Raw genomic sequence first — 72089 nt, 5'->3', positions numbered from 1 at the left:
ACCAATGTTTCACAAGGCATTCCTTGGCCTACTCTGGTCACAATCATCCTAGCATTGTCCAAGCCCCACTAAATTATTTGACAACTCCTGGTTGCAGATTAAAAAGTCACCTGCAGAAGGACAGACATGAGTGAGCGGTGGTCTTTGGGTGACCCAGCATCCTGGCAGCCTCTTATTAAGGGTTAGAAATCACCTGAGGCGGTACATCCAGCCTTCCCTCCAGCTGGTTCTCCATGGTGCATCATAACAAACACCTAGACCTCTAACAGAGGCCCCCATAGAAAACGGACCAAACCCTGGACAAGTTTCTGCGGGCAGGTAGACTGTAGGATGGCCCCCAGCTGAGAGAGGCCTTGGCAGAGCCCACGCCAGAATGTCACCCATGTCTCCCTACCACTCACCCCTGCATACTTTCTGTCACTTTTTAGGTAGAGAGGCCAAATGTTAGAGTTTCTGGGTGAGAAGTGTGTGCAGTGATGTCCATGTGAAAGATATTAAGAGAGGGGGAAGTTTCCAGGGTAAATTGTTGTGGGGGAAAGCAGACACTTTTCTCATCCCTGGGTCTCACCTGGGTCCACAGGCAAATGGTCCAGCAGGGACTACATACTCTTTAAGCCTCTCCCATGCGTCCCTTTCTCTTCTTGTTGAGGAAACACATTTTACCCCCATAGGAATTCATTCAAGGAGTCTTGGAACCACAGAGGTGACTACACTTCAAATAAAGGCCTCACTGGGTACTTCTGGGATTGAGGGGCAGCTGGGCGTCCTTTCAGACGTAACTTGCAAAGAGTCCAGCTGGGTCCCTCTGACACTCAAGAACTAGGAAACTGACTCCCCTACCTGGCCCATTTTCTATCTTTCCTAAGGCAAAAAGTCTTACCTAGACATGGTAAGACATGAAGCGGTGCAAGTTAGGGAAAGTAGGTCCGAAGCCCTTTGTTTGCCCTTGTCTCGCTGTGCAGTCTTGAGAGTGCTACTGTTCTATCAACTGAGCTGGGTGTTTCCAAAGATATCACCACAGCTCCTAGCACTCCTGGCATTGCCAGACTCTGATTGATCCAGGGACTTCTGGCTCATTGTAGCTATTCAATTACAGAGAGGTTGGGAGCCCTTTCTTTTCTTGTTTTCCTCTCTCCCGATCTCCCCTTTTGCTCCAAGCTACCTGAAACACATCCAAGAGATGGATTTTTATCAGTCTTTACTAACCAAGTGATATGCTCAGCCACATCTCAGGCTCAAGACACCACAGTCTCCTAAGCTGCCATAGGGCCACCATCATCTACAGATGTGTTCAGGGGAAACAAAGAAAACCAAACATAAACAGACGCCAGGCATTTTCCATCATGTACACAAGCCCCCAGTGTCTCACTGGGGAGACATGATGGCTTGTGGGGGAAAAAAATACAATAATCCAAGCAATGTATAAGTGCCTTCAAAGGAGCAAGATAGGGTGGGCCAAATGCAAAATGAGCTACACAGACAGATGGAATGACAGGTCAACGGCAGTGGCAGGAGCATGCAAGCTGAACATAAGATACCAGAAAATTGGGACCAAAGGACTTGAACAAGAAAGAGAAAGGAGAGATGTGAGGAAGACGTTCAGCCAAACTAGAGGGAAAGACAATTCATGGAATAAACAATTAAGATTCATGGGGGCCTTTTAAAACATCTATGGGTTAATGTTGGCTTTTCTCCAAAATCACACACACACACACACACACACACACACACACACACACACACACATTATTCTTCTAGAAATACAAACATTACGACAACCATCAAAATTTGAGTGGTGGTAGTGAATTTGAGAGATCCTATGACATCCTTGTTGGTGATATGGTGCTGCTTTGTAAGGCTGAGAACACCACAAACCTGAAGAAGCCAACATCTCTGCCTCCTTCAGTCACAGAGGCTAAATGGGCAGCAACTGCCTCTGTACTTCCTTCTACCTGTGTCTTTGATCTTTGTTGGGTAATATAGAATATTCTTAGCAGACAAGGGCCTGCTGTTTTTCCCTTTCCCAAATCAAAGAGACAGCTGAGATACCAAGGGGCCAAGAAGTGCATGGAACAGGAAACTCAGCACCTTTACTTAGGAGACATCTAATCCCTCTCCCAAGTCCAGGGCCTACAAGCCTCCCTCTTCTGACCCACGTCTATCTTCCACTTCCAAGGTTTCTAAGTGTGTTTGATTGGCCATTCGTTTAGTGGTAGAATGCAACTACCTTCTTAATTCAGTGAAGGGAAGAGGTGCATGCCATTTCTAGATGGCCATAAAACTATGTGCTTTCCTATATGTCCTATGAGCTGGAATGACGGTGACAGTAACCTTAGCAACTTTGGAAGCCAGTTGTTGAATGTGTCAGAGCCTTATCAGGCCAGTCCCCGATGGCCAACATGGAGCAGTGCTTTTTCCCAAGCCTACACTCTTAACAAATTAGAACAGCTCCCTGGGCTGTTTTAAGAAATAGGCATATATTGGGTCTGAATGATTATCTTCCGTGTCTACTTGCTACATCAGCTTGGCCTCTCCTAGCAGGATCTCAAAGACCCGAGTCTTTCTTAACCATTCGGCTGCGTGACTAGCTAGCTACCCAGCTGTTTACAGTTCTAACCTATGACACTTGAGAACCAGGTGGATGTTTAAATGAAGGATTACACAGTCACAAATGTCTGGAGAAGTCTTCTTCTGCCAAGTTAGCCCTCCATTTGAAGCCAAAGACTAATGATGAAATGTACTCTATGGAAGGTTCTCACTGGAGTTTGCCCTTCAAGGACCTTCTGAGAATCTCCCAGATAGACCAACTGCTAAAAATGAAACTAGATTCAAAATAAAAGGTGTGGATCCTGTCCTTGTCCTGGAGCATGGAACACGGAAATAGAGAGCTAGCAAGCAGTGTGCTGTAGGATGCTGCCCTTTCGTCCCAAGCGGTTCAGTTGTGTCTGAGCTCTCTAGTAGCTAATCATGACTGAACTTATTATCAGAACTCACTGACCTTGGTACAGGGCTTCCAGGTGTTCAACCTTGAGCAGTCCTTGATGCTGTACTCAGCACAGAGCCCAGTGTGTGCTACAGGCAACCTTCTAGAAACAACAGTACCCTGTATTGGGGTCTTTAAGAGGGGGTGGCAGTTGAATTTGGTGACTAAACGGATTCTTGCCCACCATACTACTTGGGAAATGGTGGAGTAATAGTATTGGGATGTGTGAGCAAGCAAAAGCCGGGGATTCGAGAAGGAACAACGCTGTCCTCCACCCTTTAAGTATGGCTCTAGAGTTCAAAGTCCATTCGAGGACCTTCTGAGAATCTCACAGAAACAGCAACTACTAACACATTTATTTGGTGTTAACTGACATGGCTGGGGGAAGTGGCTGATATCTCTGTGGGTAAAATGCTAGGAAGAGCCTAGACTGGGAAGGGCTGACCCTCAGCCAGCCACGAATAGACTCTCGTGAATCCTGGAGGTGTCCTCTGTCGTGCTACTGTAGCACACATGTACACTGGCACATGTGGGACCTGATGTGTGGTCTTTCCCCAATTCCCAATAAGATCTCCCTTGAGAATTCCCAGTGGAGCAACACGGCCCTCGAGACACACGAGCTAAAGCTGCCTTCCTTGAACAGAGGACATCTTGCCTAAGAAGGATTTCTGACCCCCTCCAAACTGTCCCCAACTCTGTGACACAGGACCTTCACCAGAACTGAAGAGGCTCTCCCTTTTTCCTGGAAACTGTCCTCAGTGGCAAGAAGATGGTGTTCTAGCCTCATCCTCCCCTCACCAAGGCTACTCTTGGACACCCCCCCCCCCATAGTCAGGCTTAGCAGGTGACTACGCATGGCTGCGAAACATCATTAAAAAGATATTCAAGAGCTAGGGGTATAAAAAAGGTTACCCTGGCAGCTTTCTCCCTTTCTGCCCCCCATGTTCTAACCATAACCTCCTTTTCTCAGGAGGGTGCATTTGGTGAATTTAGGTGCACTGACACTGCTGAGCATCTGTTCAGGTGTGCAAGTGTAAGACAGAGGCCCTGTATTGTTCTTCCTAACAAAGGAGAGAATGAATCCTAGGGGGATGATGGAAGAGAAAGGCAGTGGGGGTATTCAGAAAAAGAGCACAGATGACATCTTGTCACATGGGCCTATACACACACACACACACACACACACACACACACACACACACACAGAGTTGAAACAGAAAAATAGTCAAGCATAGAATCCAATATTTTATGGGGTACCTGAAGAGAAGTTATGGGGATGCATTTCTCATTCTTTTAAAAATATTTTTACATATACATTTATATTACACATATATAAAAATAAACTACACATAGCAAGAATAACCACAAAACAATCAGAAATTATATAAGTGTTACATTAGGAGTATTTTGGCTATTTTTATTTGGCAACCTTGAGGAAAGCATACTTCCTATCTTGGAAATTCTGAATGTAAATCAATGTTATATCTCACTTCTAACCACACATATCAAGAATTCAAGCAGAAGGCTAAGGCCAGGGGACAGTAAGAACCCCTTTCTTTAAAGGGCCAGAATCCAAAGGTGTGTTTTGGCATTTGAAGATCTGTAACTTGGAACAAAGTGATAAAGTGGATCACCAGCCTCAGAAGACAAGTGCCAGAAATGGCAAGTGGGACTGGTGCAGGGGACCGCCAGTATCCTGGGAGCAGCTTCACTGATGACATGAGTGGGCTCGGCCACACAGATACTTTGAGAAATGTTAAGTTGCAATAATGCAAATACATTCATAGCACATAGCACTTCTGCATCCACATACTGGAAATAAGATACAAATAATTTCCAGTTGACACTGAATGAAGTCTTTCTCAATGTCTGTACTCTAGTGAAATCAGACATCTGAGCCCTGCAATGTCGGTAACTGGGCTCTTGGCTTCTAATAGTCTAGCTAAATGAACTTTAGCTGCACCTAGACTTTCCTGGCAATAAGCCAGACTACCTCTGTCTGTCTGTCTGTCTGTCTGTCAGTCATCCTACTTCCGCAACTCTGCACAGCATCCTTGATTGAAAGATGGTACTGATTCCCATACAGCCTGCTGTACCCCCCTCAACTCTGAACAGCATCCTTAATAAAGGATGGGGCTGACTCCCATGCAACCTTCTCTATCCTGTAGGTATAAAGTAGGTAGGAGCTACCCACAGCTCCAAAGGCTAATAATAAGAGCTAAAGAAACTCCAGATATCCTGACCTGTTAACAAATACTGGAGAGAATCATTCTTGCCTAAGAATAAGTAAAGTGCTGAGGGGCGGGGAGTGGCATGTAACACAAAGAGAATAAAAATCTTACCCCGATGACATGGAGAATGAAAGACTCCCAAAATCATCCTCACACAAATAAATAAAAGCCTGGTGATGAGAAATCTCTGTGAACAGGGCTTTTGCTTTTATATTTGTCTGTTTGGGAGAGGGTGTCAGTATGTCCTTGGTGTTCAGCATCAGAGCTGGCATACAGTAGGTGCTCAATATTTGTGAAGTGGATGAATAAATACATGAGTAAATAGATAAGCCTCTTAAAAACCGAAACTTGACCCATGGCACTATAGAGATGAGAAGTGCCCGTGCCAGCAGAGCTTCCCAAAGGATAAACTGCTCCTGGGTGGTAGGGAGAGGGCCTGAGAAGGCATGAAGTCTCCATCCAATTGCCAATGGCAGAAACCTGAATTTTTCTCCATATCAAAAACTGATGAAAGGCCAAGGCCAAGGAAATCTTTAGCCAGAAGGAGGAGGAGGAGGAAGAGGAGGAAGAGAAGAAGAAGAAGAAGAAGAAGAAGAAGAAGAAGAAGAAGAAGAAGAAGAAGAAGAAGAAGAAGAAGAAGAAGAAGAAGAAAGAAGAAGAGGAGAAATACCCCAATGCCAGGGGCCATAAGCCAGCAAGATCTATCTTCTTGGATCTTCTTGGGTCTGCTAGAATCTCCAGACCCCTTCAGCACAAATACCTTTTTCTCTCGTGGGCTGATACCGACTGCAAAGTGATTAAAGATACAGACTCCGGAGGCTTTCCTGGATGATAACCAGTGCACCGTCCTGTCCTCTGCTCTCAGCTCAGGGCTTAGAGCCCACTGCTCTCAGCCCTTTCCCTGAGCTTCAGCTGTACTTTCCAAGCCTGTGTGAAGGTCTTGGAAGCTGTTGAAACACCACTAAGTTAGGCTGGACCAGGAGAAGGTGCTAAGATGGCCACTTGTAGAAATGGCTTACAAGGCAGGTTGAAGCCAATAATGAAAAGAGAGTTACACATTTTTAAAGAATTAACAGTCACCTAGAAGATATCCAAGAGATAACAAGGTAGTTCCGGACAGAGGCAAGTCACAGAGAAGCCACATGAATAAACACAGTTCTCGATGCTGCGTTCTGTCTCAGGGCCACTGGTCAATCCAGGTGGATCAGCAAAGAACAAGAGCTCAACTTCTGGTTGGATCATAGACAAGAGTCACAGCCCAGGACCCAGCCACCCTGAAGAGTGACTCTCAGAATAAATAAGGGCGAGCCCGAATTAATTAAACCAACCTTTGATGGGCTTGCGGTTCACCTTCACACCACCTCAAAAATCATCAGATGGTAACGTTGTATTGTGGGGATCCAGCTGTGGTAGTGCCACCCTACAGCTATTTGTGAGAAGAGAGAAATACCTTGTCTGAGAGAGGACAGCATCGCCCGCCGCCTTGAATGATTCCACCAAGAGACCACCACCCTACAAGCCCTCTTCCTCACCAGGAACCTCCTGGCACATTTTTCTCACTTACAAAATGCTTTTTTAAAAACAATCACAAAAGTTGTCCCACAGCAGTGCTGGTGCTGCCTGGACTATATAGGGGGGGTAAAGCTGTCCACGTTCTCACTGCCCCCGCCCCCACTCTCCACTTTCCTGGGATGAACCTGGATCCAGATGAAGACTCCATGGAACCAGTTATGTCTGCCCTAGAGGCTGCTTCTTAGCTAAGTGAAGTAAATAAGAAATATTCTAGTTGGGCCCATTCAAGCCCCACCGCACACCCCTGCCCCCCCCCCCCCACACACACACTTTTCATTGTAAGGAGCTACGATATTCCCTTAGCCTCTGGGGAGCCCTTTTTCCAGGAGGGAAGCGAACACTGGAAAACTCGCTCCAGGCTCCTCCTCCACTCAGATGTTGTCCCCTGCGATGTACTCAGACCATACCCCGTTTCTCAGCCACTGTTCTGAGCCATGGTCTGGTGCTTCCTTCCTCATGCGGTTGTCTTTTTCATCTCCTCTAATTAGCGTCAAGGCTGACCACCTCTTGAGCTTCTGTTCTACACGGGACAGGAAGTGACCACCCCAACATCTTTCCTGGAACTCTCAGCACGAGAGCAGATTTTAAGTGTTTCCTTCATTTGCCTCTCGGCGGGTTAATGTCTATGTTTTGCTTACCAAAATCCCTACAAGAGCAGAAACCAAGACTTGCTTTATGCTCCCAGGTGTTCTCGGTTTCTAGAGAGAACAGTTCCTGGCATGGAGTAGGGCCCGGGGGAGTGGATGCGATCACATCCCCTCCTGTGCTTTTCCCACAGTTGTTTGGCTCCTGTTCCTTCTAGAATGCTGGGCCCCCTTTCCTTGCTTCATTCTCCTCTTCTTTTGTCTCCTCCTTTTTTACGAGACTTCCCCTCTTACAGCAAAGCAATGAGTAACTAGATTTGATCCACCTCTCTAAAAATATTCCCAAAGTCCCATCGAGGCAAACCTTTCACTACAACTACCAACTGTCGCCATCAGAAGTGAACCGTGGCTTGCTGCTCAAGGGCAGGATCCAGGCAGGGGAAAAAGAAAAAAAAAGAAAATTTCTTTTCCTGTTCCAAACCTGCATTGAGTGAGTGGCCACTGCAGGACTATAACCAAGCATGTGAGAGTTATGTGAGTTGCGGAGCCCTTCTCAGAGAAACAGTGCTGTTTGCTTAGGGCAGGCAGTGGGGATCTGACCAGGGGTTAGGGACGGTCCCATGATGGGTCTGTGAGAAAAGAAAATAACCACACATAGTAAAGAGGAGGATAGGACTTTTTAAATCTCTTTGTGGGGGAGAAGGGGGTTCTAGAAGTAATTGAAGAAAGCAAAATAAAGGCAAGCAAAAACAGCAGAGTGGGCACACACAGGAGGATGGGAACTGACGTAGAATAGAGAGAGCAACTGGACAGGAAGAAAGAGGCATCAAAGGCGTAAGTCATCCTTGTAAGCATGTGTGTGTGTGTCGTACACAGTTTGGCTCACTCCAGAACACCCTGCCAAACTCTTCCACAAAATCAAATTACTAATCCCCAAACATTGCATCTTAAGCCCAGAACAACGCAGTGAGCAGGCCTGATCCTGGCAATTCAAAGGACCCCGTGATTCCAGGCCCTCTGAGTTCCACCAAACTGCAAATCCCAAGGAAACATAACCCAAAGTGTCAAACATCCCTTCAAAGCCGCACTTGCCCTGAACAGTGGCCTTGGAGAAACCCATGCAGAGGGCATGTGGCACGTTCAGGAATCTGTAAAATGACTCTCCACGGAAACCGAAGGGCTGGCGATGAGACAGGTGTTAGCTGGAAGCAAGCTAGAGTCTCCCAAGCTACAATATATAGTTTAAACTTGTAATCTGTTGGCAGCGGGGAGCCATTGGATATTTATAAACCAAACAGACTACCTATTCAGAATATTTCTGGGAATGTGCCCCCTGAGGTGGTGCCTGGGCCCCCCCCCCCAGAGCTGAGAGCCCCATTAAAGGACTCTGCAGAAGCAAGCTTATGCATCAAGGAGCTGACCGGGAGACGGGTGGGTGAGAAGGAAGGGCAGCCCTCGGACAATGGCTAGAAAAGTCACAAGAGTCAGAAAGCAGGTACATGGCCCTCGAAAGGATAAGGCAGGGGCTGAATTTTTAGACAATGTGGGAAAAGCAGGAACCCAGAGATTCTCAGAAGAAGCTAGGATTGCCTCCACTGGAAGTTAAAAAAAAAAAATCTCAGACGAGCCTAATATAGTATTATAAAACTATTTTAAAATTTAAATGTTTGTTTCAGAAATGTATTCGCATGTATAAGTCCTTTCTATGAATCATTCCATAAGAAATACACTAAAGCTATGCTGGGGGGCGGGGGGACTAGTGTTCCTTCCTGTCTGAAGTGTTTATTTCTTAGCGCTTATGTATCCACATAGGCCTGGCTAGTGATGGACGCCTGACGCCCAAAGCGGCAAATCTCAGCATTACCTTAAAAGATGGGACAGATGGGCAGAGGGCCACCTGCTGACTATGTAAGCACGCTGACCATGCTAAAGCACAATCGAACAGCCACGTGAAGTGAGCGACAGCGCTAAATATGTAAACAAAAAGAAGTCACTATTAATCCTGTCCTTAAAAGCCAAGAGAAGAATTACTTCCTATCTTATTAAAACAAAAACCCAGCCTGCCAGACAGACAGGCTACTGGTTTTACAAACTGTGCTCAAAGTGGCCATGAGTGAAGGGAATCTAGGCCCGGCTTTCCTGAGCCAAAATGTGCCAAGAGCCTGCGTGTATTTGAGTGCACTGCATCATCACACGGAGCTGACACCATCTTCAAATGCCTCTTGTTTGTTTGTTTGTTTGTTTTTCTTCTGAGACAGGGTTTTTCTGGGTGGCCTTGGCTGTCCTGGACTGGCTTTGTAAACCAGGCAGGCCTCAAACTCACAGGGATCCACCTGCCTCTGCCTTCCAGAGTGCTGAGATTAAAAGTGTGCGCCCCCACACTGCCTCCTGAAATGCCTCTTAAGATTCAAAATAGTCAAAGGGTTCAAGAATTCTGTGGTGAGCAATTAAAAATTTAAAAAAAAAAAAGATTCAAAATAGCAAATGAGCTTAGGAGTTACCGAACTACATCTAGGTAGTAAAAAAACAGTCAATATTATAAGAAGAAATGAAAACACTGAAAGTTTTCTTTAAAAACTTGAAACTCATTTCCACAAAGTGGAAGAAACAAACCCATCTGTTGCCAGTACTCACTTGGGCAGGGAAAATCAAGTCATTTGGAAGACCGCCTATAGCCTCCCCAGTGAGAGGTTGAAAAATAGACGTGTCCATGCCTGTATTCCCAGCATTTGGGAGGCAGAGGCAGGCGGATCACTATGAGTTTGAGGCCAGCCTGGTCTACAAAGTGAGTCCAGGACACCCAATATAACACAGAGAAACCCTGCCTCAAAAAACTAAAAAAAAAAAAAAAAGAAAGAAAGAAAGAAAAGAAAAAAGAAAAAAAGTAAAACAGACATGTCCCTTGAGTTTACTGGCCCATTTACTTTGTGTTGAAGTTTAGACACAGGCTTTTGAAAATTACCCATTGAGAAGATCTGTGATGTTGAAATTCCTTCCACATTACAGAAAATGGCACTTGGGATTTATTTTTGTATTTGTAAAGGGGGGGGCGGATAAAAAAAAAGTGCACATTATAACTGAAAATATTTTGCAGAAATATGGCAAGCTGGTTCATTTACACACAAGAGTGAGTCAAAGTGACAGCAAGGACAGCAAAGAGCAAGTTTAACTTCAATTTTTAAAATGCTTTAGTGACAATTAACTACTTTGAAAAAGATGATAGCTGTAACAAAAATGACACAAATCTATTTTTCACGGACAAGTGGTACTGCCCTGTTTTAGGTGAAATTAAACGATTTCTCTGTCTAGTGTCATGAGAGTGAAACTAAAGCAAGACTCCAGTCTACAGCAAACCCTGTGGGCAGTGGGTGTAGTGCCTAAGCAAATTCTGAGAAACAGGTTCAGGCTAAGGCTTGAGGGCAAAAGGGGACGGGTGACAGCATACTTCCATCGAGTTTTAAATGGAAAAGACTCTCAAAAACTTAAAGAAATAAAACAAAGTTTAGGCCTTTCTAAAGTACCAGTTTGAGAATTAAAAAGTATCCATTTGTAACAGTTTTCCTAGCATAATAAATGAAGACTTTTTCTACAGCTGAAATTTTTGAGAGAGAAATAATCTCTCTTCCCCTGAACCCAGGGAAAGAAAAAACAAAAAAAAACAAAAAACAAAAAACAAACCCCCCTTGTGCCCTTAATCTCAAGGCTTTCGTTGCTGCTGAGGGAGGGCCCTTCCCATGAAGCACAGGAGGAGTGTATAGAGAAGGAATTGGGGGGGGGGCGGGGAGAGGGGAATGGGGGGGCAGGCGGGCGGACTTGTTCATGGAGGGCAGCTATAGAAAGCACCTTTTCGTGCACTGGTGTCAGTCTTCATATAGAGCCTGCAGCCTCATTTCTGTCTAGAACTTTCTCCAGTCTTAGAGAACTCCTACAGAGTAGCGCTGAGGAGGTCCACGTGTGTCTTCCAGATCTTGAGTTGGTCTGAGATGTAACGCTTTCGATACTCCTCACTGGCAAGGTTCAGTGGACAGGGATTTCCTAGGAACTGAGAAGCGAAATCCGTCAATAACTGAGTAATAGTTTTCGCTTTGCAAAAGCATTGCAGCTGTTCTACTCCCTGCCCCCACGCCTTTCCTGCTGGACAGTCCTGTGGCTTTATAGTTTTCTAAAGACCAGATGTGTATGTGTATATATATATGTATATATGTATATATATACATATATATATACACACACACACACACATATATATATATATCCCTGAGTAAGAATATTTTTAAAAAAGAAAAAAGTAACCTTCTACCAAAAGCATAAAGAAAAAACATAGACTTATGATACAAATGTTTTACATAGCATCACAGGCGCACAGCTGATGCCTGCAGCTCCATGGTGATTGGCCAGACTACAGCAAGATTTGTCTAAGAACTGCAGTTAAACGCTTCGGACCCTAAACATATCCCTCATCTGCTGTGTAGCTAGGGAACACTGGGCTAAGGCTATCACCGCACTCCTACTATTTCGCGAGCTCCTGCCCACTGGCAGGAAGGTAGCACAACGCCTTTTTTTTTTCCAGCTAGGAAAGTACATTTCCATTTTAAATGTTCCTAGAGCGTGGTTTTTTTTTTCCACCCGTTGTATTGCTGCGGAGTTTCAACTTTCAATAAAGTCTGAGCGTGGTACTTATTTAAAAGTTTAACGTGTTGTGCGACACTCACACAGCAGATAAGTTTTTGCCTGCGGATCGGCCTAGCAGGCTTGCTGGGGAGCTGAGCAGGTTAAGGTTGTCAATAACCTCTACTCCAGACAGGTGCCTACAGGACAGGTTGAGACAGGGTTTCTTTGTGTAGCTCTGGCTGTCCTAGGACTTCCTCTGTACACCAGGCTGGCCTTGAACTCAAGAGATCTGCCTGCTTCTGCCTCCCTCGTACTGGGCTGAAAGGCATGGGCCGCCAGCCCATCACCACCCTATCCCACCCCCCTCCCGGGCTTTTTAGTAGTTGGCAGAGATGGATTTTCCTAACCAAGAATGATGAATTTGCCTCAGAGTTAGGGTGCTTGTAATTTGTAAACCACTGGAGAATCTTCTCAATCTTTGGAATCCCGGAGGCAATTGCATCTTTTCTTAAGCCAGATCCATTATAGAAAAGCTTGGGAGACACTGGCCTTCTACAGAGTTTCTTTCGTTTCTTCCATAGTTCTGGGTTTGTATCTCATAGCAACTAGAGTAAGCGCAGCACCAGGAAACCAGGTCCTCTCCATCCGCAGGGATGCTTGCTGAGCGGCTGCTCAGTTGTCTCTGAGGAGAAAAAAAGAGGGGATCCTAGCTCTTCTGCCTTATCTGTTATGCAGGCCTCATTTAACGCATGGGTCACGTCTTTCAATTTTAGTTACCTGCTGTTCAGTGGAGTCAGAGGAGACCAGACCAGGCTCAGTAGTATTTGGGCAGGTGTTTTCCCAGCTCCAAAAGAAAAACCTCAGCACAGTCAAGTGGTGTAAACTCTTTTTTTTTTTTCCGCCCCCAGCCCTCTCGGGCCTATGGTGGCCACTGTAACTGCTTCAGAGCTGTGTCATCCAGATGTTGGAGTATGTCTAGTCTGTCCTTGCCTCAGTAAGTGGCCGGGTACCAGACTGGAAGGCAGTACACAGCCTCTGAGCAGCTGCAGAGCAGCAGCGGGCTTGACAGTCATCACAGGGGCACAAATACTGGGGCTGCATTCAGCAATGGGCATCAGTGGTGGCTTTCTTGACCTTTGCAGTGCTCTTCTGAAATGCTAGCTTCCTCCCTCTCCCTGGGCTTAGGCTAACGGAAGAATCTTGTCTGGTTTGGACACAGAAGTGTGACATTCAGGAGTCAGGATTTTAAGCCCCACCCCCTTCCAAGAGGGAGCCTCTGCCTAGCCACGCCCACTAGCTCTGCCAGGTTCACCAGCCTGCTGTCGTGATTCTGTTCAGATTCTACCAGCTTCCTGACTACTATTTTCCTTTGTACTTGTACAAGTTAGTCTCTCACCTACAAAAGCAGCCCTTTGGCAGTTTAGTCACTATCCCCGAGTGCAACAGTGTGAAGCTCCAGGCACATTTTAATTTCTCAACACACGCACACAAGTCTGTCCTCACCCTTTTGGTCAGGCCTCCTAATTCTTCCCCTCAACTTGTAAAGTTTGAACCTGCTGCTTTCTGATATTGCAGTTGAATGCTTCTCTGTCTCTCCTCTGCATCTATTTCTTCCTGGGACCAACTCCACGTGTTGCCGCTTGGCTAGTTTCCAAATGCTTGGCTGTATTCGTTTTCTCTAGACAGTGACTGACCCTGGGTCCCCACTTTCTCTTAACACCAGCTGACCTCTCCTCCTGGGGCACCAGCCGCAGAGCTTTCAGACATGCCTTCTGTGCCAAGCCTGGTCTGTTCAGCCCAGAGCCAACAGGGAGCTGCTTTCCTTGTGACTTGGCTCCTGGCCTAGGTCACACTTAGTGGGAAGGATTCTAAGGCAAGGCTCCTTTTCACAGGTCCCACCTGCCAAGGCAAGTGGGCCCTGCAGCGGGATACGTGGCCTTCTCCAAGGTCTAGAGATTTACTCCCCTTTTTCTTAATCAGTTCCTCTCCACACACACACCCTCCCTGACTATAGATTGGGGACAAAGGAAAGGAAAGTCTGTAGTACTTTTTGAAGTCTTTTCTACTCCTCAGAAAAGCTCAGCCAAACATCTGCCTGGCAGGGGAGGGGTTAACTGTCATCCTACCAGGTTAGTTAACCCTTCCTCAGATGTCAGGACTATATATTCTGAAAAAAAAAAATGTAGCTTCTCAAGACAAAGTAGGTCTCCTGAGGCAGGCGTGGCATCTGCTCTTCACTCAAGCGCCTACTGCTCTCCAATGTGGAAGATACACTCCAACAACACCTTCTGGCCTCAGGTCTCTGGGATGGTATTTGGAGTCACATGTGTGACTCTCCAGCCATGACATCTTTTGTCTGGTCCCCATGATTTTGATTTCAGAAAGTGTCATGGTACCTGAGAGTGCCAGTGACTCAGTGGGGGGGGCCATGGGGGGAGGAAGAAGGAAGGGGGAGGAAGTAGGGAAGACATTGGTGATAGCAGGGTGTAGCCCAGGCTTCCAAGAACAGAGCACAGAAAGGCAAGAAGGCAATTGAAGCACAGTCCTGGAAAAAAACTCCACCTAAAAATATCCCCTTTCAAGATGGGGCCTCGAACCCCCCCAGGGCCTCCTGGGAGTTTGATAGAATACTCTTTGGGACAGCACACGCGCTGAAACAGCATACCGCATGACAGGGAAGGCTCCTGTGGCTGGTGTTGAGGAATCTTCCTATGCTGTGTGGCCTTGCTCTGGCCAGGGTGAAGAGGGCAGCTCCTGGAAGCCCCACTAAGCTGAATGTTGGTGTCCATGGACCTAGCTCCTCTCCCAATGGCTTCTCATACCCACTCATTGGACATATGACACAGTGGCCTCTTCTCCCAGCTCCAGAGTGCCTTCCCAGGCTCCCTAGACTGAGAAACGTGCCATAGAAATCTCCCACCCTTAACCTCAGCAGAAGCTGCATCTGGCCTGACCATCTAGTTGGGTCAACTGCCCCACCACGAACAGTGTTCCCTGGCCCCATTAAGGGTGAAGTTCAAGGCTTTCAGACTCTGCCAACTCTTGCTCACTGAGCCAAAGATGCATTCATTCATTTCAAAGTTCAGTGTGCTGTGAACTTAAAAGGTTTGTATACCTGTGAAACCCGTTTTCCTTCCTGATGCATGCAGTTCATTACGCACTCTTTCGGTGAGTACACAGATGAGTGGCTGCAAACCCACCTCACATCCTCCTCTGTATCAGAGGGGGAGCCCTAAGACCCAGCTACCCCAGGGAGAGCGAAGAGGAGCACAGATCCCCAGGCGAGGCTTGCGCAGCAGTCCAGACGGCCCAGGTGCAGAGAAGGTTTTCTTTCCTGTGGCAGGAACAGTTGGAATTCATATAAACTCTCCAAGTCCCAGTGTCCACTGGGGCAGAATGAGTACACAGGACTCTGAAGTCTCCGTAGCGCTTACATCTCAAACCCCTACACTACAAATTCCCAGGATGTTATTCTGCCCAGTGGGGTGCAGCCTGCAGGCAGACACTGCAAGGTGGATCTTTCTGCGTTCTAGGACCTCATCCCTGGGATAACTATTAACATGTTAGAGAAAAGATACAGCGGCCTTAAACACAGACCTCTGATAGAATGTGGTCTGTGGCCATGAATAGTGGATAGCCCAGACACCTGAGCACAAACCAAATTGGGTTCAGAACTCTCCTGTTTTGGAAACAGGCTAAGGCGCACAGGGTTGCCAGGGAGGGGATTATTATGGAGAAGAGAAAAGCAGGTGATGGGGTTGACAGGTGGGGCATAAGCAAGACAGGTCTCCAGCTCACTCTCCTCTTGGAGTCCTCATCTGACAGGTTCCACATGGGCAGCAGCTGCCTCTGGGGGTGAGGGTGGGGGTGAGGGTGGGGTCCTTTCCCAAGGTCAAAGTACAGAGCTGCTCTCTGCCAGGGGTGGAGAGCCGACAGATTCAGAGGTGGCTCACTGTGCACCCTGACGGTTGGCCTTGGGAGGAAGTCCATGGTCCCCAGTTGTGTGAACTGAAAGATGGATCACTAGCCTGTAATTATCATACCTCTTTCATTTTTCAGACCGGAAATGGTAAGGGGTGGGTGCGGGGTGAAAGGGGGCGACTCAGCAGGCACTCTTCCTGAGAGCCATACCCGAGGTTCTCACCCCTCTTACTTCTACAAAAGTTCTCCCTCATCCTTAGCTTTTGGGGACACAGGTTAGGCCCGGCCTTCAAAGTACAAGTTGAAAGGCTCCCCCTTAAATATGTATGGACACAGAAGAATGCACGCTGTGTGGGGTGGGGAGGGAAAAGAAAACAAAAACAAAAAACAAAAAACAGGTCGCGTGATCTAATTCTCAAGAGAAAACAATGCCAAGGCAAAAATAGAAAAAGCCAGAAGATGGCTCGTCCAGGTAGAGCTGATCACTCTCCTGGGAAGGCCCTGAAGCCCTTTTTTCTCTTTCTATCCTAGCACTTTATTCTCTGTTGTCTCTGGCATAGAAATATTTGGTGTGTCTTCTCTACCGCTTCCCCGGGCCAAATCAGTTCCTTGAGCCTGCCCACTGGAATGGCATCGCCTGGTGTTTTAAAATGATGGATAAGAGGAAGATGAAGGCATGCCATCAGACTGAGAGACACCCACATACCACTGAGCATTGTTACTGTCTGGATAACTTTTTTTTTTACCATCTTTATAATTATCCATTGTCCAAAAATTACTTCTATCAGAATGGTTTCGCCAAAAAATTTCTATATAAATTAGCCTCAGTTTTTTTTTCTTCTAACTTCAAGCTGACTTCTATGTTACTAATCCCAAGAGCAGCATGACTCGATGGTGTCTGCAATGGTGCTCACTACACAACTTCCAGCATAATGCTGGGTAGGGCATGCTGACCGGTAAGTCTTTAAAGGCTCTTTTTTTTTTTTTAATGAGCCTTAGTGTTTAAAATGCTGTGCCTCTCAAATCTAGACAAGATTCCCACATCCAATTCCCTCCTGTCTGTGGGGAGAAGATGGCAGAGCTGGTGGCGAGCTGTTTCCCTGCAAAGGCAGTATTCTGAGCGTGCCTACAATAAGGAAGACAGGCGGCGTGTGCAAGAGAAAGACACTTGACCTGTGCAATGTTCCTTCCAACCCAGCTTTGCTCCTCTGGGCCTGGGCCCTCTCTGCTCCTTCTAGAAGCAGGATATAAAGTGCAGCATCAGCTCTACCTCTAGCTCCCCGCTTTCTCTTTGCCCAGGGCCACCACTCTCCCAAGCAACATTGACCACCAATTTGAAACTTCTTGCTCCAGAGAAAGAGAAGTGCCCGGGAAAAACCCCAGGCCACCGCCCACCCCCCTACTTACGCAGCACTCTCTGCATATCTGGGATTGCTCCATGGGGCCTGGCTGAGATCATCAGCCACCGCTCTGCATGTCTGGATCCTGCCTTGGACAGAATCTCATCCTGGGTAGGGGCACGAAACTATGCCTAGCATTCAGGCATCTAACTCTGCTTGCAGGAGATCTGGGCAAACTCAGGACCAAAGCCTAGGCTTTCTCACTTGGAAGCGGAAATGATGATACAGATGTTACTTTGCACTGGATGCCGTACCCAATGATGCATTAAGTGCCTGGCAAAGTCGTGAGCGAAGTACCTTAAAAGTATGTATGTGAACCATACGAGTTCACAATGCCTGGGCAACACAAACTCTTGCGTCTGTTACAGACAAGGTGGGAGGCTCACAGAGCTCAAGGGGTGCATCTAAGGTCACACAAGGTGGCAGCAAGCCTTAGACACTATATAAATCTTACCCAGGGAGTCTGGCTTCACAGTCTCTTCACAGTGCAAGTAAGTCTCTCTATAATCTGAGTAAAGTTCTTCCTGCATTGCCTGAATGAGACACAGAAGTTCAATAAACAGAGGCTGGCACATGCCAGGAGGCAGGTGCCTGAGTAAAGCAGACCCAGGCGTGGCAGGGCACTTGCGTGGCGTTCACCCTCCTCCACCTCCAATACCCTTCAATCCAGATATGAATGAATAGAGAGCCCAGGAGGCCCCCACATGGTCCCTGCAGCCCTGGGGACACCTGTAGGGTGCGCTAATGGCCCTGACCTCCCCCACGACGTGGTCCAGTCACTCCCTGCCTTGTGAGAGCTGAGAATTTCAGTATCTCAGTAGAGTGTCGGGCAGACAGTCTGGAGGGAGACATAATTCCCAACAGTATTCCCAGCCCCTGGCTCCGGCTTCCAAGTGAAAAGGAGATTATTCCGTTCCATTAGCTGCTTTATGCGGTGCTTATACAGGTCGGCTGTTCTTCACTTTTCGATTCCACAGCATTTCCAGTCATTATTTTCCATGCGTAAATGATTCCAGCTACAGTGAGGCGAGAAGGAGACCCGGGTGCTTAGCAAGGCCTTGGGGCGGGGAAGGGGGGAGGGCGGGGGCGAGGATCAGGAGGGGAGGGCAAGACCATCAGATAACGGCATGGATGTCAAGGCCGACAGAACCAGTAACAGTCTCGAGCTCTTATAACATGGAGAAATGATCATTAGGAAGGAAAGCATGCAATTTTGAAGCAGCGGCAATCCGACACCCATCTGCACATCCTCCTCCATTGCGGAACAGGGAGATACAGATAGGCCCCATGAGCCAGCCTAACTGATTGGGCAAAAGGCCTTGGGTCACACAGATTATAAGCACCAAGCAGGCTTACTATTTTAAGCCAACACAATGGGTTTGCATCTTGGTGAGTGCAAAGCCAAAATAAGCACATACAAGACGTGAAAGAGAAGAGCGAGCACAGCAATGATTTCGAGAGGCATGCCTTCCTCAGGGGATGCATAGGATTTTACTATGGAGCGGCTATATATAGTCGCGTAGGGGTCAGCCCATTCTTGAATGTGCTCAGTTTAAAATCAAATTTGTACAATAAAAGTAGGCAAACATTTGGAGGCATGCTTAGGCCAAAGTCATGGAGTGCATATAGTACATATATTTTTAAAAAAAGAGAGAGAGAGAGAGAAACAGGGATGTCTCTGGCCATACTCAGCTTGCACAATAAAGTTTTGTTGTTGTTTTTCACTAGGTCCCAGACCTTAACAACAACTGACGACATTAAGTATCGTTCAAACCATGGAACCTAACACATAGGTACCTGCCAAAACAAGAACAAAAACAAACAAACAAAATATATATATATATATATATATATATATATATCCATTTATCAAAGAGGTCCATAGTTCTGGGAAAGTCTCTAAACGTACTAAACTTGCTTTTTGGCTTCTATGGTTCCACTTCTGGCTAACTGTTCTTGCTAACTGAGGGGTGTCAACCCACCATATAGTTTTGTGCTTTAAAATTTTTACCCTGAGATACTTAGAAACATCTCTGGTAGCTCATCAACCCTACAAAAATGGATTGAAAAGAAAATTGAAAGGGGATCAAATGAATGTTTCTCACAGGGCTTCAAATATAGGCCTGCTCCCTGGGCCAAGTAGTAGGACGTCACAGGATGAAGAACATGACTGGGGAGATCGGTCCCTCTGTGTTCACATGCCAAGCCCCATGGCTGCTCATCTGCACAGTCCTAGAAAATGGTTTTACCTTTCTGTGTCCCAGTATTCTCATCTGTAATGATAATGCTTCCTGCTTTATATTCTTCCAGGAATATGTCAATAAACCTTTATTCCTTCTAAGATTAAAAAAAAAACCAAAAAAAATAAAATTTTACCCTGAGAAGGGCTGAGGGCTACGCTGGGATCCTGAACACTCAGGGTAGCCGCTGGCTAGCTAATAAAGACCCTGCATTGGTTTAAACCCACATCCAAGCAGTCTTCGCTGATAGATAGCCTACAAGAGGTTCAACTGACTTACCTTTTTAATTTCTATCACTTTTCTTTTTAAAATTATATCCCTTTCCTTCTTCCAACCCCTTACATCTATCCCCCCTCCTCAAAATTCATGGCCTCTTCTTGTGTGTATGTATATGTGGATATACATACACACACACACACACACACACACACACACACACACACATACATATATACCTAACCATAGAAATACAATCTGATCAGTCCATATAATGTTACTTGTATGTATATGATTTCAGGGCTGAGGTGAATGAACAATTGGCAGAGTTCCTTCCAATCACAGCCTTCCTTGGTTACATGTAGATTTTTGTCTAGGGGCGGGGCCCCATAAGATGTCAGCATGTCTGTTGTTGTGGTCCTTGTCCGAGTCCTGTGTGGGCAGCCATGTTGATGAAACTTCATGAGCATTGCTTTGCTGACATTTCTAGAAGACATGGTCTCCCGATAACTGCCTGGCCCTCTGGCTCTTCCAGTCTTTCCACCTCTGGTCCATGAGGATACCTGTGCCTTTGGTGCAGGAGTCATCACGGATCTATCAGTTGGAGCTGGGCTCCACACCATCTCTTCTCTGCATTTTGACCAGTTGTGATTTTTTTTGTAGTGGGCTATTGAAAAGAGACGTTTCCTTGATAAGCAATGAGAACTATACTTATCCATGGGGGCAAGTAAAAATACTTAGAATGTGACTAGGGGTTCTGATGGTTTAGCAGTGGTTGTTGCTTCTCCTCCAAGATCCGTGACTTTCCTAGCCCCAGAGAGTTGGCTAGGCTTCCCTTACCAGGCATGTTTTCCCTCTTGCTGAGTGAGCCTTAAGTCCAAGTAGAGAACTTTGAGTTACCACCAAAGTATGTGTGTCCCTGTTGCATCTTTAAGGTTACCGTGCCACACTGGTCACTGTTGTTGCTTGTGCGCATGATAGCTAAGTAGACTACTGACTGCTTCCCTTTCCTTGGAAAATGGTATGCTTGGTGCTTTTGTGTCAGACCTTGAGGCCAGGTCCTCTGGGTCCTGTCTGAAGCTCATGGCGTCTTCAGCAATAGGGGCTTACCTTCTACCTCTGAGGGACAAGCAAGGAAAACAACAATGTTTTGGGGGGAGTCTCTTGGGGAGCCCTGACAAAAACTCAAAAGTGTGGGGGGGGGGGTTCTCATGCATACTGTTGGAGCTTGCCAGTCTGTGGGTTTGGGGAGAAGCCCTGTCAACCCACATTTCGAGACAGATGCTTCTCTGAAGGCGTTAACCAGGATCCTGCCCCTGAAGAAGCTTGTCTTGCTTAGTCATTGACACAATGATGAGATGAGAAATGAAAGGGAACTGTCTTCCCAGAGCACAGCCCAGGGCAGGTCCTGGTCCACCCAGTCACTCCTAGTATTTGCTGTGCGCAGGGCCGGGCCCAGCCTCACACCACAAATGGAGCACAGCATTTACCGCACGCATGCAGCTGAGGCACAGTTACAGAGAAATGACACAACTGCACACAGCTCGGGGAAAGAGATGCAGAAGGAAGTGACTAGAGTCTAAGGTAAAGGTCTAATGACTTTGCCAACACCACTTTTCAACAAGGGACTAGCCACAGGCCCAGTCTTGTGCACATCTCGTGCGGGTAGTCAGAGCTATTCTGATTTCCACGGTAACGGCCATGCTATATGCTCAAAGGACAGAGTTCCCCCAACAACATAGACACACAAGTGTTCCTAGGGAAGGCAAGCCCAGCATAGCCCTGAACCCAGCTTGGTGTATCTGGACAGGGTACTCCAAAGCCCCAGGTGCACTGGTATAATTTAAAAAGTAAAAGGCCAAGGGCTCCTGGGCATACAAACTCCTAGTCTTGCAAATAGACCCTTTTGCCCATCATGGGGGCTACCACCTAAATAGGGTGCCTCTTGGGATATGTGACCTTAATCCCCATTCAACCACAGCTCAGACATCCTTTGCCACCCCAAATGTGAGCTTTTAGGGTCTTAAAAAGGTGTCTCCCATCTCTCCCCTCCAAGGAAGCACGTTGGAGAGGGGCAAGAGGCTCACAGCCCAAGACCTGTCGCTTACAAACCTGTGAGCCTGTGTGGTAACTGACTTTCCTAGGCCAGTTCCCACGAAGACAAAGCATAGACAATTGCCAACTCTATCATGTGGTGCTGGGACTCAGAGAACGTGAAAATGCCAGGCAAGCAGTAAGTTGGTTTTCTGATGGAGAGCTATGGGGGAACGGGGCGGGGGAAGAGAGACATGGTTGAGAAGAAACAGATCCTGTCTGTGGAAATGATCCCGGAGCCTATTCCAGGAGTGAGACCCCCGTAAACGGCCGGCTGCGAAACTTAGCAAGAAATTGTATGCCAAGGCTCCAGACACATGGAAGGACCCCAAAAATTATCCCCAGACACCTGTAGCCCGTACTCCAAGTATCCCCCTTTTTTCTTTCTTTCTTTTTTTTTTTTTTTTTTTTTCTCCCTGCCTGGTCTGACTCCAGGCATGTGGCCTTCTCCCATACCCCAAAGCCCCACCCTGTCATCACTAGGCCTTTACTCCCAGGCCCAATTACCTATCACTTCTGTTATTCCGAAACAGAAGCCTATGCTGAACTTTGGCAACATCACCCACGCATGGAGTTTTGTTGATCTTCCCAATGACTTTGTGTCCGGTGAGGTGCCTGGGACTACGGAAGCCGTAAGCACGCTATTATCTGGCGCCTAAAGCTTTTGCAAGCTGAAGGAGGAGCTTAGGGACAAGTGGTTCTGGTTCCCGTTGCGGAAAATGACTTTCAAGTGGAAGCTACAGGGTCTTAACAGGGAAGTTCTGTGGTTTGGTGTCTGTCAGATTCTCCTCACTGAGCGACACTAATCTAGATTTAGCCTTTAAATCATGCAATGGCTAGTAAAGGAAACTTGTCTCCTGTTAATATGAACAGAGGCTGGTACAGGAAGCTTGCCCCCCCCCCCCGGCACACACACCATTAATATGAGCAGAGGCTGGTACAGGAAGCTTGACACCCCACCCCCGGCACACACACCATTAATATGAGCAGAGGCTGGTACAGGAAGCTTGACACCCCCCCACCCCACCCCCGCCACCGTTAATATGAGCAGAGGCTGGTACAGGAAACTTGCGGCCCCCTCCCTGCCCCCATGGCTAGTGGAAGAAGCTATGATCAGCAAAGCAAGAGTCACACCAGTGTTCCATCTTTCACCTCTTCCCACCACACCCAGCACCAACCTGCTGGCTTCCTACAAACTGTTTTCACAATGGTCTGGGGTCCCCTAAGCCTGGGGTCAGATGAGCCATTCAAACATCTAAAATAGAGGTGGGTGGGGCATCTGCTTTGCTAACAGATACATGTAAACTCACCGTGGCCCCTCCACATCATCAAAAAGCGTCCCATCTCCAGGAAGGTGGAGCGTGCTCAGGTATAGTCTAGCCCGCTGAGCCTAACGACAGCAAGAAATTCTGAGGCAGTTACCACGGGGAAAGACAGTCTGCAGACCAAATAGGCTGCAGTGCAGGTAGCAGTTCACACCAATTGCCTGAAATGCTTACCGGTATCTGGTTCCCAACAAGGACAGAGAACAGTGATCTCACGAGTTGTTTGCTGTGTATTTCACGCCGAGTCCACACGAAGGCTTCCTGAATCCTCAGATAAAAATCACAAGAATTCTACCACGGCTGAGCTAGAGACAGTGCCCACCTGTGATGGGGAGCAATTTGCAGGCTTTGTGGGGCAGATCCTGTGCTCCTGCAAAGTGGATAGAGTATTCGCCTGACTCCACACACACACACACACACACACTGGCCCCCACCCCCCGCCCCCACCCCACAGTCTTCCTCTAGGTTGAGCCAGACTCTTCTTCGCTGATGCTCGTAGTGTAGCCCACCCCCCGCTCCCGGAGCTAGCAGTACCAAGGAGTCCATCAATCTCCTGAAATAACTTTGGTAGTCAAAGTCTCATCAGCAAGCACAAGACACCTGTGTACCCACACACTGGGCATTTCTCTTCTGCTTATTTCCCAATTCTATTCAAAAAGTCCTCCAAGGCAGGCAAGGCATCCACAGTGGACTTGAGACTGCAGTGGCAGGGCGGGGGTGGGTGTCTCACAACCTTACAAAGTACCATTTTGAGTAATTACCCAGCCCTATCCTTCTTCCTCACTCAGGGTCAGGACATTTGGTAGGAAATGCAGTTACGGGGGGCGGGGGGGGGGACTTTCTTCATAAAGAAGGGGCCAAGATTTAGATGCCCCATACACACAAATGAACCCCTAAAACTAAAGAACAGGCAGCACTCATGGCCAATCCTCCCCCAAAAGGGGGCACTGCTGGGTTGAGAGTACCTCTTCCTTCTGGGGTTGGCTCATTGCTGGCTATCAGGGATGAACAAGAGCGGCAGGAAAGTGCTTGGCCCAAATAAACCACTGTGAGAGTCAAGTAGGCCACACCCACCAAGCTCCTGGCTTGATGTTCAAGGCTGCATGTCCAAGTGAATGTTAAGTGAGCCATTCTCTCGGGCTTTTATCCACTAAGGGACTGATCCAGCCTAGACATGTTTAACTCACAAATTTTATACAAATTTGGGGGTGGTTTTCTGTTTATTGAGACAAAGTCTTGCTCTGTATCCCAGGCTGGCCTCTCCGGTGCTGGGGTGACAAGTGTGTGCCACCACACCTAGCTGTCATAGAAATCTTATGGCGAACCAGGTACGAGTCAAGGATCAGACAGCAGACTTGAATGGTGGGGTCTACAGCCTCTGGACCCCTCGAGAGTCTCCAAATAAATGAGGGATCAGTACTTCTCCCAACCTGAAACAACATCTAGAACATGAACAAACATAATGTGCTGGGGTGCATGACATTCATACGCCCCTTTCTAAATCACTAGGACACAGACACACAAACCCCAAGAAGTCCCAGCTCGCCCCACCCCCTGCAACCTCTGTCCGCATTCCTAACCACAGACAGGCATGACTCAATTTAAAGGTTGTTTTAAGGATCTTTATTTAAGTGCCTGTGGTGTTGAAGTACCACCAGGGACTTGGAAAGTCACTGTCCCCACCATCCTTGCCAGTCAGTAATGAGTGGCTGACAGCTGGATCCATGGTGTTCATACATAAGGCAGGAGAATCCAGCTTTTCCAGATGGTTCAGCTGCAGTCCTGGGACCCTTGAATGGAAGGCGGCAGCCTCGGCTCCAAGGCGGAGAGGGTGTACAGATTCAAGGTGGCCAGCTGAGTCACCACTGAGCTATGAGTACATGGTGGGGGGCGGGGGGCACCTGCTCTGCTTCCAGCCCCACCCCTCTAGCTAACAGGGTGGAAGGACAAGAGAAGTCAACTGTGAAGGCAAAATAAAGGGAGCCCAGGAGAACAGCACACCTCATGGTGAGTGAGGGCTGCAAAGCAAGGGTGGCCCTTCCTACCAACGGCCACCGCCACAGCCCCAGGCAGGAACTGGAGAGCCTGGCGATGAGCAGAGCTGGCCGAGGTGGGAGCGTTCATCCAAAGCAATGGAGCAGGGCATTAAATAGACAAATACACAAAACCCTAGAACAAAGACAGGGAAGGAAAAGAGGAGATAAGAAGAGCCACCTTTCCAGATGCAGCCCACTCCCGGGGTCCCAAAGGCACTGCGAAAAGATTTGCACCGAAGCATACCAGCTACAGCAATATCGGAGAAGGCCAACTCAAAGGCCTGCATCAATTAACCTGAGCAGATAGTCCAGGGCCTGTTTCCAGGGCATCCCTGGGTACCCAGCTCCCAGGCTCGGTGCCCACTTGAGTACCTCACAGGCAGCAGTGGGCCCAGGAGAGTTTCCAGTCCAGACCAGTCCAACCTAGCCTGGACTGACTTCCACATCATCCCTACCCCTGTCCTTCCCTCCCCCCCTCCTTAATCTTTTTCATCCAAACAAACTACCAATCATTTAAATTACCACAGTGACTTCTTAGCATTATATTCCTAAGACAACACAGCACTGAGGCAGGGCAGAGAAACGTTTTGACAGCACACACAAGAAAAATCACTGAAGGCTGCCTGGCACTTGGCATTCCCATGAGAAGAGAAATCACTTGACAGGTGGACACAGCCATCCGCACACTCATCCATATGGTCTGATCCCTGATGATTTGAAATTCTTTTGTGGAGTGGCCATACCTATTGCGCTTAAACCTCTTAGAGGGTTTGGGCGGGGACGGACCGTAGATGTCCATTCGGAAATACCGTACAGCTCTCCCCCAATAAAGCCAGGCCTGATGAAGGTGGAAAGATGTGAGAGAACAAAATGGCAGGATTCTCCCAGGTACATCTGAAGGCCCCTTAGGGCTTTTGAGGTGTGTGTGTTGGTAAACCGGCTTGTATGGAGAGGCCTTGGGCGTTGTTCCTCTGGAGCCAACCAACTTTTCTGTGACGAGCTGTCTTCAACTGTCTCTCGGAGCTAGGATTTAGAGGTGTGGACCACCATACTAGTTTTGTTTTAATATGAGCGCCAGGGATCAAACTCATGTCCCCTGCTTGTAGTCAGGTTATGAGCTAAGCTATCTGCCCAGCCCTGTTTTTCAAAACTCTTGGTCCCTCCTAATTGTAGCTTTACTGTTATCTACAGATGTTCTGGGAAATTCTTTGAAATCGATGTTTCCCTCTTAATCTCTTAGGAAGGCTGAAAACCCCTAAAGAAAGGAATGGAAAGCGCACTTCAAAGGGGCATCCAAAGGTGACCGAGGTGACTCTCAGCTGGCGACTGGGAACATGTTTGATGGTGGCATTCTAAGCTGGACATGTAAAATAGAGCCAGAGCTTCATAAACAGCATGGGCTTGGGTCTAATGCCAATGAGAGGCGGTGCCCAGATCTTCACATCCCAGGCTGCAGCTGACCAGCTTCCCACAGGATCCTGACATGCCAGAAAAGCTTTACCTGTAAGAAAAGGAAGGAGGAGAACTGTCACTTCTGGGAGATCACCAAGGCCATCTGACTCCTCCCTGGCAGTTTCCACCCCTTGGACCACACCGTCACATTCTCCATCGCTTTTCCTATTCCTCCCATGTGAGCAGTGTTCTTCATCATTGTCATCACTGCCTTCTACAGGCCTTGACGTGCTCCTCAACCATGGGGCATCTGAATGTGCTGTCCGAAAGGCACATTCCACTCTCCCATGTCACTCTGTCCTTCGGCTCCCACCCAGGGCTCCCAGGGTCCCTCCCTCCACACACAGCCGCCACCACCACCCCACACACACACCCTTGGAACACGAGCTCCTCTCTTCTCAAATCCCTCTTTCCTACAGATTTTTAGGCCAAAGAACCGAAGGGTAACTATTTTAAACCTTGGAGATCCTGCTCTCTCTTTGTCAACTATGACAAAAAAAAAAAAAAAAAAAAAAAAAAAACCAAAACCAAAAAACAGAGACAGTACAGAATGCATGAGGATGGCTGTGTTCCGATAAAACTTTATTTATGGGCACTGAAATCTGAATTTCCAGCAGCTTTGATAACTCTTGAAATGTTACTCTGCTTTTGGGTCATTTTTTTAAACATTAAAATGTAGAAATCAGAGCTGGGCCTGTTAGCATAGACCTGTAATCCCAGCAGTTGGGAGGTGCAGACAAGAAGGTAAGTCTGAGAAAAGCCTGGGCCGCACAGAGGAGACCTGGGCACAAATAAAACAAAAGCTCGAAGTCATCATCGGTTCTTGAGCTATTGTGACAGCCTGGGATCCATATTGCCTCCGCTCAGCCCACTGAATTAGAAGGATTGGCACTGTTGTGGAGTTACAGGACCTTCAGAAGCCAGGTGCAATGGAAGGCCTCCAGGTCAACTGCAGACGCACCATGATCAAGAGCTATGGGACTCCAATCTCTCCTTTTGTTCTGTGGCTCATAATGTGGTAAGAGGCTTGGCTCTACTACACCTGCTGAGAAGTGTTACCCTACCATGGGGCAAAATGACCACGGACTGAAACCTCCAATTCTGTGAGCCAAAGCAAACCTTTAAGTCATTGTCTCCCCTACCCAGATCTAGCCAAGGGTCAGAACATTCTCTACAGTAGAGTGGAGAGTGGGATATGACTTTCTCACGTACTCTGGTGCCTCACCTTTGACCATGTCCCCTGGAGGGGGAGACCTGGTGGCACTCAGAGGAAGGACAGCAGGTTACCAAGAAGAGACTTGATACCCTATGAGCATATACAGGGGGAGGAAATCCCCCTCAGGAACACTCATAGGGGAGGGAAATAAGGGGAAAATAGGAGGGAGGGAAGAATGAGAGGATACAAGGGATGGGATAACCATTGAGATGTAATAAGAATAAATTAATAAAAAAATTTTAAAAAGTCGTTGTCTCGGGTGGTTTGTTATAGTAATGTAGTAGACTTGACAAGTGCAATAAGAATTTGGCCCACTGGCCAGAGTTTGATGAATTGGGCCTGTGTAAGCATAAGACCAGTGTCTGTCCCCTGCTAAGACTGGGTGTTTGAACAGTCAGGGTCCATGTATGAGCCTGTTCATCTTAAAACTGCAGCTCTAACACAGTGCAGACAACACCAGGAGTACAAGAAATATTTCTACCATGAGTGAAAGTTTACAAGCTGCATCAAAGGAGGTTGGGAAATGGGGCGGGGGTGTAGGAGAGGGCAGGAAATTAGACCCATTAAAGCTGCTTCCTCCATCAGTACTGGAGAATAGGCCTTACATACTCATACATGGAAAAACCAAAGCATGACATGCAAAGTCGGGTGACGGCTTCCAAGTGCAAACCAAGAACGAGGGCCACCTTCCACAGCTACTCCAAAGCAAATGTCTACGAATGACAGCCAATGGCCATGACCTGCTGACCCCCAGGAAGAGCTGGTGGCTGGGAAGAGCACAACACAGGGATGCATTCTGAACAACACATGGCCCCATCACCTGCCTGGATGCTCAAGTTCCGTTGCCCAGGTGACCCCCTCATCTCACATGTGTCATAGAACCATCAGCAGGGAACCTCTGCCAGATCCTGTACCTTCATCCCATGAGCTGTTTATACCCAACCCCCATACCTGTAGGGGAAAAAAGCCACATGTACCCACAGGAGAGCTGCAGAGCATGAGGAGGTGACCCCAGGTCTCCCCCATCAGCTCCTTTCACAGGACAACTAAACCCTGAGGACGGGCGGACAGAGAAGGTGAACTCATGCATCCCAAGCCGTCCACCCTTAAGAAGGAGAAGCAGCCATAAGACGCTGCCACCACCGGAAAGGTATTTAACACCTCCAATTAATCTCTCAGAGTGCAGACCTCAGCCTTGGATGAGGGGGTGAGCTCTGCTTCCACTTCAGACATACCCTCCATAAGTCTGTCTCAGAATTCAACTAGGCATAGATAGTGTCCTACGCCATGGTGATGTCACTGGCGTCTAATATTCCTACAGAAATCTCTCGCCACAAAAGGGGCCAAGCAAGCCTGCTTAGAAGGTTGGTGTGTGTGTGTGTGTGTGTGTGTGTGTGTGTGTGTGTGTGTGTGTGTGTCCCTGAGAAGCCACCCTGTTTCCACACACAGGGAGCCCACCTCAGCAGCAGGGCTGGCAGGGACACCGGCAGCCCGGTATCTTGGTTGCTTTTCCCAGCAGCCGGGTACCTTGGACTGCACTCAACACAGCTGTCCACAATACAAGCAGAAGAGCTCACACGCGCTTGTCCTCCAGGGATGCCTAGAGGGTGTAACAAGCATCTCCTGCGACAAACTAGGGATTTGCAGAGACCCAAAACTGGCTGCAACTGTGCTCCAGGCCAACCAAGCTCAAAACACAAGTCAAATCCAAATGCCTCCTGAATTATGGAACCATTCCAAAACCCCAGGGCCCTCTGTGCTCCATTCAGTTCTTTTCCCCAAACCACAGCGTCCCCAGCTGTGTGAAACACAGGAAGAGGGCTGAGCTGGGGTGTAGCTCCGCTAGTGCTAGCGTGTGTGGGGTCCTAGCTTTGCTACCCAGCACTGGGGTTGGGGATGCTGTCCACAGAAGCCTCCCTGGCCTGTGGCCCCTACCTGACTGGAAACGTGGGGGAAACAAGCCTGCAGCACATGGGCTCTGACTTGATCAGAAAGTCACACACCCAGTGAGAGGCATCCGACCCACCTCACTACCCTGATACCAAGCACAATGCTCCTCTCTTCCCATCATAGAGTAAGTAACCCAAAGCCGTAAGCCATCTGCATCCGATTTCACTGTGCACGCTTCCTGCAGAGAAACCAGAAACATTTGGTGGACAGGAAAAGCAAGTCTCTCTGGACAGGTTATGAGTGTGCAAGTCCTCAAAAACACTCCATAGGACAGAAAGGTAACCTTGAAAACCTTCATTCTTTCATCCCTATCGACACAAAAAGCAGTTCACAATATACCATCCAGGGGGGAAAAGGGCCACAGATCAGCCTTTGTAACAAAGGAGCCTACTTCAAAAGGGAAAAGCAGACCCCACAGACGTGTACTCTCTCACACACTCTCTAGTGGCTGCTGCTAAGTAGTAAGATGACAGCCCCACCCCCTTCACCTTCACCTGCAGCTCCTACACACCTGTACATGAGATGAAGCCACTTAGCCTCCCACCGGTCAGTCTTCTCTGGACCGGAGTGGCCTGCTGTCTGGCTGGCTCACCTACAAGTTCATTCACATCCTCGCTTTTATTTCAACCACAAACAGCAGGAGCCACCACTGCGTGGGGAGCTCCCTGAAGTTCAGTTCTTCAAGTCACCAGGGGAGGTAGAGCAGGGCCTGGCAGCCATCCTGAATGTCTGCAGGAAGGCTCTGACACAGGCCGCCACAAAACAAATGCCGATTCCAGCTGGGAAGGCCGCTGGACAGTGACTAAGGGTCTGAGAAGCGGCAGAAACGGCATGCTAGCAAAGGGAGCTAAGGGATGGGATACAGACACCAGCTGAGAACTGATCACCACAGAGGGTACCAAAGAAGCCCAAGAGCGACTCTTAAGTGCAGAGTGATAAAGTGAAACTTCCTGCAAGACTGAGCAAGGGGGGAGAAGGAAAAAAAAAGTAAGAACACAAAAGATCGAGGCGTGGCGGCACACACATTTAATCCCAGTGTTTGGGAGGCAGAGGCAGGTGGATCTCTGTAAGCTCAAAGGTCAGCCGAAAGACCATAGCTACATATAGTACAAACGTTTACAGAATTAAAGAAGATTACCGGGAACAACTATAGAACAACATGTTTGGAAACTTACAGGAAATCAACAAAATGCCTCAAAACTACTTCTGATCAAAACTGACCCAGGAAGAAATACTGAATATTCTTAGAACTATTCAAGGAAATGAATGTCACTGATCCTAAAAGCTGCACACAGACTGCCTCCGGTGCAGCCAGTTTTTTATATGCTCTACTAAACACTCAGAAAACAAGGAATTCCAATCTTGATTCAAATGAGTCCAGAGAAGGAAAATAAGGAGCCGCGCCCTACTCGTTTTATGAGGCCAGTGTAACTTTTACCAGAGCCTGACGAAGAGACGAAGAACAAATCAGAAAAACAACAGAGCAGTCACCACTCCCTAGAGACAGAGAACGCCTGTACAATACACTGCATGTGGAAAGGTAACATGTGAGCAGGCTCTCTTACCTCCAGAATCCTGAACTGGCTGTAATATTAGAGATTGGGATAGAGGTGAGAACATCCTACTGGGACTCTAGGTGAGAGAAAAGTAGATGAGGAAATAGAAGGATCCAGAGGGTCCTCAGAAACCTACAAGAAAAACATCACGATGGGTGGATCTGGGTCCAGGGGGTTCTGCTCAACCTATTGCACCAACCAAGGACAATACAAGCAGTAAACATCAAACCCCTACCCAGATCTAGCCAATGGACAGGACATTCTCCACAGTTGTGTGGAGAGCAGGGACTGACTCGGACATGAACTCTGGTGCTCCATATCTGACTACTTCCCGGTGATGGGGAGGCCAGGTGGCACTCAGAGAAAGAATAGGCAGGCTACCAAGATGAGACGTGATAGCTTGTGATCATATAGTGGGGGAGGAGGTCCCCCTCGGTCATAGACCTAGGGGAGGGGAATAGAGTGAAAGCAGGAGGGGGCGGGGAATGGGAGGATACAAGTGATGGGATAACAATTGAGTTGTAATCTGAATAAAGTAATTAAACTATTAAAAAAAGAAATTGACTAAACAGAGATTTGACACTCTAATAGGGTAAAGGAAAAGGTATGACCTGCTCAACAGAGCTAGAAAAAGACGTCAAATCCAAAGTTTCCACACAGAGATGGAGGAAAACTCTATGTCTGAGACACTGGTCTTCTTAGACATGCTGTCTAGAACATGAGATGAGAAAAGGGGTCTGTTCCCTGAAGGCCTGGGTGCCAGGGTTGACAGAGCCTAACAGATTTCCAAGCCTGCCCTAGTTCTTCAAGCTGGAATGAGCTCCCTTTCTGGGCTGGAGTAGACTGGCAGGGCTGCTAGCTCTGAAGTACATGTGTGTTTTGAAAGGCCAAGTTCCCCTCCATGGCCTGATGCAAGAGTAAGAATCAAGGATGAGAGAGACCAGGCAGCCACACGTCCTGGCACTTGGCAGGCACTCCCCGCCTGGCACAGCAGCGGCATGGAGCCCCTTTGCATCTGGTGATGCCTGACATAAGGTGTGAGTTTGTTCCCTCCAGGCCCTTAGTGGTCTTCACCTCTTCTAGGCAGAAACCCAGGACCCAGCAAATCCACTTGTATTAATCCTGTACTCTAGGCTGTCAGCCATAGTGAGCTCGTTCTCCATGGCGAGTACCTGCTTTTGGACAGCCTGACTCTCTCTCTCTCTATGTTGTCACTTTTGGGAACAGCCTTTAAACCAGGTTCCTATATAAACTCCATGTGGCAAAAGCCAACAGCAAATTCCACTCGGTGGTCAGATATTAAATGCACACCCTTTAAAACCAGCGGTTAAGACAACAGCCTGCCACCATTGCTTCTGCTCCACAAACAGAGGCAGGAAGAGATCTGACTGGGCCTGGTGTAGGCTTTTGAAACCTCAAAGCTGACCCCCAGTGAAAAACCTCCTCCAGCCAGGCCACATCGTCTCATCCTTTCCAAACAGTTCCACCACCTGGGAACTAAGTATTCGCACCTGTGAGCCTATGGAGGACCATTCTCATTCAAGCCAAGCTGACCCACATAGTAGAATGAAAAGAACTGACTCCTGCCAGTTGCCATACCAACCTCCACATACATACCACAGCATGTATGTTTACATGCTCATATGTACACATGCATGTGCGTGCACACACACACATACACAAATAATTTTTAAATAAAGTAAGGCTATCAGAGATAAGGTCACAAAGGAAGTCACCACAATTTATATACATACATACATACATACATACATACATACATACATACATACATACGTAGTACAACTGATCCACTCCATTACGGTTCTATGCTGCACAATGTGGCACAGGCCTGCAGAAGAACAGAGACCCTTTTTATTGTGAATAATAATGAAACCTTGCAAGCACAGTATGGTGTGGTACATGTATGTAATCCCAACACTCAGGAGACTGAGGCAAGAGAACTGCCATGAGTTCTACACAGAAAGCTCCAGCCAGCCCAGGTTATGAGACGTGTCTCAAACAAAACAATAATGAATTAATTAAAGTGAGGACTGGCAAGACGGCCTGGTAGATGTAGAGGAGCTTGCTAAGCAAGCCCGATGACCTGAGTTTGACCCATAACAAACTCTACAAAGTTGTCCTCTGCACGTATGTATGCATATACACACACACACACACACACACAATCTATACACATTTTGAAATCGAAATGAGACTGTCTTTTAAAGTGAGGTAATTCTCTTCATGCCTTTTTTTGTTTCTATGCACTGAATGTGAGATAAACAAAATGGCTTAACAATAAAACCAATAAAATTACTAATAATGCTATGTGTGTATTATTTTGTGGTATAACTGAATATTGCTAGTTGATTTCATTCTTTCTCTGACAAAATACAGGTCATGGCTTTCCTACCACCTCTGGTATCTAGAATCTGCCAGTTTCAGTGTGTGGCTGTTCCTCATAAAATTTAAATGTGCCAGGTGTGGTGGCACATGCCTTTAAATCCCAGCACTCAGGAGGCAGAGGCAGGTGGACCTAAGTTCAAGACCATCCTAGTCTACAAAGTAAGTTCCAGAAAAAACACACACACACACACACACACACACACACACACACACACGTAAATAAAATTTTAAAGTGATTCATTAACAGTTTCTAAAGCTAATATGGCAGAAAACAACCAAGATAATGCAGATTATTTTTTCTTTCCTCGAACCCCAAATAAGCATATACCTACCAGCCCTGCTCTCCTGGATTCCTGAATCCTGTTACCAGTACTGATAGAAACAGGCTCCACCGTGATACGAACAAGAGAACAAAAACCATCCTACTCAGCCCAGGAGGAAACCTCTGCTCCCAGCCCATACCTATATTTGATGTCAAATACTGTGGCATCCTCATCCTCATCATCCTCTTCATTCAGGGGGGCCATTTCCACACGCTCAGCAGGAGTGGTGATGATGTCATACTTGCGGGTCTTCTTCAACCTTTTTCCTGACCTAGAGGAGGAAAAGCACACTCATGAGAACACGCCTGAGGGAGCAATGAGGCCAAGCCTTCACACAGATGGAGCAGCCTGTTCCAAGTTTAGTTCACGTCCTGATATCTTTAGGCAAAGTTTGCTACCACCTCCAGCCAGGATGCTGTAATCACAAAGCCTGGAGTATGAGTCTCCAAGAGAAAGAACAAACGTAAGATGGCTATGATGGTCCTTTTGTAATCTTGGCACTCCCAAAACAGAGACAGGGGGTCCATGGAGCCAGATGGCTAGCTAAACTAGCCCAATAGGTAAGCTTCCAGTTCAGCATAAAGTAGAAATCAATCAAGCTAGAACCCACAATGGACATTCTATGCAAACACACACACAGACACATTCACACACAACCCACAGACACATGCATACACACACACACACACTCACACCCCACAGATGTATGCACACCCTCACATATACCCCCCCCACACACATGCACATGCACACATACTCACAAACCCCCACAGACACAAGCATGCACACACACACCCCACAGACACATACACACACACAATCACACACCCTAGACACATGCATACACACACACTCACCCCCCCCACAGACATATGCATACACACACACACTCCACAGACACATGCACACACACACACTCACACATCCCAGACACATGCACACACACACACTCACACACACCCCACAGACACATACATACATGAATATGGGGGAGAGGGGCCCAGGCAGCCACAGGACTGAGTTACCAACTTCCTAATCTTTTCTATCTTCCCAAAGCAAAGCCACCTGAGCACCAACAACTCAATACCTGACAGAGATAATAGTCAAACACAACAGTTCAGTAAGGTAAAATGCATGTGAAATAATGCACATGAACAAAAGACCAAATTGTCCTCTGAGGACAAGGACAGCCTGGTTGGAGGTACCACCTTGTAGGATCTGGGTCAAAGTCCAACAAAGTTCTACTTAAGTGAGGTTCCCTCAGTTTCCTCATAAGTACAGTGGGATAGGAGCAGTCTTCTTTGACGGTGAGGCATGATGGCTGAAGCCACACACAGGAGGCTCTCAGAAGAAGTCATTCTGACTTGGCAATAACAAATACAGAAATCACATGTGCTCCAGCCTCTCTCCTGTGTGAAAGGTATTGTCTCCATGGTGAGGGTTACAATACTACACTGTAACCTATGACCTGGCAGAGGGATACTGTGGGACACAGGAAGAGAGGTGACACAAGCCCATAGCATATGGCTCCCTGCATGGAGACTGCAATGGTTTTTGGCGGGGGGGGGGGGGGGGGGGGGGGGGGGGGGGCGGTGTCTGGAAAACGCCTGATGCCACCCAGGGAAAGGGATCTTCTGATGACCACTGACTTTTGCTGTGAGCACCCTAAAAACTTGTCCCTCTGTGGTCTAAGATCTGTTCCCAATTGCTTTGTATTCTCTGCCAGCCTCCTCTTAAGAAGACCGATGCTCTCTATGAAAAAGCAGCCAATCCAAACGCCACTAAGTGGGGTGGTGAGGAGGCTTCCTGCAGATGGCAAGCTGCCCGCCCCCCCCCCCCCCGCCCCGTCCCAGCCACCGCACCAACCTCTCTCCCAGACCACTTGTCAAAGACACTGGCAGATCTTTTTGCCTCTTACCAAAAGAAACTCTTAAGTTCTCAAGGAGCAACAAAACAGAACCTCACTTTTAGGTCCTCTAAAAATGTCTTAGGAACAGCAACATGCTCTTGGCTTCCAAACTCTCAACTGCCGAAAATAGGACTCAACAAACAGCCATGCCATTTACATTGCAAATTTAAGCACCGAGATGTCTCGAGCATAAATAAACCTCTATGCTTTTCCAGGCCTCTCAGGTATGAAGCTTGTTTTCTCTAGACTCAGAACTCACAGACACAGGAGAGGTAAAAGACTCCTGAGGTTCCTCCCCAAAAGTACGCGAGCAGTGAAAAGTAGTTGGCGGTAGGGGACACTTCTGTGGTGCCAATGCCTACAGGCTGCACCAGATGTGCAGAGTGGAATGGGCTCTTCCACGGTGCCGCTGTGTAGTGATCTGAACAGGTAATGATCCCCCGCAGACTCCCATGTTTCAATGCCTGTCCCAAAGGGAGTAGCACTGTGAGGAGGCGTGGCCTTGTTGGAGTAGGTGTGGTCTTGGTACAGGAAGCGTGTCATGGGGGGGGGGGGCTGGCTCAAGCTACTCCCAGCCTGGCCCACAATTCCCTTCTGCTGCCTGCGGATCAAGATGGAGAACTCTCGGCTCCTCCAGCACCATGTCTGCCTGCACGTCACCATGTTTCCCACCATGATGATAATGGACTAAACCTCCCACACTGTAAGCCAGCTAAATATTGTCCCTTATAAGCGTCGCTGCAGTCATGGTGTCTCCTCACAGTAATGGAAACCCTAAGTAAGACATACTGCCTCGGGCTGGAGAGATGGCTCAGAGGTTAAGAGCACTGGCTGTTCTTCCAGAGGTCCTGAGTTCAATTCCCAGCAACCACATGGTGGCTCACAACCATCTATAGTGAGATCTGGTGCCCTCTTCTGGTGTTCAGGTGTACATGCAGACACAACATAGTATACATAGTAAATAAAATCTTTAAAAAAAAAATAAAAAAAGACACACTGCCTCTAAGTCACCCAAGTCCCTATAAGTAACACTAAAAAACTCACTGGTCACCAAGATAGACTCACATGAAATAATACCTTTGGTCTGTTGCTGGGGCCCTATCTGGGCTGAACAGCTGGCAGCTGTCCATGTCTCCTCTTCCTAAGAAGTCATGCAACAGTCCAGACAGAGGGAAGACCATGGCAAATAAGAACCCAGTAACAAAACCTAACACCTCATTGCAGAGTGATTTCTCCTTACGGGTATGAGCACAGGGACAGGTGTCAGTCCACCTGGATTCCAAAATTAGGATGAAGAATGATGCAAACGCCAAGCCTGGGGGCAAGACATTTATCCAGAGACACAGCTAGCCACCCTGTCACAAATGGCATCTTGAGTAACAGAGGTTTATATGCTGGGCTTGCAAGGGGGGCTTATAAGGGGGCTTAACTTATAGCTCCAGCCCCCTAGAACTATAGAGTATGGCTCCCAAGCATTCAAAGCCACAGGGTATAGATGCAGGTGCTCTGAGCTTTGATTGGCAGCAGCCTAGTTTCCAGCAGCTGATGTTACCACTCCTGAGTACCAGGTGTTGGGACCTTCAGCTTTTAACCCTGCATAGGTCTCAGGGAAAGTAAGAGTTTCAGCCTTCTTATCTTCTCACCTTCAGTAGCCTTGGCTTTCTACAGTGTCTGCCCCAGGCCACCACCCTATAATTCCACAACTGCCTTCTTGCTGCCTCTGGGTAGGTAGGTTAACCAGCCTGGCCCACTCTAGCCATGACATGTCACAGCTAGGAAATAAAAGACCATTTGAGAGAAGCCCTATCAGACCTAACTAAGGTTGTAATGTGATGGGGGTCATCCAGGAGAAAAACACAGCCCAAAAAGCAGTGGAAAACAGCCTGCTCATATAGCCAGAGGAAAAGAATGGCATGCTTGTGCGCAGATTATAAGCCCACTTGTAGACTTCTGGCTGAACGGTTGGGAGGGCACTTTCCCCTCCTACCCTGAGTGAGAATGACTGCAAGGTGGGCAGCGGCTTCCAGAGTCCACCCAGGGTAGCCATGCCTGGGGTGGAGTCTTCCAAACATGATGCACATGGCCCAGAACGGTCTCGGCTGGAGGGAGACTTCCTGAACCAAAGCTCTGTGGCTTCAAGTTACTCAACACAGCTGGGGTACCACGATGACGGCGCACAGAAACACTGCTCCAGCCAGGCACAGTGGCATATGACGGAGACAGGGGCAGATGGACCAGGATTTGAAGGCCAGCCTTGGCTGTACAAGTTAAAGGTTAGCCCTGTACTACCTAAGAACCTAACTCAAAGTGGGTGGAGGTAGGAGGGGCCTACTCCATCAGCGGTTCCTTGACCAAGGCAGTCAGGCACAAGGGAAGATTCTGACAGAAATCCCTCTAAGGCAGTGGTTTGCAACCCGCCTAACCTATGGTCCTTCAATACAGTCCAACACATAAAACTTTCATTGCTACTTCATAACAGTAATTTTGCTAATGTTATAAATCATAATATAAACATCTGACATGCAGCCCCTGTGAAAGGGTCACTCAACACTCCCCCAAAGGAGTCACAACCTACAGACTGAGAACCACTGCTTTAAGGGCACCATGGGGCCGACCCTCAGTAGTTTAGTTCATTTTGAAGAAAAATAAACACCAAAAGGTGCTTTATATAACCACATGAACAGTCTTAACAGTACGTAACCCTGCTAACTCCCAGCCAAATACCCTTGGGGAGCGCTGTGTTCTCCTATCCGCCCCAATCTCCACAGTGACTGGAAGCAGACTCTGCTCAGAAACAAAAGTGCTAAGCATATCAACACTGCTGGCCCCACATTCTCTCCAGCAAAAGGAACCTCCTCTCTCCACCCTCCTACCCAGATGGAAGACAATCTTTCCATTGTGTTTTCATGCTTCCTCATCCGTGCCAGCTCCAGCTCCAGTACTGGATGGGGAAACTTAAGCTCAGCCATGGCTCAAAGGCCACAAGCCACCCAAGAACAACTCACAGGGAAGGCCACCCTTGCCGGGCCCCAGGCCCCAATCCCCCGTCCCCCCATACCCCCCTCCCACCCCACCCCCCAAGCCCTCAGGATGAAGGTCGAGGGCAGTCCATGCAGACCCACACACCTTTTTCTCAGGAAGCCAGCCCAACATCTCCCCTTAGCCAATCCATTGCTGTTTGGGGGTGCATCTGGCTGTGACAGTGAAGCCCCTGCTCTGCTCACATGACATGGGCCTGGGCTAAAGAAGCATCTGAAATGTTTAAGAATAGGAAATGTCCCTGAACCTGAGGACTAGAGAAAGCCACCTGTGTACCCGCAAAATGGCCATACCCAAATGGCTTTGGGCTGAGGGGTCACAGTTCTGTCTGTCTTTCTCAGGTATCATAAACTCTGTATAAAGTGCAAAATCTAATGTACAAACATCCAAGTGCATGTGGTGTACCTATCAGTTATCGACCCCTGAGTCTGGGGAGGCTCCGACCTGACCCCGTATTCGGACGGCTCGTCTCTAACACCTGTTAACTTGCTCTCCATCTTCCTGATTGTTCATGTTGACAAAATTAGCCTGCTAGGCTAAAATTAAGGCCTTCTATGTATCCGAGGACGACTCAGGGAAGCAGCACCAACCTCGAGACCTCCCATGGTCGGTGATGCTTTTAATGCCAGCCTCCTCAGCTACACAAACTTAGAAAAGGATCAGGAATCCCAAGATGATACCGAGGATGTAACGGGGAACATTGTGTGTAAAATGATGGGACTATGGGCCCTGAGACACATGGCCACACATTGGCCTGGGTGTTCCTGAATGGACTTAACATCTGAAGTAGGTAGAGCCCACTGTCCTCCCCAGCATGGGTGGGCCTTGTCCACTCTCACCTGAGTGGAACAAAGGGCTGGCTTTCCCTTGAGGAATAGTGAGATGTCTTCCTATCCACTGGACATCAGCTTGGAACAGAGGTTGTTTCTTCGTTTGTTCTGTTAGTTTGGGTTTTTGAGGCAGTCTTGCTATGTATCCCAGACCTGCCTCAAGACTCACATCCACTTCACGCGTGTGTACTACTCCACCAGCCCCATATATGCTCTCTGGACTCCTGCTGAAACAATGGCTGCTTCTCGACCTTAAGCACATCTGCCTTCAGACCAGAACCTAGGGGCTAGAGAGATGGCTCAGTGGTTAAGAGCACCAATTGCTCCCACAGAGGACCTGGGTTCAATTCCCAAGCACCCACAAGGCAGCTCACAACCGTCTGTAACTTCAATTCCAGGAGATCCAGCACCCTCACACAAGCATAAATACCTGCCACCTCATGGGGTTGGCAGGCGGGTACCCCTACAATGAGCAAGTATGTGGTGAAGAGATGAGAGAGAAAGAAGTGGAGCCCTTTCTGCACTATGATGGGAGGTGGAACTGGAGACCAGTCAGTGTCACCAGGCACTGACACCAGAGGCCATGGTGATATCCAGGCCCATACTGCAGGAGTCTGTGTCCCATGTTACCACCAAAACCATGCAGATGTCCAGTAGTCTGGGCTGCCTTGGGGCCATGTTGATGTCCAAGGGCTAAGCTGAGCTGGCCCCACCCCTCACCCAGCTGAGGCATGCAGGAGAGCTAGCTTGGGCATAGGAGAGCTGGTGTGCTGACCAAGTCAGCTACCACCCAAGCCCAAACCCAGAGCTTTAAGTTGGCCCATCCCAACATCTACCACCTATGAGCTGCTAGAACACGTGAAGGGCCCAATCCCGCAGAACCAAAGCTGCAGGATCATCATGACGCAGGCAACAGCAGGTATCCGAGAAGAGTCCTGGTAAAGATCCAGTGCCAATAGTGTAGCAGAAGCCAGAGGCCTAGAACCAGACCAGTCATTGCAATGAACATTTGCAAGTAAAGCTGTTCAAGCAAAGAGTATACTGTGTGACACACCGCAGCTTCCATGGCTAGATGTTTTTAGGTTGGTTGGGTTGGTGGACGGAGGAGGCAAGGCTGGAAAATAGATATGGAAGGACTGGAAAGTGAGTGGGATTGGGATGTATGGTGTGAAGTTGACAAAGAATAAAAAGTTAAAAAAAAAAAAGACCAGAACCTATACCTCCCCCCCTTTCTCTCTCTCTCTCTCTCTCTCTCTCTCTCTCTCTCTCTCTCTCTCTCTCTCTCTCACACACACACACACACACACACACACACACACACACGCCAGATAAAGAGAGCAAGTGGACTCCGCTGTTTCTGTGGAGAGCCCTCACAAATACAGAAGGCCATCAGTAAGGGTCCTCGTGTGTACTTCAAACACCAGCTCTGACATTAGGAGCTAGAGAAACTGCATTTCAAACAATCAACCCTCTGACACAGAATACCCTTTGCCAGGGAAGCACAAGCCCGCTGTGCCATTGTCAGGCATGTTAATCAGACAGAGCTGAGACCGCAGAGAAGTTTATATACTTGGGTCCACTCTAGGCAGAGCTCATATCACATCATGCATCGGAAAGGACATCCACTGCTGGAGGGACACTGTGCAGTGTGGGGACAGAGTGGGCAGAGAGTGGGAGTCTCACACTTCTTCCAAAGGACCTGTCCTTTACCAGCTATGCACCAGGCAGAAGCAGGAGATTTTAGAAATAGAACAGATGAGTGTTTCTCACAGGCCTTCACATTCTAGAGTCTAACTGCCCTGGGTGCAGAGAACCAGGGCATCCTGTATCAGCAAGAGGGAACGCGAGAAACTCGGAAAGTAGCAGTCCTACATGCTGCACTTATATGTGATGATGTTAGAGAACTCACAAGTGTGTTCACACATGCAACTTCACTTCTTTTTCTTGCACTTGCGTGTATGGTATGTGTTCACATGCGTGTGGGTAAGTAGGCTGTGTATGCACTGTGTATCTTCCTCTGTCTCCCTCCACCTTATGTTTTGAGATGGGGTTTTTCATACACCCTAGAGCTCACTGATTGGCTAGATTGGTTGGCCAAGGATCCAGTTGGCTCTACACTGCTCAACTAGCTTTATTATTAATTATTATTATTATCATTATCATTTCACATGTCTGGGTGAATTTGCCTGCATGTATGTCTGTGTACCATATGTGTGCCTGGTGCCAGTGGAGGCCCGAAGAGGGTGTTGGCTCCCCTGGAAGTAGAGTTACATACAGCTTTGAGCTGCCATGTGAGGGCTGGGAACTAACCACAGTCCTCTGGAAGAGCACCCAGTGTTCTTAACTCTTTGAGCCATCTCTCCAGTCCCACACCTAGCTTTGTATGTGGCTGCTGGGGATGCAAACTCAGGTTCTCATGCTTTCATGGGAGGCATTTTGTTGACCAAACCATCTCCCCAGCTCCCATGGGTACAGCATCTAAACAGTCTATAAAGCAATGTCACCGATAATTCTGTCCTCCAGAGACTGAAGTCCAAGAGGTCACTTTGCCCACAGTCACGTGGCTAATTAGAAGTAGGGTTGGGTTTGAAAGTCAAGTGACCAAAGACCTCAGAACTACACTGCTGCCTCCTCCCCACATGATACTTAGAGTTTGAAACATGCCACAAAGAAAGAAGGGGGGTTCTCAAGAACATGGATAGCTCAGGAAGGTCTCAGAGCACAGTGAGCGCCTACCTACCCCAGAGGGACGAAGGCTACCTTGATGCTGATATCCCCAGAAAGCCACCTTGAATTGCCACTCCACATATCAGTGCGTTCCACTCCCAACAAAGAGCCCCATTATACACACACACACACACACACACACACACACACACACACACAAACACACACGCGCGCGCGCGCGCGCCGGAGGGGGGATGGCATGGGGGTAGGGGAGAGAGGAGGGGGAGGGAGAGACCTTTACCTCCCCTTAACTTCAATACCCCAAACAAAAGCCTCATTGTTCCCTTCACTTTCTGGAATACAACTCACACATTCCTACTTGACAGGGATCCAAACAAGCCTCTAACTAACTCTTTACCCAAGTGAGACTCCATAGGACGTGCTGCTTTGAGGCAGGCCAGCATCCACCACTGACCTCTTTTTGGCTTCTCTATCCTCCACACCTGGCCACACCTCCAGCTCTAAGATTAGGCACAAGATTAGGCGTGAGCCAATCAATATGTAACAATCCTCTAGCCCACCAATAGCTGGGCAGAGAGGAGGAGGGCACGACCAAGCAGAGCTGAACAATAGGGCCCCTGCTCACTAGTCTGAGAGGCCTGGATGGTATAAGCTGTCTTATTATCTGACAGAAAGGGGCTGAAGAGAGAGAGGAAGATTCCAGAGGGAAAGAGATCAAGTCTTAAATCTTCTTTGAAGCCAGCTCTCCATGAACACTACAGCGCTGCTCTCTCAACAGAGCTGGTTCAGCCTGGGTTTTCTGTACCACATAACCTAGAGTCCTAATGCCAGAGGGCCTCAAAAGGAAGGCACAGCATGAACTGAAACTAATATCATAATAAATGCCACCTTGAGATATTTTAATAGTAAGGGTTCCACAAGCTGTGTAATTTTCTTGTTTGCTATAACCCTTTTAAATTCTAAAGAACCACTCAGTGGCCAGGCATGGTGGCGCACGCCATTAATCCAGCACTTGGGAGGCAGAGGCAGGTGGATCTCTGTGAGTTCAAGGCCAGCTTGGTGTACAAAGAGAGTTCCTCCAGGACAGCCAGGGCTATTACACAGAGAAACCCTGTCTCAAAAAACCAGACAGAAGTGGGAAGGAGGGACAGGGACAGTGACAGGGAGAGAACCACTCAGTGACAACAACTTGACACTTTCTGCTCAGGTATTACCCGAGTGCAGGTTTTCCAGAAGGTAAGCACACAGTGACTCCTCACAGGGCTGTTAGCAAGCTCAGTAGCCTGAGAGAAAAGCAAAGAGCATATCCCTGTGAGAGTGTGAGGGCCAGAGAAGACATATCACTCTTCCATTCAAACCAAAGCCCACTGCTTGTTTTATGCGTGTTTGTGTGTATCTGTTGTGTGGTGCATGTGTGTGCATCCATGGGGGCCAGCGGTCTACATCACTGCTTCCTCAATCACTCTCCACTGTATTCTTTTAGACAGGATCTCTCACTGAGCCCAGAGCTCACCCGTTAACCAGACTGACTAGATAGTGAGTTCCAGGAACCACCTGCCTCCACTCACCCCTCCCTCATCTCAGAACTGAGATTACAGGGTATAGCCCACCACGCCAGACCTTTATTCACGTGCTAGAGTTCTGAATACCTTCAGGTCTTCATGTTTGCACAGCAAGCATGTTACACACTAAGCCATCTCCCGCGTCCTTTAACATGTATTTCCAGGAAGACAAAGGAAAACTCTTCCATTTTCCCTTGCACTGAGATTTTCATTTAATAACCTATGTATACTAGGAGTAACACTGTCCATCCATGCAGGGTAATTCCTTTCTAACTTTCCTTTTTTTTTTTTAATTTATTCAGATTACATCCCAATTGTTATCCCCTCACTTGTATCTTCCCGATTCGTTTACTAGTAGGTTTCCATGGCCTTTTTTAATACATCCTTAACCTACCACTTCCTTTTCCTCTCCCCTATGGTCCCTGCCCCATTCATGCTTAATCCTTTAACCTCTGATGTTCCTCCTCCTCCTCCTCCTCCTTCTCCTCCTCTCCCGTGCATTCTACTATCCCTCCAATTATTTTTTTTTCTTTCAATTGCGTTGGGAGATAGAAGGATGCCATGTGAGTTTTCATGTCCCCTTCCTTGGGTTAGCCACCCCCTCTCCCCCTGGCTTCTCCCAGATCCCTGCGCCCTCCCTACTTAAGCCTTTCTGCTTCCAGCATTCCTGCTCTCTGAGTCTGTTTTGCCTATAGCCTGTTATCCACTTCCCTCATGTGCCCAAGCCCGAAAAGCACCTTTTCATTTCTTGGCTTCCATTTGTGCTCTCAATTAAACACAAATCACAAGATTAGACGGTAGGATTTGCATATAAGAGAGAAGGTAAGGTGTTTGTCTTACTCGGCCTGAGTTACATCATTCAGTATGGGATTTTTTCCCCCAGTTCTATCCATTTATCTGAAATTTTCATGATTTTCTTCTTTGTCATGGCTGACTAGCATTAGCCCATTGTATATAAACTCCAAATTCTTTTTATGCACTCATCTGGTGATGGACACCTAGGCTGATCCCATTTCACAGCTATTGTGACTATCACAGCCATGAACGTTTATGTGTTAGTGCCTCTGTGGTAGGACATTAAGTCCACTGGGCATATGCCCAGAAGCAGTGCTCCTGGGTCATGTGGCAGCGGTGTTTCTAGTGTTTTGAGAAACTTCCAGGCCGATTTCCAGAACAGTTAAACTGGACTTCATTCTCGCCAACAGTAGGCAAAAGCTCCCCTTTTCGCCACAGCCCCTTTGGCATCTGTTGTCACTTACATCCATAGCCCTGGGCTGCTCTCAGTCTTGGTCAGAGAATCTTCCTTTTGCAGTGGGCAGTCCACAGAGAGATACATTACCAGTCACAGTACTAAGAACAAGAGACTGAGTACTCAGGCCTAACTGGGGCATCGCTATAAACCCTACCTAACTCCATGGAAGAGGAAGCAGAGAGAATACAAGCAGCTAGAGGACGTGGGGGAGTGCTATAAAACCCGGGCACTTCCGGGCACAGGTGACCATCTCATTCACGGACTTACAGCAGCTGCGGCTGCCTGCACAACAACTAACACAAGCCCGAGAGAGCCAAAAGTCCAGTACAGATGTGACAGGTGACTTCCAGACCCCACCCCTTCCTGAGGCACTTCCTCGGCAGTAGGCAGCTGCTGGCAGGAAATGATTCTTTTTGAGAATGTGGGCATTGACAGGATTCCCATCCTCCAGCGGATGGCCCCACACACATGCACACATGGGGTGGCACTAGCTGGACTTAGTAGGTTATTTTTTAAAAAATATTTTTAGCAGGGTGTGGTGGCGCAGGTCTTTAATCTCAGCACTCGGGAGGCAGAGGCACGCAGATCGCTGTGAGTTCAAGGCCAGCCTGGTCTACAAAGTGAGTCCAGGATAGTCAAGGCTACACAGATAGACCCTGTCTAGGAAAAAAAAAAAGAAAAAAGAAAACATGTTTTAAGACATAAAGATGGTAGGGGGACATGCTAAAAATATGAGGAGAGTTGGAGAGAAGAAGTAGGGAGCATATATGTTCTCATGATTGTATATATATATGAAATTCGCAAGAATAAAGAAAAATAATGAAAAGGCAAGAGGGGGTATTACAAAATAAACGTTTGATTTTTATTTCTTCCACTTGGAATGTCATGCCCAGGTTAAGGGTTTATTTACTCAGAAGGCTCCCTAAACGCTGGCCAGAAGCGCATTTCCAGTGAGGATTCAGGCCCCCACTGAGATAAACAGGGAAGCTGGGAAAGCAACTGTCCAGACTTGCCCTCCCTGACGAGACACAGAGCAAAGCAACACCGAGGCCCAGTGGGTAGGCTCAGTTTGGAGTACGTCAGTCAGAGACAGACCAAGGCATCCAGAGATGGAGGTGCGAATCCTGGCCCTTGCCCCGGTGCCTGTGAGTAAGTACGCCGCTCACCCTCAACGCAAACGTTTTCATTCCATGTCTGCTTCTTTCCAGGCGGTTCGAGGGTTCCAGTGGCCGATCTCCCTGCCAACCTACTCCACAGGACCTTACGTTTTCCTCATTTTTTTTTCCTGAGGTCATTAAGGACACCCAATCTGTATTCTGACTCCTGCCAATAGCTCTGCTGTGGGACACAGTCCCCCTGTGATTTTAAGCATGCACACCTTACCTTCTACACCAGCGGTTCTCAACCTGTGGGCCACTACCCTTTTGGGAGTCATATATCAGACATCCTGCATAGCAGATATTTACATTACGATCCATAACAGTTGCCTAGTTACAGTTGTGAAGGCTAGCCTGGGCTGCCCAGGGAGACACCGCCTCCAAAGAACACAAAACAGAGGAAGTGGGCCCAGAGCCAGGAGTCTTCTGCAAAGAAGGAGCAATGAAGAGAGCTGGTTCCTCCAGACAGTAAAGCCACAATCACAATACTGAGCTAGGCTTCCTCATCAGCAAAGAGGCACCAGGCACCGTAGTGGACCAGAGCACCCAAAGACAGACCCTACAGCATCCCAAAACCCAACACAGGATTAAAAATGGCCTTTAAATGACTTGGGGAAAGGCTCCCTATCCAGTGTTTTGTTTGTAACCACCCACTTTCTATCGCAATAAATGAGACAGATAGACTTAAAGGTAGGAAATAACAGTATTCGTTGAAAACATGGAAGAGATCCAAAAGCCATAAAAAGAAAAGAATGGTGAATTCAAACATAGGAAAATAATTTAAGCCAGTGGGGAGCATGAGGAAAAATAATAATAATAATTTAAGTCACGATAATGATAAGCTTGTGGAAATTACCCAATTTGCAGTACAGGTGTAAACTAGCCTCGTTAATGGATGTAAGCAGTATCTACAAATCAAAAAAAAAAAAAAAAAGACCAATCATATAATTGAAAAAATTTGTCAAAGAGTATAAAAACAGGCAGGTCACAAACAGAGAAAAAGCAAATAAATGGCTTTGCATTCTGCAGCCCCACAGTAAGATAAATGCAAATTCAGCCTTTAAAGGGATCCTATCATCCACTTGTAAGTTTAACAAACATCAAAATGACTAACGATGCACAATGGACAGGGGCACGGGACATGGGTTCTCTCATTACCCTGCTGAATACACACACTGTCACACACGCACAGGAAGCAGTTCAGCACTGTCTGTCAGTTACAATGGTACAAACCTCATCAAGAATTTCCTTTTTTAATTCCCGAAATTTGTGGACAAATGGATTGAGCTAGAAATGATCATAATGAGTGAGTTAAGCCAGAAGCAGAAAGACTCAAATGGTATATACTCACTTATATCTGCATACTAGCCCAAGGGGCATGTCGCATGAAAGCCTTCACTTACCAGGAAACTGGGACAGAGGGGAAGACATCCCATTGAGACTCTGGATGAGAGAAGCATGGGAGAATAGCAAAGTAGAAGGATCCAGAGGGTCCTAGAAACCTACAAGTAGAACATTATGGTAGGCAGATTTGGGCCCAGGGGTCCTGCTCAAACTAAGGCACCAGCCAAGGACAATACAGGCGGTAAACTTCAAACCCCTACCCAGATCTAGCCAATGGTCAGAACAGTCTCCACAGTTCAGTGGAGAGTGGGATGTGACTTTCTCATGTACTCTGGTGCCTCATATTTGACCATGTCCCCTGGAGGGGGAGACCTGGTGGCACTCAGAGGAAGGACAGCAGGTTACCAAGAAGAGACTTGATACCCTATGAGCATATAGAGGGGGAGGTAATCCCACTCAGGAACAGTCATAGGGGAGGGGAGTAAGGGGAAAATGGGAGGGAGGGAAGAATGGGAGGATACAAGGGATGGGATAACCATTGAGATGTAACAGGAATAAATTAATTTTAAATTTTTTTTAAAAATTAAAAAAAAAGAATTTCCTTTTTTGTTGGTGCAGTAGTTTGAGCAGACCCCCCCTGGGTCCAGATCCACTCATCATGATGTTCTTCTTGTAGGTTTCTAGGACCCTCTGGATCCTTCTATTTCCCCATTTTCCCGTACTTCTCTCACCTAGAGTCGCAATAGGGGGTCCCCGCATCTACCCCAATCAGTAAACATTGAACCCCTACTCAGATCTAGCCAATGGACAGGACATTCTCCACAGTTGTGTGGAGAGCGGGGACTGACTCTGACATGAACTCTGACGCCCCATATTTGACCACTTCCCCTTGGTGGGGTGGCCTGGTGGCACTCAGAGGAAGAATGAGACTTGATAGGCTGTGACCATACGGTGGGGGAAGGAGGTCTTCTTCTGTCACAGACCTATGGGAGGGGAATAGGATGAAAGAGGGAGAGAGGGAGGAATGGAAGGATACAAGTGAGGGGATAACAATTTAGATGTAATCTGAATAAATTAATTTTTTTAAAAAAAAAGAATTTCCTTTTGGGGATTTTGTCTTAATCATATGCTTCCACTTACATAGTATGACACACAAGCGCCCATTTGTAAGACACCAACCACCTCCACATCATCGACACAGAACTGCTGTCCCTACATGGACAAGGAACATCTCTCATACATGCAAGATTAATATGTATATAAAGACATTAATTACAGATATATAAATATTTAATATGAGACACACAGTATGTGTGTAAAAGGGAGAGAAGATACCCACATGCAAAAACAAATTTGGAAGTCACGTCCCCCATAGAAAATGTACCACATTAAGCCATCATTCACAACAACTGCCCCATAGAGTATTTCTGTAGAAGAGCTAAAGCTACCGAGTTCACAGAAGCAAGCGTAGGATAAGCCTTTGTGGCCTTGGATTAGGCACCGACCTTTAAGCAGAACATCAGAAGCTAAGGCAGAAAAAAAAAAGGATAAATTGAACTTCATTAAACTAAAAAATATTGTGCTTCAAAGAACCCCATTAAGAAAGTAAAGCAGATTGGGATGAGACTTCGTTTACAGTATAAAAATAGTCTTGCATCTCAATAACGAAATGGCGATCCCATTTAAAAATAGGCAGAGGGTCTTTAGTGTGTGTGTGTGTGTGTGTGTGTGTGTGTGTGTGTGTGTGTGTGTGTTTTCCACTAGTTTTTGTAATGTTGTGATAAAACGCTGACCAAAAGCAACGCAGGGATGAAAAGATGTCTTTGGCTTTTGCATCCTGATCGCAGTCCATTGCTGAGGACAGTCAGGGCAGGCACTCAAGCAAGGGTGGAGAAGGGCGCCATGGGGGAGTGCTGCTGGCTGGCTTTCTCTCTGTGGCTAATTCAGCTAGCTTATTGATAGAACCCAGGGCCATCTTCCCAAGCCTAGCACCACCCAGAAGGGGCTGGATCCTCCTACATCAATCATTAATCAAGAAAATGCCCCGCAGGCTTGCCCACAGGCCAGTCTAGAGGAGGAAGTTCCTCAGCTGGGGTCCTCTCTAAACAGATAACTCTAGTTTATGTCAACTTGACACAAACCACCAGCACAGCATGGTTGAGTAGATGTGTAATATATACATGTGTGTGCGCATGCGCGCCAGCCAGTGCATGCACCCAAGCACATTCAGAGTCCAGAAGAGGACACTGGGTGTCCTGCTCTATCTTTTGCCACCTAATTTCCTCAAGACAGGGTCTGTTGCTGAACCTAGAAGTAAGCTTCATCCAGCAAACCAGGGATGCTCCTATCCTCTGCCCTGGGCCCTCACATACGTGTACAGCACATGGCCAAGGGACCACACTTGGTTCTTTACACGGGTGCTGGTGGCTCAAATCCAGGCCCTAATGCTTTACCAGCAAGTGCTCTTACTCCCTGAGGCATCTTCCCCAGTCCCTAGGCAAAAGATCACCACAGTTCCCTAAAGCCAACGTGCAAGCGGCCAATAAATACGTACAGCGAAGGTCACACCATTACCAATCAGCACAGTGCAAAGAGAAACACGGTGAGGTACCACTTCATACTCTCTAGAGTCACCGTGGTTCTCAACCTGTGGGTCGCAACCCCCTTTGGGGGTCACATTTCAGGTTGATCTGGTATTTACATTACCACTCATAACAGTATCAAAAATCAGAGTTATGAGGAAGTACAAAGGAAATCGTTTTATCGCTGGGGTCACCACAACATGAAGAAGTGTATTAAAGTATCGCAGCGTCAGGGAGGTTGAGAACCACTGCTCTAGGGTCAAAAGGCCAGACAGCAGCCAATGTTAGCAGGGATATGAAGCAACTGTGTCCTCCGTGTGCTTCCGGTGAGACACAGAACAATATGGTGGCTTGCTAAGCAGTCATCGGCCTTTTTAAAAGTTAAGCACAGAACTTACCAAATGGCACAGCAGGTCCACTCTTAGCTCCATACCCTAGAACCCTGTGTTTGTACACACACTTAGATGCAAACGTTCAGTACAGCATTGTTCATAAAAGCCAGAAGGCAGAAACAATTCAAATATGTATCCACTGAGAATATAGTCTTAGTTACTTTTCTGTTGCTACTGTAAGACACCCATAACCAAAGCAACTAATAAAGAGAAGGATTATTGGGGGCTTACAGTGTCAGCAGGTGAGTCCATGACCATCGCGGCAAGAAGCACAGCAGGAAGCAGGCAGCCGCGGTGCTAGAGCAGTAACTGCGAGCTTCCATCCTGGTGTACAAGCATGAGGCGGACAGAGAGCAACCTGGGAATGGTGTGGACTTCTGAACCCTCAAGGACCACGCCCATGACACACCTCCTCTAACAAGGCCACGCCTCCTAATCCTTCCCAAACAGTTCCAGCAACCGGAGACGAAGCACTCGAATATACGAGCCTATGGGAGCCACTCTCATTCAGACCGCTACGTATGGATCAATGACAGGTGAAATACAGAGCTGGAGAGACGGCTCGACAGTTAAGTGCATCTAAGGTTCTTGCAGAGGACCCAGGTTTGGTCTCCAGCACACACATTGGGCAGCTTAAAACCACCTGTAACTCCAGCTGTAGGGGGAAAGCCAACACCTCTGACCTCTGCACTCACGTGTAAATATCCATACACAGGCACCCCCACATACCCATGATTTTTAAATGAAGATTAATCTTGGAAAAAATAAAATGATACATTAACTAAATAGAATGCTACTGTTTGGGGGGGGAGGGGGCAGAACTGAAGCAATGGTTCATGCTTTGATACAGATAAATCCTGAGAAAACAATGTCAAGTAAAACAGACCACATGCTGTGTGATCCTAGTCATATGATAGTTCAAAATCGATGCAGAATTAGTGGTCGCCCAGCACTGGGGAAAGGCATATGGAGAGTGAGCCATAACGGAGGCAGGGTTTCAGCCTGGAGTGATGAACATGTTCTAAAATTGATCTTTGTGATGGATGTATAAGTCTATGAATAACCTTTTTTAAAAAAACATAATGTTGGATGCTTTAAAGAGGTGAACTGAGCACTCAGGAGGCAGAGGCAGGTGGACTGCTGTGAGTTCGAAGCCAGCCTGGTGTATAAAGTGAGTCCAAAGCTAACACAGAGAGACCCTGTCTCAAAAAAAAAAAAAGAGAGAGGTAAACTGTGTAGCATGTGAAGTAAATTTCAGTAAAGTTATATGCATGTGATTATTACATTAACTCATCTCTATACTTATAATCTCTCTGAAAATAGTCACAAGAAATTGACAACATCTAGTGAAGGAAGGAAACAACTGAGGGACACGTGTGACTTTTGTTTACTATCTACTCCTACTCCTTGTGCACAGATATAAATTGTTTTGGATTTTGTTGTTGTTGTTGTTGTTGTTGTTGTTGTTGTTGTTGTTGTTTTGCAATGGGGGCTCAGACAGACCTCCAACTTGCTATATAGCCAAGGATGACCCAGAACTTCTGTCTCCTATTTCCGTGTCTTGAGTGCTGATATAACAGGCACAGGCCACCCTGACTAATTCTATGAACCTGGGCATTCGTGCATGCCAAGCAAGCATTCTACCAACTGAGATACCTACGTACCCCAGACCAAGTTCTGTGTTTTAAAGTAAATAAATTTCAAAATTTCCAAGTACATCATTAAATTTGAAATGGACCAGGTTGTCCCTCCCAGAACCCACCCAGGAGCTGCCATGCCTGCTCCAAGTGGCTGTGTGTTCTCCTGACCTAGTGGCTTTAGGACTCACATGCAGCAACTCAACTGTCTCGTGTCAAGCCCTTAAAGCCCTACTGCAGCTTAAGGCTAAGTATGGCATCACCTCTGACTCAAGGATACCTCAGCAGAGGAAACGAAAACAGAATGTGGGAATTGGGAAGACCCGGCAAGCAGCTGCTGAGCACAGATGGGAACGCACCCTGCAGATGAGCCTGAAGGTTGGGTCCGAGGTTCTGAAGACATGTCTGATTATTATTATTATTATTATTATTATTATTATTATTATTATTATTATTATTATTATATTGCTATTGGTATCATCATCATCATCATCATGTCTGAGCTCCCTTCTGTACCTTCTCCTCAGAACATGAGCAATAAATAACTGGGCCTCCCCTAGAAAAGCAATTAAACTTGAAGAATGGTAGATCATGACCACATACCACCCTTTCCAGTCCTGGCCTCTGCCATACACCATACAGAAGAAGAGGTGTCTGAATCCCACCTTAGCCAAGATCACTACAGAAAAGCAACCACAGCCTGTTACCAATGCCTCCTTCCCCCAGCAGCCTGCCCTGAGCACAGCCCACTGAGCTCCATCTTCAAGTGCCCTGTATGGCAGTCTCAATGAGCCAGTATGATTTGAATCTCATCTTGCTCCACTACGAATGGTCAACTTCAATTAAACAGAGTCACCTGTAAGAAGGGCATGTCCCTTTAGGACAGCAGGAACATTCGCTCTCCAGCAGTGGGCTCTGCCTCAGTTGGTCTGCCCGGACCTCCTGATGCTGTGTTGAGATTCTTCACAGACACCCACTCCTCACACAGTCATGGTGCTGCCCCACCCCATGTTGCTACCCCAGTATACCAACATTGACCCAGCCCAGCGACTCAAGGAAGCAGGGCAATGACTCAACTGCTACAGTGCCCTGTAGATACAAGGAACCCTTGGTGTGACATAAATATAGCAAGCATGAATGCAGATAGTAAACAAGCACTGCCTTCACATCGAAGACCCAAAGAGTGGTGCCTGGAGGTGTTGGAACAGCTCAGTGCATACCGGTGCTTGCTGAAATGCCTCATCACCTGAGTTTGATCTCTAGGACTCACATGGTAGACACTAAATATCAACTCCCATAAATTTCCTATACACACACTGCAGCGTATGCTCCCATACATGCACAAACAAACACACTAAAAATATATAAAAATACATATCTGTGCCCCATGCAATAAATACATAAATGTAAACAATAAAAATAAAAGGAGCATTGCCATTCTTAGTCTAAAGGGGGCAGCAGCAGCTAGCTCCTGTTCCTTCCTGAGCTGAGGCCCATGGGCACTGTACCACCAGGTGTCCTGACCTGGCAAGAGATAAGAGGCCCAAATCTTTACATCAAGTGTTCTCAACTCTCCCAGTCTTCAAAACCAGTACCAGATCAAAACCAGGCAGAATAGCATGCCTGTCCGTAGTCTAAATTTCCAACCCCCAGGCCTGTTGGCAAAATCTGTCTCAGTTTCTCGGCAGTGGTTTACATGGTCATGAGTGGCAAGCACGAGTGATATTTAATAATTCTACTAAAAGCCTCTGAGCCTGGAAAGATGTAATGATACACACACACACTTCAACCAAGATCCCCTCCTTCTCCCTCTTCCCTGGCAATGCCACCATGATCAACAAACCAATCTGCTTCCTGTCTCCACTCCCTGGGGGTTGGCCAAATGGTACCAACTATAGATAGAACCCAACACTGGCACCCAGGACCGAGGCCACGGGGTTAGATAACATGAACCAAACAATGCCTAAGAGCTCAACCACAGATAAAGGAGCTATAGATCCGGCTGTCCCCTTCACCTGTCACCCTCATACTCTGAAGGGTGATCTCACTTGTCCTCTGAGACAAATACAGCACACCCTGGGTTTGACCTTTCGCAGGGACCCATGTGAAACATAACCACAGCCAATGCCCCAGTACTGTTCTTGCAGCTGCCAGGTGTGTTTACAAAGGGCTGGGTCTATTTTGTTTGTATAGAAGGCTGGAGGCAGGGGAGACAAGCAGAAAGAAAAGAAAGTAACCTCTAGACTTCACTGTTTTGAGAACACTAGGAGGGATCATTTGGTGGCCCAAGGGAGCCTGAAAGCCTGGAGTCACCATGCTTTAGGACATATAGTAATTAGCCATCAGTGTCCACACATTCTTGCCCAGGTGCGGGCAAGGTCAGTCTTCACTACCCCGTATTTCAAGAGCCCAAGTCTCCTTGGCAGGAGAAAAGCCCTGAGCTCCAGACCAGGTACCCAGATGCTTACAAGCATCTCCCGTCGCAAATGTTGCTTGTGTTTCATCCCAAGTCAGAGCTGGCCAATCACAGGCCCAGGAACTGGAAATTTTTCTGTTTAGTTTTGCCTGTAAATTGATCTTAAGTACTAAGAGAGTTGAGAACACTTAAGAGTTAGGAGTCTTCATGTGAAGATGCGGGGGGAAGGGGGGCATCCTCTTAACTTCCAACAGATGGGGACACCTGAGAGACAGAGATAGCTGGTAATATGACATCTGTGGTCCATGGCACAGGAAGGGGCAGGGCTTACTGACTGTTCTCCCCTATGTTTCATCTCTATCCTCATCAAGCCTTCTCCCTACCTAACCTCCCTTCTACCTTCTGCATCACCCACTCCCTTCAGAGACTTTCATTTCCTCTTCTTCCTCTTCCTCTTCCTCTTCCTCTTCCTCTTCTTCTTCTTCCTCTTCTTCTTCTTCTTCCTCTTCTTCTTCTTCTTCTTCCTCTTCTTCTTCTTCTTCTTCATCACTCAGACCTCCAGCCCTGCCAACTGGTTCTTCCAGCACCTTTTCCGGGTCCTCCCTACCCACCACGCACCCCACCCCCACTGCAACCAATCATTCAATCACTCATTCGGCACCTAGGAAGACCTCATTTGGATCAGCCTTTTGAAAGCAGCCCTTTAATTTTTAACTCTATACTCAATTTTCCCCTCAGCTTCCTCCAGCACGTCAAATCCTCTGGGAAGAAGAGGGTATCTTCCAAATATATCTCAACAGAAGAAGCACGAGTTGGACCCTTCATCTTCCCCGTTCAACAATAGGCCTTGCAGGAAGATGCACAGTCAGTAACTTAATTTGCTCATCTATAGACTGGGAAGTGCCCCTTGCCAGAGCAGGCAACATAAACTAGTCATCACAGAACTGTGTACAAAATTCAAAGGAGAAAGGCTTACTTTAGTTCACAACTCCAGGTTATAATCCATCACTGACTTGAGAAAGTGAAGGCAGGAATCGGAAGAAGCTGCTCGCATCCATAGTCAAGAGCAAAGAGGGAGTGCACGCATGCCTCCTCCTGCTCAGCTCACCTTTTCAACCCATACATAGTCCAAGACCCACAGCAGGCTGGATGTTCCCACATTAGCTAACGTAATCAAGGCAGTCCCTTACAGACACGCCAACGGGCCAGTCTCACCTAGACAATGACTCCTTGAGACTCTCTTCCCGAGTGATTCAACATAGTGCTGACAATTAGAACTAACTATCACATTTGTTTTGTCTATCAAACCCTGGAAGAAGCCCTTCTCTTCCCCACTGCTAAATCATAATCCTCCTCCTCTCCTACAGCACCTTCCCCAGGCCACTCTATCTCCAGCCAAAGGCACTTAGGATTTGTGGCTCCCCTGTTGAACTGCATGGGAGGGTGTTATCTTGGCGCTCGGAGGTGCTCCCCACTCAGCACAGCACCCTGTGTTCACGGAGGCACTCCTGAAACACTAGGAAGAATGCGCTTTCTCCTAGCTGCTGGGCTGAGTGCTAGGGAGAACCACTTAACGAGGCTGAGGAGCAGCCTGCCACATCCTGGGGGCCCAGAAAGGGCCCAGCTGAGCATACAAGCACCCGGGGTTACATCCCTCCCAGCTACGGGCCTTGGATTCCAGTGAACAAAGCAGAAGGCAGAAAGAGGAAGGTCAGCAGAGCCCAGAACGTGACAAAAACTCATGCCTGAGAGATTACAGGGCCCAAGGCCTCCCAGATCTGGGAGAACCCTATCAGAGTTCTGTATGTCAAAACCTCGCCCAGCCAGAATGGGCTTCCTCCTCCCTGCACCCCAGAAAATAAACACGAAGTCTGGATTCCCGGCAGATCGCCCTCAGATCAGAAGACAAGTGAAACCTTAAGACTGTGTGGCTTTAAATGCCTGCTGCCAGAACGTCCCCTTGCAAACGTTTAGACTCAGGCATGCACCAGAAACGAAACACACAATTCAAGAAGCTTCTGCTCAAATCCAGGAGGGTTTCCTTTCTGGTGGGACCAACCCACCCCCACCCCCACCCCTAGCCATCCCCACGTCCACTTAGCCTTACACATATCTGGTAGCACGAGAGCCTACAGTGAGCCAAAGCATGTGTGCCTGGGAGTCTATGGTAGCACCATGTAAGCCAGCGGCTCAGGGTTAAATTAAAGAGGGATTTGTTCTTCCCTTTTCAATTTGACAGAAAGAAGCCGCAGCAGGTGCCCATGCCTAAAAGGCCTATTCATAAGGGTAGCCACAAGATACCTCCCTGGCTGGAAGGTGAGTAGTCAAAGGGACTCAGCTGAGACAGTTACCAATTTAGTTAGAAACATGCTCGCAGATGCATGCCCCTGCCTGATTAGTTTGACCAGATGGCTGCCCTGCTCACAAGCGGGAGCAAGACCGAAGGGTCGAGTAGAAACTACCTCCGTCTTCAGAATCATATTTTTCAATTCCACAGGCCACTTGGCCACTTGAAGGAGAAACCAAGACGTGTTTGACACGATGTTATTCTAAATATCCTGCCAGCCCTTAGAAGCACGCACTGTAATTAATAATGGGGAATGACTACCTGGCTCAGTTCGGAACACTGCTCGCATTGCAAACCAGAAGACCAGAAAGAAAGATTGAGAATCGTTCGGTCCCAGCAGTGCCTTCATGTTTGTGATTGCATGATGGTGATGATGACTGTATGTGTTGCATGTGCGTGTCCAAGCGTGTGTGTGTGTGTGTGTGTGTGTGTGTGTGTGTGTGTGTGTGTGTGTTGACAAGAGTGTCTTCCTCAGTTACTCTCAATCTTCATTTTGGAAACAGGTTCTCTCAGAGAGGCTAGAGTTCATCAATTCAACTAGGCTGTCTGGAGGGATGCCACAGACACGCTGCAGCCCAGCTCTGGAGTTACTACTTATATTTAACGTTTCTCCTCATCATTAATAATAATAGTAGTAATAATGATGATGATGATGATGATGATGATGATGACGACGATGACAATAATAATAATAATAATAATAATAATAATAATAATAATAATAGAACATCAGTAAATGTGGGGTAAGTCAAAAACGTTATCCCCTTTTCAAAGACCTAGTGAGTGGATTGGGTATACATGAGGTATCACTGTCTCCAGGACATGGTGGCTACTCCCTTACCACCACATCAGGCAACGCTAAACCACCTAACCTAGCCTTTGTCTTTCCAATCCCTGGGGAAGCAGGGCAACAAATCCTTTCAGATAAGAGGATTTCACAGAGATTTTGAAATAAAGAGTGGTTGAGCATGCAGCCACCAGAGATGGGAGAGAAACGGTTCCTGCATGGTAAAAAGTGGGACACCGGCCAAGCCAGAGAGGGGAAGCTGTGGTTTCAAGGTGTAAAGTTTCCCAGGCTTGCAGCCATCACAAGAGAGGAGATTCCAACTCCTAAAGCTCAAAGAGAGACATGGGGTAAGAGAGCCCCTCGGGTAATGGTTGCTGATGGAGCAGTCTCGTCCTGAGTGTTGTCCCTGAGTCTACACAAGACCATCAGAATCTCCCAAGGTCAAAATAAGTAGGAAAGCCCATTTTGTACTCCCACACATTGATCCTGGGGGTTTGTTTTGGTTTTGTGTGTGTGTGTGTGTGTGTGGTTTTGCTTTTGCTTGTTTGTTGGTTTGGTTTGGTTTGGTTTGGTTTGTTTTTTGGTGTTTTGAGACAGGGTTTTTCTGTGTAGCCTAGACTCGATTTGTAGACTGCTGGCCCTGATAAATAAATAAATAATGAAAATGTAATACAAAGTAAAATTCAAGATATAAATTAACATAGAAGCATCCTGGACTCTAACCCTCTAAAATCCAAGCCCAATTAAACTTTTATAAGTTGTCGTGGTTGCAGCATTTTATCACAGGTATAGAAAAGCAACTAAAACAGATGGGGAAGTCAGGTTAAATATGGGTCCTGGGGCTCAGTGGGTGGGTAAAAGCATTTGTTGCAGAAGCATGAGAGCCAGAGTTTGGATTCCCAGAACCCACTAAAAAACTGTGCATGTCTGGGGGTGTCTAGTAGCTAATACTGGGAAGGTGGAGACAGGAGGATCAATGGGGTTTGCTGACCACCATCCCTAATTGAACACATGGTGAGCTCCAAGTACAATGAGAGGTCCTGTCTCAAGGGAATAGAGTGGAGCGCCGTAGAGGAGGACACCCAAAATCATCCTTGGGCCTCCATGTGTGTGTGCACATTGGCACACACACACACAAAAGCAGCATGGAAAGAGCAAGAGAGAGCCATTCAGGCCCAGTAGACTAAAGGATAATCTACAGATCCAATGAGGCTAAGTAACAAGGAGGGCTCAAGGGGGGAACGCTGGAATCTCTCTAAGAAGGTGAAATAGAACAGACATCATGGATGGAAGGGGGATAGGACTAGAAGGGAGGGGGGATAGGAACAAGAGAGACAAGGTCGGGTGAGGATAGAGAAAGAGAGTACTGGGAGAGACAACTGGGTTGGGGGTGGGGAGGGGGAAATCTCTGGGACAAGCTAGAAGCATAGGGCAATAGAAAATCCCAGGAATCTACGAGGATGTGAGCCTAGCTAAGACTCCTAGCAATTGGGACTATGGAGCCTCAACCAGCCATCTCCTACAACCAGACAAGACTTCCAATAAAGGGACTGGGACACCAACCCAGCCACAAAACATTCTACCTATACAATTTTTTCCTGCCTACAAGATGTACTGGGATAAACATGGAGCAGAAATTGAGAGAATGGCCAACCATGACTGGTCCAGCTTGAGACCCATGCCATGAGAGAAAGCCTACCCCTGACACTATTAATGATATGCTGCTATGCTTGCACACAGGAGCCTAGTATGTCATCAGAGAGACTTCACCCAGCAACTGATGAAAACAGATGCAGAGACCCAAAGCCAAACATTAGGCAGAACTTAGGGAATCCTGCAGAAGAGGGGAAAGAAGGATTGTAGGAGCCAGAGGGGTCAAGGACACCACAAGAAAGCCCACGTAATCAACTCATGTGGGCCCATAGGGACTCACAGAGACTGAACCACCAACCAGACAGCGTGCAAGGAGCTGACCCAGGCCCTCGCTACCTGTGTAATGGTTGTGTGAATTGGTCTTCATGTGGGGCTCCTGACAGCAGAAGCAGGGATGTCTCTGACTCGGTTGCCTGCCTTTGGGACCCTTTCCCCTGAAATTTTTTTTAAGATTTATTTATTTTATTTATTGCATATGAGTGCTTTACAGAGGAGGTCAGAAGATCTCATTATAGATGGTTGTTAGCTACCATGTGGTTGCTGGGAATTGAACTCAGGACCTCTTGAAGAACAGGTGGCGCTCTTAACCACTGAGCCATCTCTCCAGCCCCCTTCCCTGAGATTTTTTAACCAATTAATTAAAAAAGAAATGGAGAACAAAGCAAGGAGACACTACAGTATACCCAACACAAGGGAAAGAGTATCAAAAATCCATGTAGTCCTAAGTGTCAGGTACAAGTAGAGGCCCTCACAGGCAGGGCTGCACAGAGCATACTCTGGTACCCAACTACAAACACCAAGTATGAGGGATATAGGAATCCCATAGCTAGGGGTCCCCCAGATGTTTTCCCACTGATCTTCAGACATATCCTAAGATACAGTGTGCATGCATGACTACATGACTCAGAGCTGTAAAGGAGTCCAGATGACACGGAATCATGCCATGATTATAAATACTTAAAGGAAGAATCGTCTACTCATACAACTATGTGCACATACCAATATGTTTCTTTGCACATTAATATATACATATATTTATAATTGAGTGAAATGAACCCATACTGTCATGCCATTTTATAATCTGCTGCATTCAACAATACAAGGCCAATGTCACTGCCATTATTTTTTCCCACAGTCTGAGTCTTACTTAATTCACAACACCCATGTCATTACTTTGAACAGCGTTTGAGGATTACACATCCTGTACTTGTCTTCTTGCTGTTACCAAAGACCTGAAATAGCAACTTGACGGAGGAAGGGTTTCTTACAGCTCACATGCTGAAGGTACAACCCAACCTGGCAAGGCTGTCATGGTAGGAGGGGCATGAGGCCACGTGGAAACAAGAGAGATATGAGCACTACCACTCAGCTCACCCTCCCCTTTTCACTGAGACCCCAGCCCTGCCACGGTGCTGACCACACTTAAGACATATCCACTCCCCTCGAGAGACTCAATCTACGGACCTGGCCATAGACAGGCCTAGAGGTCCATCCTCTAGATGATTCTAGGTCCGTCCAGTTGACAGTATTAACCCACCACAGATGGCCATCATTTATTTAAACAGTGTCAATTTCCGGATGTGCTTGACAGTTCGTGTTTTGTCTTAATATGATCATGCTGTGGACCAGCTAGCTCTCCCTCTCTCAGCCTCCTCAGTACTGAGATTACCGGAGTGCACCAACACACTCAGCTCTACATAAGGTATTCAATTTTTTTTCTCTATAAAATAGAACTGCTCTGAATATCTCAACACACACACACAGTTCCTCTTCCTCCCTTGTCTAGTCATTAACTTCAGAGTATCAAAGGGAAAAGTATGGGAGCCCTAGCAACGTGGCTGCCTAAGTAAAAGTTCCTGGTTTTCACTACATGGATCTTCCCTTTTTTAAACCCTTTCCTTGAATCCGTGTTTCTTCTGTTGTCTGGAAGGTGACACCTTCAGGAAAAACAAATGGCTGGAGTGTGAATTGAAAAGGAATGATACCACACTCTCCAGTTTGTCTACATTGCTAAGGCAACGAACAGGTACCACCCAAATTCCCTCCCAAGGCATCCCACAATGACCACCCATCTAGTCACAGGCGACACTTGGAGAGTCATCAACAATGTAAACCACTCAGGAGTTCAACATTCTTTTGCTAAAAATATCTTTATTAAATGCCAGCCTATTCCTGGAATGACACTAGGTGCTAGAGAGACACAGAAGTCCCACCCTTCGCAGCCCCCAGCCTAGTAATGCAGAGGGACAGGAAAACCAAGGCTCGAGTGTGCCATGGGAGCTCGAGAATTGGTGGTGCAGGGTGCTTAACAAGCAGTTTTTCCATGTATCAACACAAGAAGGTCAGCAACAACCTGCTGGGTTAACTTTGGGTGCTCTCTCGCTCTCTCTCTCTCTCTCCTTCCCAGTGACCAGTAAGCAAGCAGCTTTGTTCCATCCCAACCTCCTGGCCATGGCATCCTCCTGCCTCACCACAGGACCACAGCGCTGGGGCCCAGAAACCTCTGAAACCATCAGCTCAGATCAACCTTTCATGCTCAGTCCTGTTTTTATCAGAGATTTCTTGTCACAGCAGCAGGAAAACCAACACAGTATCTTTTCCTCTAACTTCTTGAGCCTGTGGTACGTGTCGCATGACACCAGAACTTTCATAAAGATTTGAAGCCCTAGAGCCAGACACGGTGGCTCATGCCTGTATTCTCAGCCCTTGGGAGGCTGAGACAGGAAGATTGTTTGATCTTGAGAACAGCCTGCTAGGCTCAACAAGAGAAACAGAGGCCTGACGGCATGGTGATACCTGCCAGGCACTTGTGCGTGTATGTATGCTTGTGTGTGAATGTGTATGAGTGTGTGAGTGTGTGCGTGAGTGTGTATGTGAGTGTGTGAGTGAGTGTGAGTGTGTATGTGTTAGCGAACGTGTGCGTGAGTAAACATGTGTGAGTGTGTGTGTATGCCTGGGGAGAGGGCTTGGAGAGAGAGAGATCATAGTTATTTATTCCTTTTCAGTGTTTTGAATTGGGAATCAGTCACAGATGTGACAAGCTGAAATTGAATCATTACTAGTCTCAGATTGAGATTGCCGAGTGGCATCCGCAGCCCTAATTTTAATATATTTAACCCAATACATCAAAATTGCATAATTAGAAAAAATAATGTCACTTCAAAGACTTAGCAAAAGGAAAAAAAAAAGAGTCAAATATCCCTTAATAAATCCCATGTGTATCTCATGGTTACAGCGCCTCCCAGTTCAGCAAGTTGCACTTCCAGTGCTCCATAGCCACGGGTGGCTAATGGCTACCAGACTGCACAGCACAGGAGGCTTTGTGGGATCGGAAAAGCCAAAGCAAAAATAAATAAACGCATAAAGGACCACACAATGGTGCTGGAGAGCCCCTGGAGTCCGCCACAGCTAAGGGCAGAGGAGCACTGGACGACGGGACAAGAACAAGGCAGAATGCCAACCATGAAGAGCCGGCCTTTCCCCCAGGTCCAAGAATTCGATGTGGAATTTGATGGAAGACTGAGACCGGCACTCCAGCAGAAGAGGGAGGACGGAGAGCAGAGGGACAAGGGTCAGCCAGGAGCAGCCAGGAGCCCCAGTCTAAAGACCATCACTGTGACCCAGGACAGATGGGGAAGGTGCGACCCATCAAATGTGGTAGTGAGTGGGAGCACTTCACCAGGGAAAGTATAAGCAGGAGGCAAATGATCTCGGGAGCCCTGGGTGATTAGATGACCAGGGGTCAGGGTCTACAAGCTAAGAAGATGGAAAGCAAGCAGGTGCAAAGGACCGCTGGCTGACAGCCAAGATGCTTGGAAGCCTAGTTAAGTCCACAGGGGAACATGACTAGGGCAGCAGCCACAGAACCAAGGGACAGAGTCAAGGTGCAGCCTTCGCCGTTAGCTACACAGACCTACTGGATGTTCTACACTCAGTTCCACACTCTGAGGAACAAGTTTTCCAAAGGAACACTAGCGGAATGGGTACCAGCAAAGCCCTTCCCGGCCAGAGAATGCTCCAAATCCTATCTAAATCAGAGTCAAGGTTGGCAGCTGTCCACCTTAGAGACTCAACTAATAAGTACCACTTCCCAGGAAGAAGACACGGATCACGGCCGGAAGCAGTTTATCTTATGAAGTTAGTCTCCTTCCTTCCACACCCAAGCCAGAGACTCTCCCTTCCCTGAGCACCACATGTCCTACTTAAACACACAACCCTGTCCCCTCACATCTGGCCACATGATGCCTTGTCTTCTCCCCAACTCTTGGGTAATAAGGAACAGACTGGCAAAATAGTTCAAATGCCTGCTTTTAAAAGTGCACAGCTGTGTGGGCTGGGACTATTTTGAGCTAAATGCTTCAAACCTCCAGGCTCAGAGCTGCTCTGTGGCGTCCGCTGACTCCCAGTGAACAATGAGGTAGTCAGTAAATGACAACGCTGCCTCTGCTGGATGCGGAGTCCCATTCCGCACAGAAACACTAAGACACACTGGGCATCTCACCCTCTGGGGCTCTTTGCTGACGACAGGAACTTGGTGACCCCACTTGGTGGGATATAAGGTGTACTGAAGGATACACAGCTTAGAGCTGAAAATGCCAGAGAAGAAAGCAATGACCCTGTTTGATTGTCTTAAAAAAAAAAAAAAGCACTCACGGTCATGCCAGTCTTGGAAGATGTAGAGAACAAATCCAACTTGAGAAAGAAAAGAACAAGCCAGGGCCATGGATGTAAAGGAAAAAGCAGGAGAAAAAAAAAAAGACAAGCCTCAGAGGGGCTGGCTGAGGAGGGCAAGAGGGACTGGAGCTGTGGCTACACAGAGCCACTGAAGCTCATCCACAGGAGTGAGGGAAGTGGGAAGGCTGGGGTGAGCCAAAGCAGGAAGTGTTGGGGAGGCGGGGAACGCAGGACCACAATCCCTCTCCTATGTTCTCAGAGAACTGGCATTTCATCTTACGGGCCCCAAAGGTAACACCTAGACTTAGCATCGTACAAAACTGAGACCACCCCTCTACACATAGCTCCCAACCCTGACTTTCCCCGTCTAATTTCTGCTCTTGCCCTGTAAAAGCCCTCCAGAGGAACAAGTCCCTGGCCCTGTCTTCAATAGCCCTCAAACATCAAACACACACACACACACACACACACACACACACACACACACATACCGGCTGGCTAGTGTGAATAACGTGACAGACATATTTAGCTTTTTCCTACAAACCAGTATTTCCCCCAGCATTCTACAGAAATGTCCAGCTGGCCTCTCTGTGAGCCTGTCCACCTCAGTGTCTCAGGGATGGTCTAAATTTCCTGGACACTTCCTCTTTGGCCTTAACAACCTACAAAACCTCCCTGAGATCCCTCTCGAGTCCCTGTAAATGTACACTGGGACAGCCTAGTCTCAGCAATGGAATGTCACAAAATCTGAAGCCTATAACCAAAAAACAAGTGTCCCCGGGTTCCTCTCTCGGTGTCTGTCTGTCTCCCCCCCCCCCCCCGCCCCGCCCCTGGCTTTCTGTAAGTGAACGAGGGCAAGAACAGGTGGGGCACAGGAGAGCTGCAGGTGAGAGAGCTTGAGCAATGTTCCTGTCAGGAGAAGCTACAGGTGAGAGAGCTTGAGCAATGTTCTTGTTAGGAGAACCCTAGTCCAAATTGTCCCTCCACGGCTGAGTACCTGAGTAAGCCACTTCTCTTTGAATGTTTCCGCCTGTGGAGTGGACATAAAAATAAATTCCGGAGAAGGTGGCCAGGGCTAACATTGGTGTTAACTGTGAGTAGAGTAAAACAGTAGAATCACGACTTGGAACACACCAAACAGCCTTAAGGGGGAAAGGGTTCCTGAAATGTGCCCCTGGAAGAACCAAATGCACGCGCCCACCCTCCGGATCCCGCCCAGGCAGAGAAGGCAGTAGGCAGTAGGGTACACGTCAGGCGGGAGCGCGCCGAGACCAAGCACCTGTGCGCGGGGGGAGGTGGGCAGCAGCATGGCGACGCCACCCGCGGAGCCAACTGAGCAAGAAGCGGGGCGACACGACCCACCTGAAGACCCGCAGCAGAAGGCAGGCGATGAGCAGTGCGCTGAAGGTGCACGCCACGATCACTGTCGCCTTCAGTGTGGGCAGGTCGCGAAGCAGGCTGGAGATGCGTGTCACCACTGCGTTGCCGCTGCTGTTAGAGCCTCCCCCGCCCGCCACGCCAGAACCCAGGCGGGTGCCATTCCTCGGATCGGGCGGAAGCTGGTGGTCCTCTTCGGGCTGTGAAGCCGAGGAGGACTCAGCTCTGCGAGCGAGGACAGAGGGCGCGGCCAGGAGGGCAAGCAGCAGCAGCAGTGGCGGCGGCGATGGCAGGGCGCTCATGGTGCGCTACGCGCACGGTGCGGCGGTCTGCGTCCCGGAGACCTGAGCCCCGGAGGCTTGCACCCCGGAGGCCTGCGCCGTGGGGGGGGGGGGTTCCCGCGGTCGAAGCGGCTGCGCGGTGCTCGGCAGGAAGCTGCAGAGCCCGGAAGAACCCGCGCCGCCGCGGCAGCCACCAACACGTTGCACCGAGTCATTCGACGGGCTTCGGCCCCGCGTGGGCGGGGCAGACCTCGCATGGGTCCCCGCTGCGCTCCGCCCCTGGGTGGCCCCAGGCAGATCAGGACCTGAGACACCTCCAGAAGAATCCTAACTGCTTGGCTAATTCTGACAGGCAGTGTGATGAGTGACTTATCTCATTCAATCAATCCACCAGCCCCCTCTGGAAACAGGTACTCGCCCTCGTTTGTTGATTTAGCACGCAGAGAGTCAGCTCACTGCAATCCAGGTTTCCCACCTGGAGCTTATAAGCACTTTGCTCTGCTGCCGGTAAACTAGTTTTCTGCGTTCCCACCTTTGGAAGTATTAACAGGTTCTCCAGACCACCCTGAAGTTTCAAACTCCTAGGAGTAATTGATTGTAGTGCGTCTCTGGTATATAAACTAAATGATGCTGGCGTGGGGGGTTGGGGGGGGGGGAGGACAGCTGTGGACATTCTGCTGGGAGCCCTGGAATTGATACAGTGCTGAGTGAGATCCTGGAGCAACAGTTACAGACCCCAGGGTGATCTGGAAGGCACTCCCTAGGGATTGGTAAATAGCTAAACATAGAGAGCAAGGACCAAGAGACTGAACCGCTTATTTCTGGTCCTGCTACAGAGGCAGACAAACGGCGCGTTCATCGTCTATAGCTGCATAACCAAACTTCCATAATAAATTACCCAAAACTTAGTGGGTCACAACAACCCACATATGTTATATAAGACTCAGCCTATCTGGGTTCTGTGGTTTCACTGTATTCTTGTTAAATCTAAGCTCAAACTGACACCCCTCCAGATCGCCTCCAAAAGTTCACATGGGGGAGAGGAGCCGTTTCTAGGCTCAATTGGCTTCTCCTGGCTGATACAGCTGTGAAAACAGAGCCGCCATTCTGTCTGTCGGAAGCTGTCCTGAGTTCTCTCACGGGAGACTTTCTAACAGAGTTTTTTTTTTTCATCTTCAAAGTATTCAGGCCCAATTAGCAGTAAAGTCAGTGAGCAAGGCAGAAGACAGTTCTATAAACCTTAATCGCAGATGTGACATCCCCACACTTTTTCCTGAACCAGTTCATAAGAAGCATGCCTCAGCTCTCGTTACCACTCGTGACTGCACGGTGCTATAAACAACAGGAAGCTGGGAGCACTGGGGCCACCTAACAGCTGTGTGCCATATACTGCGTGATGAATTTTTATTGGGGGGGAAGGGTGAACAACATTCAGATTCCCAGAAGTCATTGCCCACCAAGAGCTGTGTGTAACGGGTGTTTGCAAGCCGTGATGGCACACACCTTTAATGCCAGCACTGAGGAGACAGAGGCAAGCAGATGTAGACAAGTACAGTGCCATCGTGCTCAACATAGTGAGTTCCTAGACAGCCAGAGGTACACACCCCAAAGGAAAAAAATTTAAATCATATAGTTAAGGTTTTCCAGCTTATGGAAAGTTTTTGTTTTGATGGAGAGTTTTTGTTTTGTTTTGTTTTGTTTTGTTTTCATATCAGAATATACACAGAGAATTCCTTAAAGATCTGGCTGTGAGGTCCATAATTCCCCAGCCTGCTTCTCTAAAACAAGATTCAGATGCCACACAGCCTTGTAATTTCTTAGTTAGAGAAAAGTCCTGTGTAGTAGAACAAAGGTGTTCCCAAGTTAAAAACCTCTCTACCAAGCAGTGGTGGTGCACACCTTTAATCCCAGCATTTGGGAGGCAGAGGCAGGTGGATCTCTATGAGTTCAAGGCCAGCCTGGCCTACAGAGCGAGTCCTGGACAGTCAAGGGTACACAGAGAAACCTTGTCTCCAAAAACCAAAAAACAAAAAACAAACCAAAAACTCTCTACCAGGATGGAAGTTGACCACTGAGTGACCTTGGCCAGTAAAGATTTAATTGGTGACTAGCAGGCTTTAACATCTAAAGTAAGAGTAACAGTGCCAAGCATAATAAGGTCACTTAGAGCATCCATAAGAAGGGGGCTAGAGAAAGGGAGCTGCAAAGGATCTTGGTCCGGTTCCTAGCACCCACATCAGGTGGCTCACAACTAACTGTAGTTCCAGGTGCTCCAGTGCCCTCTTACGGCCTCCCCAGGCACTGCACATAGGTGGTATACATCCCGAGAAGCAGGCATACATAAATGATAATGAAAATGATAATAATAATAATAATTAGCATTCTTTCCTATTGCCACAAATGATGAGCTATAGATGTGATTATTTGACATTGACTTAACAAACACCAAGAATACAGAAGGTATAAATGTTAAACTATCTTAGTAAGGTGAAACTTTAGGATCTTTCATTCTTCCTAATTAAAGCTCACTTATAAATTGCCCCATATTACAGTCCCTAAAGCACTTTGATTCAAACAGCTGTGAACAATGAGCTTTTTAACATGGGAAATTGGTAATAGGTAGCAGTGGCCAACTTGAGTTGATATTAGAGCAAGGGTTCGGCTGCCTCCAGGACAACCAACCACCTGAAGCATGGTTTGTGAGCCACTGGGTCCCTGGCATCCTTTCAGGGAAACTTCAGAGTAAGAAATAATTCTAGAACCATGCTGAGATGGGAGTTGCTTTTTTTCTTGAGTTGACAATTGTGCTCCTGTCAACAAAGGTGACAGCAAGACTCAGGGAAAGTCCTACTTGTAGCAGGTGTCATCTCCAGAGCTGTGCTCTGCACAGACACTGACACAGAGCCAACGTCACTGCAGAATCCCCTTGACTCTGGAGAGCAGGGCATCATCGTATGCAATAAGACAGGAAGAATTAATAAACCACTTCTTTTTCACGCTGAGAGCTGGCACCGGACTTGAGAAAAAACAAGCATGCCATTCTTGGAGCTGCAAACCAAATGGCCATTTATTTTTTCTTGGAACAGCATTTGTCACCAAAGAGTGACTGACAGACTTCAGAGTGGGTCTTTGGCAGGCAGCGTCTCAAAAATGAACAAAACGAGCCTCTTGCTTTTAAGCATGCCAGCTGACAGCATGGTGGCCAATGATAAAGCCCAAGACTTCAAGTGGAACACTAGAAATGTCAGACAGCTTGTCAATTAGGATGCTTCATGGCATGGGTTTAACAGTTGTGCAGAGTGCCTCAAAACTTTCCTGAGGACTGTGAAAGTTTTCAAAAGTAAAAAGCCCCGCTCCTTCCTCATGCTGCCCTCCCTCCCTTCGCTCTCCCTCACCATTCCTCCTCTCTTTCAGACAAATCTCTGTGTAGCACAGACTGGCTTCAGTTCTCCAATCTTCCCACCTCTGTCTCCGAAAGGATTACAGATGTGTACCGCTGTGCCTGAATTCTTGTGTATTTTATGTATTTATTTACTTTATTTTTCTGTGTTAGTGCTTTAGATGCACGTATGTGTACGTACCATGTACATGGTTGGTACTCACAGAGAGCAGAAGATGGAACCAGAGGAGTAAAGCACCATGTGCATCCTGGGAAATGAACCCAGATCCTCTGCAAGAGTGACAAGAGCTCTTAACTGCTGAGCCATCTCTCCAGCTGCTTTGGACAGTTTATAGTTTATAACTCTATCATTCAAGATCTCCTGAATACCAAATTACAAGACCATAGCGTCCAAAATTTATGCCTCGGGGGCTGTGAAATCATTGTCATTTTGTAACGAAATAATGTCAAAATTTGGAAGATCTGCCTAAATCAGTAAACTATTTTTCTCTGAATGGCAGATGCACATAGTTAGGAATTATCTGTGAGTGAAGAAGGCCCATCAGAAGTGAAAACCAGACCAGCAGGTACGTATGTGCTTGGATCAGTCCCAGCCTGGACCAATGGTGTCTTAGTCACTGTTCTATTGCTGTCAAGAGGCAGCACGCACAAAGCAACTTATAGAAGAAAGCGTATAAGTGGGAGCTTGGTTACGGTTTCAGAGTGTTAGTTCATGAGCATGGTAGGTAGGGAGCAGGGTGGCAGGTCGGCATGGCCCTGGAGCAGCAGCTGAGAGCTCACATCTGATCCACAAGACGGAGGCAGAAAGACAGAGACTGGGCCTGGCCTGAGCTTTTGAAACCGCAAAGCCCCAGTGATATACCTCCAACAAGGCCACGCCTACTCCAAGAAGACCACACCTCCTAATCCTTCCTCAACGGTCTTCCAACCAAACATTCAAATATAGGGGCCATTTTCATTCAAACCACCAAAAATTGCAATCCTACAGTGAAAGGAAAGGGGGGCACAAGGGGGAAGGTTAATAAATTTTTTAAATCTCTTAAACAAAATCCATTGCATATATGAACCATGTTTTCCTTCTCCATTCATCAAGTGATATTCAAGCTGGTCCCAATTCCATCTTTTGTGAATAGCGTAGCAATAAATGTGGATGTTGGGGAGCAATAGAACTAGAGTCCTTTGGGTCGGCGGCCACTAGTGGGATAGCTGGGTCACATGGTAGCTCTGGTTTTAGGTTTGGTTGTAGTGGTGGTTGTTTTCGGTCTGGGGGGGTTGGTTTGTTGTTGTTTGTGAAACCTCTGTACTGATTTCCATAGTGAATACGCAAGAATGCACTCCCACCAGCTAAGAACAGGAGCTCCTCTTTTCCCAACATCTTCCTCCTGTCACTTGCTTCCTTCGTGTCATCGTCGTCACTGGGGTGAGATGGAGTCGCAGAGTAGCTTACATTTGCACTTCTCTGATAGCAAGTGATGTTCAAGACTATTTTTGTTTCTTCTTTTTTGAGAAATATCCATTCACTTTATTCCATGCTTATTGATTAAAAAGATTTGGTGGTGGTTTTGGTTTTGCTTTCTATATCCTAACCATTAGCCCCTTGTCTGATGTGTAACTAGCAAATATTTTCTCCCATTCTGCAGGCTCTTTCTTCATTCTACCAGTTTTTCCCTTTGCTGTGCAAAAGCCCTTTAATTTTATATGATTCCACTTGTCAATTTTCTTTTTTGGGTTTATGTACTATTAGAGCTATTCGCAGAAAGCTTTTCCCTTTGTCTTTATCAGGAAGTGTTTTCTGCGTGATTTCTCCTAGCACTTTCAGTGTTTCAGCCTTTGTGTGAAAGTCCTTGATCCATTTTGAGTTGATTTTTTTACATTTTTTATTAGATCTATTCATTTCATTTATATGTGGGCATTTTTCTTGTGTGTATGTATGTCCACCATGTGAAGGGGTTGGTATCTGTGAAGGTCAGAAGAAGGCATCCGATGCTCTAGAACATGGATGGCTGGACCATGCCTTGTAGGTGCTGCAAATTGAACCCAGGTCCTCTGCAAGGGCAAATGCTGATGACTGCTGCACCATCTTTCCAGGACCCTTTAAATAATTAATTTTTAGATTTATTTATTTTACTTTTTTATTTATGAATGTCTTTCCTGCTTTCATGTATGTGTACCATGTGTGTACGTACCTGTTGGATTCCCATGGAGCTGGGCCTATAGGTGGCTGTGAGCCACTATGTGGGTCCTGGGAATCGAATTAGGTCCTCTGTGAGAACACTAAGTGCTCTGAACTATTGGGCCATCTCCCTAGCCCCTGGAGGTGGTTGGTATGCAGGCTGAAAGATACAGATTCAATTTCATTCTTTTGCGGATAGATCCCCAGTTTTCCCAGCATCATTCATTTTTGAGTCTATCTTATTGTTCAGGGTAAGATTTTGAGACATTTGTCAAAACCTGGGTAGCTGTAGGATAACCATGAAGGTTTATTTCTGTGTTTTCTATTACATAAGACAGATTTTTATTTTTGCTTTTTGTTCAGTGGTGGTGTTTAATTTTGGGAGGTGGTGATGGTGGTGGTGGTGGTGGTGGTTGTTGTTGTTGTTTTTAATGGTCTCACTGTGTAGCTCTCCTGGCCTGGAACTTACTATG

At 47.5% G+C, this 72089-nt stretch overlaps 1 protein-coding gene across 1 annotated transcript; it reads right to left on the bottom strand.

Annotated features, from left to right (window-relative positions):
- Positions 1–25687: 25687 nt before the first annotated feature.
- FAM174B (family with sequence similarity 174 member B) lies at positions 25688–66230 on the bottom strand. Its single transcript, XM_084801362.1, has 3 exons — positions 65748–66230; positions 34256–34387; positions 25688–26714 (listed from the first exon to the last, which is right to left on the bottom strand). The coding sequence occupies exons 1-3, from the start codon at positions 66062–66064 to the stop codon at positions 26711–26713; spliced, it is 453 nt and encodes a 150-aa protein (XP_084657488.1). The 5' UTR covers positions 66065–66230; the 3' UTR covers positions 25688–26710.
- Positions 66231–72089: the final 5859 nt, after the last annotated feature.

Source organism: Acomys minous, assembly GCF_964271855.1.
Source record: "Acomys minous genome assembly, chromosome: 2".
Classification (NCBI taxonomy): Eukaryota; Metazoa; Chordata; class Mammalia; order Rodentia; family Muridae; genus Acomys; species Acomys minous.
This window is presented reverse-complemented; position numbering and strand designations above follow the sequence as displayed.

Coding starts and splice junctions, on each gene's coding strand:
- FAM174B (XM_084801362.1), bottom strand. CDS start 66,064: ATGAGCGCCCTGCCATCGCCGCCGCCACTGCTGCTGCTGCTTGCCCTC. Junction 34,388..65,747: donor CTTCTGCTGCGGGTCTTCAG/GTGGGTCGTGTC, acceptor TTCCTCCTCTAG/GTCAGGAAAAAGGTTGAAGA.